At 38.7% G+C, this 72089-nt stretch overlaps 1 protein-coding gene and 1 long non-coding RNA gene across 2 annotated transcripts in view; both read right to left on the bottom strand.

The window, feature by feature from the left end:
- Positions 1–17078: 17078 nt before the first annotated feature.
- LOC116249060 (uncharacterized) lies at positions 17079–47033 on the bottom strand. The gene is made up of 7 exons (XR_007574836.1): positions 46717–47033; positions 42476–42544; positions 41605–42097; positions 20696–21058; positions 18684–18804; positions 17455–17543; positions 17079–17314 (listed from the first exon to the last, which is right to left on the bottom strand). It is a non-coding gene; the product is annotated as an uncharacterized LOC116249060 (long non-coding RNA).
- A 17629-nt stretch (positions 47034–64662) lies between these two features.
- Positions 64663–72089, bottom strand: part of LOC116246407 (inositol-tetrakisphosphate 1-kinase 2-like) — a 9043-nt gene continuing 1616 nt past the window's right edge. Inside the window, exons 2-5 of the mRNA XM_050075654.1 lie at positions 69408–69527; positions 69131–69307; positions 68975–69030; positions 64663–64839 (exon numbers count right to left, since the gene is read on the bottom strand). Coding sequence (XP_049931611.1) covers positions 64663–64839; positions 68975–69030; positions 69131–69307; positions 69408–69527 — 530 coding nt within the window. The remainder of the gene's footprint in view (positions 64840–68974; positions 69031–69130; positions 69308–69407; positions 69528–72089) is intronic.

The following is a 72089-nucleotide window of genomic DNA, read 5'->3' as shown; positions in this document are numbered from 1 at the left end:
TGATTTAATGATATGTGATGGTTTGATTTTGAGCGCAAAGGATACGATGAACTCTGTTCAACAAAGAGAAAGCATTCTTGTGAGACCTCAGAACTGCTCTATGATCTTGTTGAAGCGGCAAGTTCTCGATGAAGTTAAAAATGTTAATTAGATGCAATTGAAAGAAATGGCTGATTGGTTGACACGACCAATGCATGACCAACTATGTGCATCGGTATATGGGTCAGTTTTAGGAGGTTATGCGTAAGAAAAAGGAAGGGCAATGAAAAACATGCAATACTTGACAAGTGCGATGAAGGGATGTGATGTAAATGATATGTGATAGTCTCAAGTTAAAAATGTCAGTCAGATGCAATGACTTGTTGACACGACCAACTAGATGCATTGGTATAATGGTCAGCTTTTGGTAGTTATGCGTAGAACAAAAGGAAAGTCAATGAAAAGCATGCAATACTAGACAAGTGCGCTCATGGGATGTGATGTAAATGATATGTGTTCGTCTCATGTTGAGGGCAAAAGATAATATTAACCCCGTACAACAAAGAGTGAAAGCAGTCATGTGAGACCTGGGAACTGCTTTAGGACCTTGATGAAGCAACGTACCCACCATAAAGTTAAAAATGTCAATTAGATGCAATTGAAATAAATGGCTTACTGGTTGACACGACCAACGCACGACCAACTAGATGCATTGGTATAATGGTCAGCTTTAGGTGGTTATGCGTAGGACAAAAGGAATGTCAATGAAAAGCATGCAATACTAGACAAGTGCGTTCATGGGATGTGATGTAAATGATATGTGATTGTCTCATGTTGAGGGCAAAGGATAATATGAACCCCGTACAACAAAGAGGGAAAGCAGTGATGTGAGACCTGGGAACTGCTCTAGGACCTTGATGAAGCAACATGCCCGCCATAAAGTTAAAAATGTCAATTAGATGCAATTGAAATAAATGGCTGACTGGTTGACACGACCAACGCACGACCAACTAGATGCATTGGTATAATGGTCAGCTTTAGGTGGTTATGCGTAGGACAAAAGGAATGTCAATGAAAAGCATGCAATACTAGACAAGTGCGCTCATGGGATGACTGGTTGACACGACCAATGCATGACCAACTATGTGCATCGGTGTAATGGTCAGTTTTAGGAGGTTATGTGTATGACAAAAGGAAATGCAGTGAAAAACATGCAATACTAGACAAGTGCGAGAAGGGATGTGATGTAAATCAAATGTGATCGTATCAAGTTAAAAATGTTAATCAGATGTAGTTGAAATAAATAGTTGACTGTTGACACGAGAAATATATGGCCAACTAGATACACTGGTATAATGGTCACCTTTAGGAGGATATGCGTAAGACAAGGAAAGTTAATGAAGAACATGCAATGCTAGACAAGTGCGATCAAAGGATGTGATATAAATGATATGTGATTGTCTCATTTTGATAGCAAAAGATAAGATGAACCCTATACAACAAAGAGGGAAAGCAATCCTGTGGGACCTGGGAACTGTTCTAGGACCTTGATGAAGCAACATTCCCACCAAGTTAAAAATGTCAATTAGATGCAATTGAAATGAATGGCTGACTGGTTGACACGACCAATGCATGACCAACTAGATGCATTGGTACAATGGTCAGCTTTAGGTGGTTATGCGTAGGACAAAGGGAAAGTCAATGAAAAGCATGCAATGCTAGACAAGTGCGCTCAAGGGATGTGATGTAAATGATATGTGATCGTCTCATGTTGAGGGCAAAAGGTAAGATGAACCCCGTACAACAAAGAGACAAAGCAGTCCGGTGAGACCTTGGAACTGCTCTAGGACCTTGATGAAGCAACATGCCCACCATCAAGTTAAAAGTGTCAATTAGATGCAACTGAAATAAATGGCTGACTGGTTGACACGACCAATGCATGGCCAACTAGATGCATTTGTATAGTGGTCAGCTTTAGGCGGTTATGTGTAGGACAAAAGGAAAGTCAATGAAAAGCATGCAGTACTAGACAATTGCCTCAAGGGATGTGATGTAAATGATATGTGATCGTCCCATTTTGAGCGCAAAAGATAGGATGAACCCTGTTCAACAAATGGGAATGCAGTCCTGTGAGACCTCAGAACTGCTCTATGAGCTTGATGAAGCAGCTTGCCCATGATGGAGTTAAAAATGTTAATTAGATGCAATTTAAAGAAATGGCTGACTGGTTCACACGACGAATGCATAACCAACTATGTGCATCGCTATAATAGTCAGGTTTAGGAGGTTATCTGTAAGACAAGGAAAATCAATGAAAAACATGCAATGCTAGACAAGTGCGCTCAAGGCATGTGATGTAAATGATATGTGATCGTCTCATGTTGATGGCAAAAGATATGATAAACCCCATACAATAAAGAGGGAAAGCAGTGTTGTGAGACCTTGGAACTACTCTTGGATCTCGATGAAGGAACATTCTCATCGTCAAGTTAAAAATGTTAATTAGATGCAATTTAAATAAATGGTTGACTGGTTGACACGACAAATGCATGGCCAACTAGATGCATTGGTATAATGGCCAGTTTTAAGAGGTTATCCGTAAAACATAAGGAAAGTCAATGAAAAACATGCATTGCTAGACAAGTGCGATCAAAGGATGTGATATAAATGATATGTGATTGTCTCATTTTGAAGGCAAAAGATAAGATGAAACCCGTACAACAAAGAGGGAAAACAGTCCTGTGGGACCTGGAAACTGCTCTAGGACCTTAATGAAGCAACCTATGTGACATGGATATGGCAATCTGGGTCACGTACCGGTGTCGACACTCCGACACGCAGATCTCGACACTTGGACATAGCAGGATACGTTTTGGATCAGGTTTAGGTCAGACCCGATCCGAACCACTTTGATAACCCGATTTTCTGTTTTAACCCTCGATTTCGTTTTACTCTTTACCCTCGACTCCTTGCGGCAACAACAGAGTTCTATGGCGGGTGACGACGACGAGCTCCGGCGACATCCGGTGGCAGCCGGCGACAGACAGGTAAGTGTTTTTTTTTTCTTTTCGATATTAGAAGTTAGGTTTCATGCTTCATTTGGGTTTTGTTTCGTTTGGGTTTTTCTTGCCGATTTGGGGATGTTTTCGTTTGAAGATTGGACAGTTAATCCGTCGATCTTGATCCTATTCTTCAATGTTATGTGCGATATTTTCTTTTTTTGTTTGATTTGGGGATTTTGCCTTAGTTCTTGTAAGGTGGTCGTTGCCAACAGTCACTAGAATGTGCTGGAAGTTGCCTTCTCTCATTAAGGACTGTTTTACATTATCTAGAAATAAATCTGCATGTTTATACTATGTTGTATTGTTTTATTTCATGTTATGTTTGTTTGAGACTTTCTATCTTATGACTTATGAGATTGTAAGAGTGAATTATTAATTTAATGTTTTTTTAATTTTATTATTATTTTTACTTTTTTAGAATATAATATTCGTGGTGTCCGCGTATCCTAAAATTTTGAAAATTGCTGTGTCCGCGTACCCGTACCCGTGTGACATAGGAAGCAACATGCCCACAATCAACTTAAAAATGTCAATTAGATGCAATTGAAATAAATGGTTGACTGGTTGACATGACCAACGTATGGCCAACAAGATGCATTGGTATAATGGTCAGCATTATGAGGTTATGCGTAGGACAAAAGGAAAGTCAATGAAAAGCATGCAGTACTAGACACTTGCGCTCAAGGGATGTGATGTAAATGATATGTGATCGTCTCATTTTGAGTGCAAAAGATAGGATGAACCCTATTCAACAAAAGGGAAAGCAGTCCTGTGAGAGTCCTGTGAGACCTCGGAACTGCTCTATGATCTTGATGAAGCAGCAGGCCCATGATGAAGTTAAAAATGTTAATTAGATGCAATTTAAAGAAATGACTGACTGGTTGACATGACGAATGCATAACCAACTATGTGCATCGGTATAATGGTCAGTTTTAGGAGGTTATCTATAAGACAAGGAAAATCAATGAAAAACATGCAATGCTAGACAAGTGCGCTCAAGACATGTGATGTAAATGATATGTGATCGTCTCATGTTGAGGGCAAAAGATATGATGGACCCCGTACAACAAAGAGGGAAAGCAGTCCTGTGAGACCTTGGAACTGCTCTAGGATCTCGATAAAGCAACATTCCCATCATCAAGTTAAAAATGTTAATTAGATGCAATTGAAATAAATGGTTGACTGGTTGACACGACAAATGCATGGCCAACTAGATGAATTGGTATAATGGTCAGTTTTAAGAGGTTATCCGTAGGACAGAAGGAATGTCAATGAAAAACATGCAATGCTAGACAAGTGCGATCAAAGGATGTAATATAAATGATATGTTATCGTTTCATTTTGAGGGCAAAAGATAAGATGAAACCCGTAGAACAAAGAGGGAAAGCAGTCCTGTGGGACCTGGAAACTGCTCTAGGACCTTCCCCAGCGGAGAGAACAGTCAGGATAACGAGCGCGGAGCCCGCCAAGCGGCCGGCAGGAGCAGCGGGCAAGTGCTTGGTAGGCCAACAGCCCTTTGAGTGAACCGGGCGGGACATGGAACGACGCGAGCCTGTCAAGTGGAGCCTTCGGAATGTCGACTCCACAGGCCTCTTTTCAGAAAGATGAAGGGACAGAGACCTTTAAATACAGTATTGACATTTTTGATAAGGTGAGTACTCATTGTTGATGGAAAATGGCATTTGTTTGTCAAGTGGCAACATGCCCACCATCAAGTTAAAAATGTCAATCAGATGTAATTGAAATAAATGGCTGACTGGTTGAGACGACCAACGCATGGTCAACTAGATGCATTGGTATAAAGGTAAGTTTTATTAGGTTATGCATAGGACAAAAGGAAAGTCAATGAAAAACATGCAATACTAGACAAGTGCGCTCAATGGATGTGATTTAAATAGTATGTGATGGTTTCATTTTGATCGCAAGAGTTAGGATGAACCCTTTACAACAAATTGGAAAGCAGTTCTGTGAGACCCCAGAACTGCTCTAGGATCTTGATGAAGCAGCATGTTCACTCTCAAGTTAAAAATGTTAATTAGATGCAATTGAAATCAATGGCTGGTTGGTTGACATGTCCAATGCTTGACCAACTAGATGCATTGGTATAATGGTCAGATTTAGGAGGTTAATTGTAACACAAAAGGGATGACAATGAAAAACATGCAATACTAGACAAGTGCGATCAAGGGATGTGATGTAAATGATATGTGATCGTTTCATTTTGAGAGCAAATGATAAGATGAACCCCGTACAACAAAGAGGGAAAGCAGTCCTGTGAGACCTTGGAACTGCTCTAGGATCTCAATGGATCAACGTTCCCACCATCAAGTTAAAAATGTTAATTAGATGCAATTGAAATAAGTGGTTGACTGATTGACACGATATATGCATGGCCAACTAGAGGCATTGGTAGAATGGTCAGTTTTAGGTGGTTAAACGTAAGTCAAAAAGGAAAGTCAATGAAAAACATGCATTGCTAGACAAGTGCGATCAAGGGTTGTGATGTAAATGATATGCGATCGTCTCAATCTGAGGGCAAAAGATAGGATGAACACCGTACAACAAAGAGGGTTATTTGTAATGTAGGTAGCTGCTCTGTTATCACAATACATCTTCCTAGGAAGTTTCACTGAAATTCTCAATTCTATAAGCACTGATTTGACCCATGACATTTCAGCTGTTGTTTGAGCCATAGCTCTATATTCAGACTCAACACTCGATCTAGCAACCTCATTATGTTTCTTGCTCCTCCAAGAAATAAGATTCCCGCCAATAAAGATGCAAAAAGATGTAGTAGATCTCCTAGCATTTACTAACCCTGCATAATCAGCTTCACTATATGCTTCTATGTCCACACATTCTCCTTTTTTGAACCATAACCCTTTCCTGGGGCTGATTTCAAGTATTTTATCACCACTAAAAGCAGCCTCAGAATGAACTTTCCGAGGTTTCTCCGTGAATTGACTAAGCTTATTTACAGCAAAGCTGATGTCTGGACGAGTGATGGTCAAATATAAAAGTTTTCCTATCACAGATCTATAAGAACGAAAGTCAAAAGCCTCTGATTCATCATCATGCATATGAATTCGAGGATTCATAGGAAGTATAGCAGGTTTGGCTCCTAATAACCATGTTTCCTGCAAAAGATCAAGAACATATTTCCTTTGAGACATCACAATCCCTTTACTACTACGAGCCGCTTCAATACCAAGGAAATATCGAAGTTGACCAAGATCTTTTGTGACAAAGTGTTTCTGTAAGAACTCCTTTATCTGAGCTATCTCTTGAGTACTTTCTCCAATGAGGACAATATCATCAACATAGCCTTTTTAAGTTTGCATGCCTTCAAACATTCCCCCTGTCGTTCAAAACCAGGTGGTTGTTGCATATAGACTGATTCAGAGAGATCACCATATAGAAATGCATTTTTCACATCAAGTTGATAACCATGCCACAGACGAAAACATCTCGAAGAAGTCCACCCCATAAGTCTGTGCATAGCCTTCAGCCACAAGACGAGCTTTGAATCGCTCTACAGACCCATCAAAATGATATTTGATGGTGAATGCCCATTTGGAGCCGACAACATCACAATTCAATGGTAGGTCCACCAAGTCCCAAGTCTCCTTAGAAAGAAGAGCATCAATTTCTTCCTGTATAGCGTGCTTCTATCGTGAATCTAACAAGGCTTGGTGGTGAGAGGTCGGAATAGTATGACTAGCTATAGCTCGATCAAACTGCACCAAACTTGTGCTCAAATGGTCCATAGAAACCGAGTTAGAAATCGGATGCCTTGTGCACTGCCGCCGACCCTTGCGAATAGCAATAGGTAGATCATCTGCAGAATAGCCATCATTTCTTCCTGAGTCAGTTTTATCATTAGAACTTACCTCATGAGAAGATGTTGGTGGGCGGTTAGGAGAGGGACCTTGACGCCGGGTATAGACGTATTGGAGGATCAAGAAAATGATCACCTGATAATGGTGGAGAGGACGAGATCGACTCAAGTGATACTGGGAGAATAGGAAGAGGAACAGACACAGGAAGCTCAGACACAGTGGTACTTGGAACAGAGAAATAAGGACGAGACTCAAAAAATGTAACATCTGCACTGACAATCTCTTTCTTGGTATGGGGATCAGAACATCGATAGCCTTTTTGATTAGTAGAATATCCAACGAACACACATTTGACAGCTTGGGCAGCAAGTTTGTTTTTGTTTGGGCCCAAGATGTGTGCAAAACAAGTGCATCCAAATACTTTGGGGGGTATATGAAATGATGGTCGATCTGGATATAGTATTTGAATGAGGATGCGTTCTTGAATGGCAGACGAGGGCAATTTGTTGGTGAGATAACATGCGGTAAGAATAGCATCACCCCAAAAATAGGCAAGCATATAAGTGTGCAACATGAGGGTACGGGCTACATTTAGAAGCTGTCGATGTTTGCGTTCAGCAACACCATTTTGTTGGTATGTGTGGGGACATGTATATTGTGGTCGAATTCCATGATTGACATAAAATTGGAGTAGAACTAAAGACTTAAATTCAAGAGCATTATCAGTGTGAATATTTTTTACAATACCACCAAACTGAGTTTTTATTCCATTGACAAATTTCTGAAGAATATAGATGACTTCAAACTTGTTCCGTAACAAAAATACCTAACTGACTCTAGTAAAATCGTCAACCAAAACAAGGTAATACCAGAAACGTGAACGACGGGAAACACGACTTGAACCCCAAACATCAAGATGCATAAGATCAAAGGGACTTTGACTCGATGGATTCTGACTTGAAAACAATAAGTAGACCCTTGTCCACCTTCTAATATTTCAAAAAGACTCAAATTGACTCTAAAAAGCTTTAACAAAATGCAATTGAAATAAATGACTGGCTGGTTGACACAACCAATGTATGGCCAACTAGATGCATCAGTGTAATGGTCACTTTTAGGAGGTTATGGGTGAGACAAAAGGAATGACAATGAAAAGCATGCAACACTAGACAAGTGCGAGAACATGATGAAAATAGTTAACTAAATGTTCGATTACTTAAGGTTTATTTTTCAATATAATAATGTCATGCTGCCTTCAGCAGTTTGAGGCCAAATGGTTGAGACGCTCAATTTTCATTGATGAAAAATGCTACAATCTTTTCATGAAAAAGGCCATGAAGACCCTGCCATCATCATGAGACCTGGCAACTATTCAAGGATCTTGATGAGACAATGTCCTGACAATCAAGCTCAAAAATGTCAATTATTTTCAATTAAAATAAATGGCTGGCTGGTTGTCTTTGGAAAGTAGCAGATGCTGCATGTGGGAGCACATTCTTGACAAATAGTGATGAACAAACAAATACGGGTTGAAATTGTTGGGTGTTGTTAATATTAGTAAATGAGAGGAGATGCAAAAAGTTTTTGAAAAATAGATTTCCATATAGGTAAATCGAAATAGGATGGAAGGTCTATGATGAATCCCGTTCAACAACGGGGAAGCAGTGTCGTGACACCGGAGAACTATTTAAGGATCTTGATGAAGCAATGTCCCACCATTAAAAATAGTAATTAGGTGGTATTAAAATAATATGTTGATTGGTTGTCATAGGCAAGTAGTGGATGCTACATGTGGGTGCATATTCATAATGAAAAGCGATAAAAAGGCGTACTTTATTTGGGACGATTATTTATGTTGCATCATCTTGGCAAAGAGAATGGCACACGTAACTTCAGTAGTGTTGAAGAGATAAAAAGTAAATGTGGTGTGATAGTCTCATTATGAGCACAAAAGGATGGATGGGAAGTAAATGAGGTGTAATCACCCGTTGAAGTTGAAAGATCTTGTGTGGAACCTATAGAATCTTGCTGACATTTTTATCCTTACAATATGTGTCTCACAATGAATCCCACGTTTGTTTTGCTATAGTGTGGTAAACTAGGGTAACTATGATATGTTTGAATACTGTTCATAATCCAGTACATGGCAATATTGTTATTCTCTCACCATGCGTCATATTTTCCGGTCTTCTCCTTGGGTTCAGATTTGAAAGAATATTTTCTCTTCGATGCCCTATCACTGACATCATCAAACTTCTTGAGCACCTTTCATTGTTGTTGTTGTTGTCAAATTTGATAGCTGACCCATATGAGAAAGTATTAGCAATTGCCTTATACTTAGCCACAAGATCAAATGTGGAATCACTCTTGTGACCCTTTTCCTCAGCCATGGCAGTTAAAGAAATTAATATTCAGCTGCTAGGAATGCATGACCAAAAAATTCCAACAATCGACAACCACCAGGTTGCTCCATCAATTAACATGCACACAAACTTTAAGCAATAACCAGTTGTGCAGATCCAATCGTTGATCAGATTGGTTCTGTTCAAAAAAATCAAATTTGGTTCTCTGTCTTTAACGTATATAAACACCATGATCTAAATATTACATCCAAGTTGACACAACTAGCAGTATCATCAATCCACTGACAGGATAATGACAATTAGCAAACAAGAACTCATATTAGACGTTAACTGCAACAACTAACAGAAATCATCTAGACCTGATGTATATTTCATGAAGAAAATTTCAGATATAAAAAAACTGAACTAACATCGACAACAACATGTGAGGGCTGCACTAGACGACTTGCGAATAACTCACCCAATTTGGACTCGTTTGAAGGACTTCAGATCTTCCCTGACTTAGAAATCTTCTTGCAGCTCACCAATTGTGATCCTTGACCATTGTCAACGACAACTAGAAATAGAGAAGTATGCTCCGTGCTCCATAATATTCAGCGGTAATCAGATCCCTGATCATCCACCAATGGCTACATCCTTGCAGCACTCAGACGTGTACCAAGAAAAAAAAAAAGTAGAGAAGAAAGAGGGAGAAAGAAGAGAGGAAGAAGAAAAAGAAGTAGAAGACCTGCTGGTGTCTGGCCAAGCTAGGTTTGTCAGCTCTGATACCATGTTACACAGGTCTGAAAGGAATTGATCTTCATTCACCCTAATCCCATATTATTGAGGATTAGGGTTCGCTAAACAGAATTATAATAAAGGTCCACAAAAGAAATAAAATAATAAGGATAACTCCTGTTTACACTCATTTGTGATAATTAATCAAGGCGAATACTTCAACATAGTGAATGTATGCTAGGTTCATCAATGCATTCAAATGAGGCAAATGATAGAGCTGCTCAACTTCAGTCAGATGATAATCCACTAGAGAGGTATGACATACATAGTAGTTGTTCAACTAGTCATATGTTGTCATTGAAACTATGTAAATTTTAGGTTTTTGACTAGAGAATGGAGGTTCTTATCGTCATTCATCAATAAAGCCAAACTAGGAAGGGAAAGTAGCCTTATGATTTCACTAGAAAAAGCTTAGTAGGGGTAGGGATATCTGCTGCAAGTAGTGGCAATCTATTGCTTACATGAAGGATAAACTATCTGTTTGGGAATAGCACCTGTTAACTATAGATAAGCTATTTTTACCTTTACTAGTAGTCTGTGGGTGCAAGTCTTCAGTTGAGTTCACGTGGAGAAATCTCAAATATCCAGTCTTTATGGTCACTGATGGTACATTTTTGCAGGTCTCACTGACAGGTGCATATGCAATAGATAGTGGTATGTGATCTTATACTTTCTCTACTTTGAATAATTTTGCAAACGTTTGAGCTTTTTTGGGTCACTCCTTTCATATTTTATGTTGTTTCAGTAAAACATGTTCACATTTAATAATGATTTCATTTATCAGGTGCACTTACCATATAATCAACACAATGTCAAGATTAGTTAAAGTGCATAAAGGAACAGAAAAATTACCATATAATCAACACAATGTGAAAATTACTTGAAGTGCATAAAAGAACACAAAAAGCAATGCTTGGATATTAACTGAAGTAAAAGATGCTCATATTTAATGTGTTAAGATAAAGATGTTGTTGCCATATGTAAATTTGTTGTTTATAGATGAAATATGTGACCCATTTTTTCCTAGATTGGTCTTTTATTTCCAATTTCCAGGACCTAAATTGATGTTGCAACAAAGCTTGCACTTCCTATAGCTGTTTTTTTTTTTTGGTTCCTTTCTGTTGACCCTTTTTCCTTTTAAATAAATACTTAGTGTTTACTTTCTTGACCTTTTGATATCTTGGTTTTGTCTATAGTTCTTGACGGACATAATAAGGACGCCATGTGTTCGTTCATGATTTATTTATTTGAATCCTACATGACTTTCCACAGGTTTGAACCCATATGTAATGGTGGTTCAGTGGATTGTGTTCATTTATGGGCCTTATTGCAACTCTTTTATCTGGAGGGCTGGTCAAGTGCCCTGACATTCTAAAGGTCTGAGTAAACCACCTTCTACACGCTACTACAACTGGATTGATCCATTTTCACATCAAACTCCCATGTTGCTCGATATTTCTATTTCAAGCTAGCTTTCTGGATATGGGGCTAAAACTAGTTTGATTGTTTTGACTCAAATCACTATATATATGTGAAGCTGAGACTTTCTCGTTTTGCTATCGTTAAGCTTCCACAGGAAATCAAAGCTTGAGAGGTTTTGGCAAATAGTTGCAATGTTTAAAGCCACATTTGGTGGACTCTCTCTCCCCATCTACCACAGGCGATCAGGTATGCAGTAGTGTGTAAATGTATTTAACTGAATGTAAATTATACTTTCGTATGTCATGTTTCTAGTATTTCATTAATATGAAAATGTTCCAGGTAGTTCTTGCTTCTCCCCATAGAGATAGGCTGCAACCAAATGATTAGTCATTAGTGGCCTAAGTGATAAGTGGCCTTCACTGAATTTAAATATGGCCGAATATTCAAAGAGGAAGCTTGTAACTGCATATGAAACTGGTTCTTCATGATTCTTCTTTTTCATGAAATGTTCATGAAATATACCTTAATTACATAATAGCTTTTCTGGCTCATCTCGGTGGCGTTCATGGGATCCAGTTCCCACTTTATCCCAGTTTATCTGGATAACCGGTCGCTGAGCAAGATTTAATACTCATCTTCTCGGTGGCGTTCATGGGATCCAGTTCCCACTTTATCCCAGTTTATCCGGATAACCGGTCGCTGAAGAAGATTTACTTCATATATATATATATATCTCTTTGGGTTGCCTTTTATAACTCAAGAGGAAAGAAAAATTGCTTCTTTTTTTCATTGTTGTCGTCAAAAGCCAAATAAATTTCTTGACTCCAACCAGCCAACACTCAAAATAGTAGATCAGCGACGTACTTTAATTTATTTAAGTCTAATCTAGACATTAGGTGATCTTCCAATTTATATAGCAGGAGGTACCCAGCCCATGGGCAGGACTGCCCACAGATATTTTGTGCCGCACTTGCAGCCTACAGAGGCCAGACCTTAATTTTTGTAGCAAATACGTGATGGATGTAACACAATAACATGGTGTTACTAAAAGGCTTTATATTCTCGCTTTCCACCTCAAAGCAAGCTCAGCAAGTAGGCCAGTAGTTCTGTCTTCCTTGCCCCTTCCTTGCCTTGGTGTCGTACTTGAAAATGGAGATCTGACCTTCCTGCACGCATCTCAAAAACTTCGCCGCAAAATTGTGTAGTCTCTCCCAAACAAAGCAATCGAAACATAAGCAGCCAACCAAAAAAAATACATATCGTACCCAAATCCATGTTGTCGGAGGCATAATTGGATTTGATTTCTGTTGACGGTTATGAGAGTGAGATTTGGAGTTGGATTCGAATCGACTCCAGTAACACTTGAAATGGAAGAAGTTTTATGCTGCGTGTCGACCATCTTTGGGTCCCCTACCAAAGCGAATGCTGGTCAAATATGGATTTAGAAACTCGGTCCAAAGATGGACCCGAGATAATGTGATGAGGGTCCATTGCGTTGCGGAAGATTCAAACTTTTTCATACTTTAGATTTGGACAAGAGCCCAAACCCAAATGTTATCCATGTACCGATTGCCTCCAGTTTTGAGCTTGCAACACCTGGACTAAAGGAACGGGAGCAGGTTTGCATTCGATCTTGATATCATGGACGAAGATAGAGTCCGAAATGGCTTCCTACCGGTCTTCGTGAGTCGAGCACCACCTTCAAGAACATACAAAGATGATTGTGGTTGTGTTTATACCGTAAAGTTTTGTGAATCAAGACTATTAAAAATTACTTTTTTAAAAAGTTAAATGAACATAATATTTTAATAAAAAAATAACAAAGTTTAGAAATTGTACACTAAATCAAATAAATTTGCCATGGCTTGGACTGAAACGAACTATAGATCTTTTTTAGATGAGCCATCACAATATCCTTAAGGGTTGGCACAAGAGACTGATTAGGGATCTGAAAGTGGTCAGTTTCTTATTTAAATCTTATGGGCAACAACTTTTTGAGTTGTAAAAGGAGTAAGCATTGATGTGCAAGTTGAAATATCATCCCGAATCAACAAAAAGATCAGTATACCTTGAAGATATGGGAAAGGAAGAAGCGGTTGCTTAAACCTAAAGGATAAGAAGAGGACAAGGTGTCTTCGACCTGCACTCGGATAGTGTGATCTCTCTTCACTTTCATGCTTGAAATTGTGTCAAGCACTTAGATATAATTCACTGACACACCCTATAAGCTAAAAATATAGCCCTTATTAAAATGGAATCACATTGAGTTTTTTTTCATATTCAACAAACAAAGTTATGCCCTCAGGCAATAATGTAGATATTATTTAGAAGAAGTTTTTTTTTTGGGTGAAATATTTGTTATTAGACGTTGTCTTTCGATGTATCTACACTTGTTTAGGTGTCCAGAAATGTTTTATTGTTTTGTATATTTTCTCACGCTTCTCAAAATTATAAATGTTGTCACATTCTTTCTGAATTTTTTTAGAAAACGTGTTGAAAAAAGGTGCAAGATTATTTCTTGAGGACGAAATCATGAGAATGAAACATAAATGAAGATGGGCTAATTTTTTATTTAAATTTAAAGTAGTTTAAATATTATAAATTGAAACAAGGGAACGGCTGGCGCCTTCTCCAGCTGACGGACGGCGGAATTAATTTCCAACCTGTGAAAAAGTCAGCAGTGTCCTCTTACAGAAGCTAGGGGACTATGTCAGCTCTCTCTCTGACGTTGAAATGTTTTTATGCTCTCTCTTTGAATAGAAGGATTTGAAACAGAATTCGATCTTCAAGATTTTTAGTTCTAGCTTTCGATCTGCATGTTGTTAGATTGAGAGAGGAAAAATGTGTGTGGGATTTTCGCGTACATCAACTACAATGTACCAAGGGGTAGAAGGTACATTCTCGAGGCCCTTTCTCCGACGACGACAACATAGGGGTTGTGATTTGTCCGGCATATCCATCGATGGCGATCCCGTCGACTCCAACTCTGAGAGCTTCTCCATATTCCCTGCAGATTATAAGGTTCCTTTAGTTTTCCGGCAGGAAGGTGCCCCCAATCGTCTGGTGGAAGCCGTATACAGAGGTTTGTGATTGCGAGTTTTCCCTTTCTCTGAACTTCGGTTTTCGAATTGGACTTGCTCCATTGCTTCCGTTTTACTGATCGATTTTCCCTATTCAGTTGTTATAATCGTCGGCGTAGAGATTCCTTTTGCAGGTTCTTTGTTGGTTCAGGAAGGATCTCAAATAGATGTCTTCTACACACCTTTCTCTATTGAATTGAGGGTCTCCTGCTACCGCTGACTGAATTTGATCATCTTGTTCTGTTACTAACGCTGTTGTTTGTCGACTCGACAGGGTTTGAATGTGGCCAGGTGCTTTTTCTCTTTCCTCTTTTCTTATGATTTATCTGCATGGAAATTTTGTCGCAGTAACGTAATATTAAGTGCAGTGCACCGCCACCACAAAAGCTTCAAGTTTTTCAATTTCTCATGTAAGGAAGAAAGACATTTCCTCTTTTCTAAAGGGGATTAATTTAAGCACTTGACAATGTCTTCAATCACTAATCGCAGGTTGTTTCTTGTTGTTGGGTAGGGACTTGGTGGACATAACTGAACTTAGACGCAATGACTCGTTGAAGTCGGGGCTCAGCTGATCCACCGTTCAACCTTCAACCTTACAGGTTGATCAGCAATATATACGTGATATGTAGTTCAAAGACTACATCAAGAACGTGGTGCAACCACTAGACCCATGACTTGATCAAGTTTTATTTATCAAAAGAATTGAGCAAAGACAGACAAAGAAAAAACCAAGCAACTATTTCAACAAACAATCCATGCCACAGCGAAAGTGAAAATTAACATGACAAGCACTATGCTGGAAAACCACTCAAGCAAAAAATAAAATAAAACGATCGAACTACTATAAATCAAACCAACAATTGCCCAACTCAACAAAACTAAAATAATCTAACTAAGAAAGAATATGATCCTACTGAAAACAAACGAAACCAGTAACCTTGACTTACACTGAACAAGTACAATACCTAAGGCATCTACTCAACTAATATGACACAAGAAGAAATCGAGTGAGTACTAACCTGCTTCAAAAACATGAAGGATCCTGCAGATTCGAGTCTAAGATCCATAAAAAGATAAATTTTGGATCTCAAGTTAGTCAGAGAAAGAATCGGCTACAAATTTCAGCAATTCTGAACTCAAATTTCTGCCGCATGAGTATAAAACATGCGAGGATGCATGCTGGGCTTGATGAAGTCTGGATCAGCCAGAGACCGACCTATTTCCAGCCCCCCGTCACCCCATCTAGGAAAGATTCCACCACATTTTCATGTAGTTGGATTGGTAAATGGGAACAGTTAAATTCCAATTAATTTAAACTTGGTTCCAAGAATATTTTATGTTAAAATTCAAACTTTTTAAGAACCTACAAATATCTAAATCCAGAGAAAATGGCTATAATATCTTTTCTATCTCGTATAAAAATTATAGTAAGCATGGAGCGCCTAATCTTTCTCTGCAACGCAGAAGGAACATGGTGACAGACTCACGCAAAAAGACCAGTATAATCCTTCTGCCACATAGTTGTTCTCATACAATAAAATGCATGTGAATAACTTTCCCCATAAGGGTATGATTCCAACAATTACAAACCAGTGTAATCCTTCCACAACGTAGCGTTATTCAAACCATTTGGTCAATACATTCAAACCATTTGGTCAATACTTATGAGGCCAAATCCTTCAGTTTTCCCATAAAAGCCACAGTTCCAAGGAAAACTCGTTTCCCCTTCTTAGATAATTAATAATTTAAAGAAGTGTCAAGATGACAAATATAACAACATAAGGCGACCTTCAAACAGAATAGATTGTTTATCGTATATATTGAAGACAGAAAATCAGACATTAAAGTTACTTGATGAATGGTGAAACATGTGCTCCTTTTGCAAATAAACTCATTGCGCAGCAACATAAAAAAGGCTACCTCATTTCTACTTACCAAAGTATACCTTTGCAGAGAATCTTGAAAAAAAAAAAACCAAGTAAGCCAAATACCCAAAAGAAAGCAAACCAAAAGACGAATTTAGTAACTTCAGTGTGTTGAACAACAAGACTTTGTGCACAAAGAAAGAGGACAAACGTACAATATTTCATCCATCTCGTCCTCTTTCTTCTTCCTAGACACAAGATATTTTTGCATGGCTGTATCTCTATCACCGGTATTTGTTTATAACGGTGAGGATTGTCCCCGTTATAGCTTGAAAAAGATCACCACTATAGATATATGCCGGTGAGACAGTTCCTCGCTATAGCCATTTGGAGTACCGGCGACGCTGGTCGCCGGTAGAGGCGGGCTATACAGGTGACTATCTTCAAGTGTGCACGATTGTGCAGCCACAAACTCCTGTAGCTCCCTTTTTTCACGTTTTTAACATTCCTATTCAACAAAACTTTAGCTATTTCCCTGTGATCAAATACCACTTTGTTAGTTGTCACATATTTATTTTCGTGTAGAAGTGTTGCTTCTCTAGTTTCGTCATGAAAATTTTAATCACGTCCGTGCAATTCTAAAGCATCCAAACGTTGTCAAGCTTAGCTTGGTGTGTCTTATGTTCCTAGACTGAGAACCTCATCTTTTTCCATGGTACCTTCATCTAGTTCATGACCATTGTCCACATGTGAAGCTTCAAAGAGCAATGAACGACCCATTCCAAAAAGTTACTTTTTTTTTCTTACATCAATAAAGTTTAGCTAGCCGTCAGCGCTCGTGGCCACTTCAACATTTAAGCACGTCTTGGCATGAGCATATCTAATCCTTGCTCGGTTTCATGTTCTATCTACTTGGATATTTGTATCCTGCAACACAGAAGCAATGCCATTTATTTTATAAGCAAGTTTCGTTGGAAGACCAAAATAACGAATACATAAGAAATCTTTTTATTGGCCAACAGAGAAAGCAAAATAACGAAATACAAAGGAAAGGGGAGGCGGATGACTTATTCATCTTATGTCAGTGGAACCCATGCACCAACCAAAGATCGGATTCATTCTTCGTCCTTGACACAAGTGGACCTGCAACTGGAGCCTGCAAAACCCTATTCTTTAAGCTAATATCAAGGAAATGTCAAATGGCTTCCGTTCAAGAAGCTGAAGAAAGAAACCAATTGGGTTGAACACGATGCCAAGTCTGCTACAAGACATCTCTGATACATGCTATCAAGAAAATTGAGAAAGAAACAATGTAGAATATCAAATATAGGAACGTCAAAATTACAGTTACACAATGCAGTGCCTTGGTTCATTAAAATGAAAAGGAAAAAATGCAAAAGAAAGTTGGAACAATTTATCATCATCATCAAAAGTCAGTGATCTTGGATGCGGATGTTGGTAATGGCAAGGGAACAATTATTGCATTTGTTGCAGGGTTAGATTTATGTAATGGGCGATATGATACCAAAGCATTCTTCATTTACGCCTTCGTTCTCATGCTTTCCAATTTTTTTGCTCTTAAAATTTTCTTGTTTTATCCATTCCCTGCACCATTCTCTTAATCCTGGAAAAATTTCAGTTTCCATTCCCCTAATTGAAATTCTTTCTTCCTCCTTCCTTTTATTTTTTTTCCTCCCTAGAACATGAAAGAGAAATGCAGGAGAAATATTGCACTCCAATATGGTTAAATGTCTCCTAAGCAGGGTTTCCCTGTACAAAAATATTAAAACAGGTGGATTCTTCATGACACAACTTTTTATCTCATCATATATCAACACCTCAACCAACTCAAATCCTGTTAAAGAGAACAAAAATGAGGGCATTACTTTTCAAGAGAAAACCAGACCGCAACAGACATGTACGTCAAAGGAGTTAGCTCTCCTAAGGTGGTTGAGATGTTCTAGTAAACTGATTTGCTGAAAGAGAACTACATGGAGAAGTAAACTTGTAGTAGAAACTCTAATAACGATGAAGAAAAAAAATTCCATGCAATTAAAACAGCTATCCAGTGCACAACACCATAGGCATAAATGTTAATCACGTCTTCATGTTCAATTCTAAAGAATCTAAAGGTTGTAAATCTTAAGCTAGGCTTTTTTCAAAGTGTGACTTTTGTTCGTAGACTGAAAACCTCCTCTGTTTTCTTGATACCTTCATATGGATCATGACTATTTTCTAAATGTGAAGTTTCAAAGAGCAATTAACGTCCCACTCAAAAAAGTTGGTTTTTTCTTACATCAATAAATTTTGGCCAAGTCATCAACACTTGTGGCCACTTCAACATCAAAGCACGTCTGGGCATAAGCATATATAATCATTGCCCGGTCTCATGTTCCATCTACTTGGATATTCATATCCTGCAACACAGAAGCAGCCATATATTTTATAAGCAAGTTTCATCAGAAAACCAAAGTAACGAAGTACAGAAGAAATCTGATTTGGTTATGCTATTTTACTGTCTACAAGAAACCAAAGTAACAAAATACAGAATCTTACGTCAGTGGAACCCAAGCACCAACCAAAGATCGGATTCATACTTCATCCTTGACCCAAGTAGAGAGAGAGAGAGCATGTAAATCGCAAGATATTCCAAAAGTTGAAAAACCTTAGTGTGCATGGTAGTGCATTAAGAAATGCAAACAATTCTACACAATTCAAACATGATCAACTATAGGAGGGCGTAAACAATGACTCAAACCCAACAGGGAGCTTGTAGGTCCTATTAATTGTTTGACCAAGCTCACAAAGAGCAGGGAGCTTCTGATTATTTAGTATTTCAGGAAAATAATTCTTTGATAGGTTGATCAATATTTACACAAGCAAAAGCAAGCACATGTTGAAGGATTCAAATCAACAAACCATGGTGGGTCGACTAGAAAGGATGCAGACTACTTCTTCAATGATTAATCAGGCCATGGACAGCATGGATGAGAAGTTGCAGGCAATGGTCACAGGTTACGAGGTGATGAGAACGACGCTTGAGGAGTTGCTCGGCAAGACGATAACAAGTGTTGCTTAGGACATTCTCTGAGAGAATGTCAAATTAGAATTATTAAGGGCCAGAGAATGTCAAATTATAATTATAAAGGGCCAAATATTCAAGCAGACAAACTACGTTATATTGAAACTGATTCAAGAACAACCCAGGCATAAAGCATATCCCCATTTACCATCCACTGTTAAACATGGAAGAACCAGATTCTTAGAGCGTGATAATGGCTCATACATGGAAGTGGAAGCTAAAATGAATGGTGACCCCTTCTTTCCGAAAAGGAGATGATAATCTCCATGCCTGGCATGAACTGTTTATGCACAAAGTGTGAAAAAGTCTGACATATCATGCACTTTAAACACTATATTGTCTCAAATTTTCAAGACCCATTAGCAGACCCTTTAATAGAGAAAAGTGCTAACCCTATGAAGAAGCAAACATTTAAAATACTTGTTGAAACAACAGCATGAATAGCATAAAAAAGGCCAAGACCAGTTATCTACTTTGCTATCTATAAAATTGTGGTAACCGTAAGTAAAATTGGAAGCATCAAGGAAATCTATCGCAAGTAAAAAATGTGCATTTCATGTGGAGAGAAAACTTCCCAGAATCTTATGGTACCCAAAAGTTATAAAATTTTAAATTTGGCAACTAATAATGGTATATGGTGCTTGCTGGATCCTAACCCCTTTCTGAAGGATTTTACTGGCATCTTTGTTATTAAGAGAACTCAAACCACCAGAAATGATGCAAAGCTTAAAGGGAATTCAGTCTTGAAATCGTCCTAATGTTTTGTTGCCATGTAAGGCTAATAAAACTTGCAGGTTCAGAATCTTGTTGAACTCCTATCAAATCTAAATACCTGTTTTTGCAAACTAGCAGTACACCACCAGGACACAACTTAACATCTTGCATGTATAGACCTTTATGGAGGAGAAACGTTTTTTCCGTTAACTAGGGGGTAGGGGCCTTGATCAAGTAAACAAGAAAGGCATACATGTGTATGAGTTTGGATCACGTTAGCTTTTGTTTGGTCTACATCTACCAAGTGTGAAGTAACTAGGCCAGAGGTGGTCCAAGCAACAGGGCATGCCCGATAGTACCACCTCCACGATATCGGGTATGCTTTAAAACATCAAAGATTCATATCACAGAAACTGGAAAAATTTATCACACAATAAAGCGATCTGTGTCTAATGGCATAGTAAAATAAAACATTGAATACTTTAGTGACAGAAACAGGGAAAGATCTGTACCATTTTCCTAGTGGAGGCAAATAAATGACCGCAGCAAGGACGGAAAAGATAAATCCCACGATCTATGTTTTGTACCATTTTACATGGTGGAGCTAAAAAGTCTGAGCACAGCAAGGACAAAAACCCATGGTCTTTCCTATCTTTCGTTCCATCCATATTAGCAGCAGACAGCTGGTAATAGAAAGCAAATCTTTACCAACCATCACTTTGAGTCAGACAAAGCAACATGTTTTCAACTCGCTGGACATGCTAATGAATGCTTTTGTTATTTACAACTGTAGGATACACTGGTTCAGCAGCCAATTCATCTTCCATCATCATAATCAGACCTCATAAATGTGCCGCAGCGTGAGTTTCAATTACCTGGCATCAGAGGTCTATAGATTAACTTGCTGAATCTCGTATAGCTTAAGTCTCCTATCACATCACGTTAACAGAGGTTCTTTAGATTAACTTGCTGAAGAAATAACTGTTAACAGCTGATGCTGAAGTTGCATATTTATGACAGACTTTGAGGTCATCACAGTTACAATAGAAATCAAATGATGTCACAGCTAACATGATCATAAGTTATCACGATGAATCTGAATCAGAGAAACCTCACAGAGTGCAAGAAAAGTCATGTTTCAGGCTCTTAGTATCTCCCACCTAATATCATCTTCTGAACCAAAAGTATAAAACTTACAGAAACAAAAAAAAGTTTAGAATTCTAAAAAATTCACATCGGAAAAATCTTGTGTATGGATTCCATATGTGCCTATTAAGTTGTAAACCAGGGGGATTAGGCTGGCACCATTAAAATCTGGAAACAAATTAAGAAAAATATGCAGAACTTGCGTTTTAAAGCATTTCAACCTATACTCAGCGGAGGAGACAAAGAGAAGAGGAGGGCATGGCGATGAATCTACCATCCCAAAAAACGAGTGTACCAGATGCTATGGATCTTGACGTCTTTGGGCACCCACGAACCAAATCCCCATCAAACGGCTGGAGGATCTCCAACACGCCGATCACCTCGCTGGTCTCCGAATTGGCCTTCGCCGCACTCAGCGTGATCTTCCCCATTGACGACGATGAGTCATTGATCTCACAGTCACCGTCCTCCTCCTCGAACTTGAGGGAGCCATAGGAGGAGACCTTGAAGCCCGATCACATCTAGGGTGTGGATGAGGCGGGTCACGAACTTCTTCTTCTCCAACTCCGGCGGGGCGTTCTTGCTGACGCCCTAGACCTTTCTTGAAAAACCAAAATGAGATGGGGGAGAGCGAGCGCACGCACGGGGGGAGAGAGAGAGATTGTGTGTGGGAGCTTCTTGTAACCGCCAACGGGAGGTCCTAACCGCTACTCGCACGTCCAGCGGCCTGAAATGGGTGGTGTCTACCAACATTTATTTGAAGCAGAAAGCGAACGAAAAGTCATTTGCGACGGGAAGGGCAGATAAGTTCATAAATCAACATTTTCTTTAAAATCCAATTTATACATCGGTTCGGTCTCTAAGTTGTTCTCGTTTCAATATTTCCACAAGTTTTTGAGTTTAAACCATTAACTTATTTTACCAACTCATCTTACTTTTCTCTCTCTCTCTCTCTAAATTGTAATCCCATGCGGGAGTCCTAAGCGCTTTAGATATTGTATAATGTACAAACAAAATATTCAAAGTTTAATAATCAACACCTAAGTTTATGGGCTTATAATACCCATCTTAATTCTTCATATATATACCGCTACGGTCCTAGTCTACCTACACATGGACTGTTACTAACGCTGTTGTTTGTCGACTCGACATGGTTAGAACGTGGCCAGGTGCTTTTTCTCTTTCCTCTTTTCTCCATTTCTTCTGATTTATCTGCATGGAAATTTTGTCGCAGTAACGTAATATTAAGTGCAGTGCACCGCCACCACAAAAGCTTCAAGTTTTTCAATTTCTCATGTAAGGAAGAAAGACATTTTCCTCTTTTCTAAAGGGGATTAATTTAAGCACTTGACAATGTCTTCAATCACTAATCGGAGGCTGTTTCTTGTTGTTGGGTAGGGACTTGGTAGACATAACTGAACTTAGATGCAATGACTCGTTGAAGTCAGGGCTCAGCTGACCCACCGTTCAACCTTACAGGTTGATCAGCAATATATACATGATATGTAGTTCAAAGGCTACATCAAGAACGTGGCGCAACCAGTAGACCCATGAACTTGATCAAGTTCTATTTATCAAAAGAATTGTGCAAAGACAGGAAAATAAAAAAACATGACTATGGATGCTCGAAGAAGTCCGGATCAGCCCGAGACCGACCTATTTCCAGCCCCCTGTCACCCCATCTAGGAAAGATTCCACCACAGCTTCACGTAGTTGGGTTGATAAATGGGAACAGTTAAATTCCAATTAATTGGAACTTGGTTCCAAAAATATTTTATGTTAAAATTCAAAAATTTTTAAGAACCTACAAATATCTAAATACAGAGAAAATGGCTATAGTTTCTTATTCCATCTTGTATAAAAATTACAGTAGCACCTAATCTTTCTCTGCAACGCAGAACGAACATGGTGATAGATTCACGCAAAAAAACCCTTATAATCCTTCTGCCACATACCTGTTCTCATATAAGAAAATGCATGTGAATGACTTTCCCTATAAGGGGGATGATCCAACAATTCCAAACCAATGTAATTCTTCTGCCACATAGCGTTATTCAAACCATTTGCTCAATACTTATGAGGCCAAATCCTTCCATTTTCCCATAAAAGCCACAGTTCCCAGGAAAACTCGTTTCCCCTTCTTAGATAATTAATAATTTGAAGAAGTATTAAGATGACAAATATAACAACATAAGGCGACCTTCAAACCGAATAGATTGTTTATTGTGTATCTATCTTGAAGACAGAAAATCAGACATTAAAGTTACTTGATGAATTGTGAAACACCATGCTCCTTTTGCAAATAAACTCATTGTGCAGCAACATAAAAAAAAGGCTACCTCATTTCTACTTACCAAAGTATAGCTTTGGAGAGAATCTTGAAAAAAAAAAAAAAAACAAGTAAGCCAAATACCCAAAAGAAAGCAAAGCAAAAGACAAATTAACGTGTCGACTCTGTGTTCTTGAGAGGTCGAGCTTCTTGCTCACTTTTCCCTAGCAATTGTGAGAAGCAGAGTTAGTAACTTCAGTGTGTTGAACAACATGACTTTGTGCACAAAGAAAGAGGACAAACGTTAGTAACTCGAGTGTGTTGAACAGCATGAATTAGTGCATAAAAAAAGAGGACAAACGTACAATATTTCATCCATCTCGTCCTCTTTCTTCTTCCCAGACACAAGATTTTTTGGCAGTGCCTTTTCCTTTTCCCGCTGCATCGCTATTGGATCACCGGTATTTGTTTAGAATGGTGAGGATTGTCCCCGCTATAGCATGTTGGGAATAACGGTCACTGCTATAGATCTATTGCGGACCTGAGAGTACCGGCGACAATGCGACAATGCTCGCCGGTAGAGGTAAGTTATACAGGTGACTGCATCCACCGCAAAATATCAGTTCCGACGAAAATTACCCCACACGGCAAAACTCCTTTTCCTCCCTTCTTCTTTCATGTTTTTAACATTCCTATTCAACAAATTTTTAAGTTTATATGCAATTGAATTGTTTTTGTGCAGAAGTGTTGCTTCTCTAGTTGCTTTATGAAAATGTTAGTAACGTCTTCACGTGCAATTCTCAAGCATCCAAACGTTGTCAAGCTTAGCTTGGTGTGTCTTATGTTCCTAGACTCTTCATGACCATTGTCCACATGTGAAGCTTCAAAGAGCAATGAACATCCCATTCAAAAAAGTTACTTTTTTTTCTTACATCAATAAAGTTTAGCTAGCCGTCAGCATTTAAGCAGTCTTGGCATGAGCATATCTAATCCTTGCTCGGTTTCATGTTCTATCTACTTGGATATTCGTATCATGCAACACAGAAGCAATGCCATTTATTTTATAAGCAAGTTTCGTTGGAAGACCAAAATAACGAATACATAAGAAATCCTTTTATTGGCCAACAAAGAAAGCAAAATAACGAAATACAAAGGAAAGGGGAGGCGGATGACTTATTCATCTTATGTCAGTGGAACCCATGCACCAACCAAAGATCGGATTCATTCTTCGTCCTTGACACAAGCGGACTTGCAACTGGAGCCTGCAAAACCCTATTCTTTAAGCTAATATCAAGGAAATGTCAAATGACTTCCGTTCAAGAAGCTGAAGAAAGAAACCAATTGGGTTGGAAGCTGAAGAAAGAAACCAATTGGGTTGAACACGATGCCAAGTCTGCTACAAGACATCTCCGATACATGCTATCAAGAAAATTGAGAAAGAAACAATGTAGAATATCAAATATAGGAACGTCAAAATTACAGTTACACAGTTACACAATGCAGTGCCTTGGTTCATTAAAATGAAAAGGAAAAAATGCAAAAGAAAGTTGGAACAATTTATCCTCATCATCAAAAGTCAGTGATCTTGGATGCGGATGTTGGTAATGGCAAGGGAACAATTATTGCATTTGTTGCAGGGTTAGATTTATGTAATGGGCGATATGATACCAAAGCATTCTTCATTTACGCCTTCGTTCTCATGCTTTCCAATTTTTTTGCTCTTAAAATTTACTTGTTTTATCCATTCCCTGCACCATTCTCTTAATCCTGGAAAAATTTCAGTTTCCATTCCATCACTCTCCTGTGTAAAGTCAGCAAAGCTATAGACATAGTTAATATTGCTTCATCTAATAACAGCTCAGTCTAACAATGATGAAGATCTTTGTGCCATGAGTTTTCTTGAGACGAAAATCGGATTGCAAGCTATAACATTCAAAACATTCATTTGTCATTTTTCTGTTAATGGGGCCCTTATAAGCAGGTGTGACTTCCCCAAGGGAGTCGTGGCATGATTTACCCTGCAAAACTTGATGGCCCTGATGATTCATTACCGAAGCTTTCAAGCATTTCTGAGATACTTAATATAGAAGATGTGCCGTACTTAAAATAAAATGGTCCAAACGCATGACATGTACATGTCATTCATTGTTCCTATTGGCGCAACAAGTTCTCGGTCTCAATAATACAGAGACAATGCATCTATCAACCAAGAATCTCTTAAAACTGAACAAAAAACACAGATTCCAATGGTAAGTCTAGCTAATTGAAACAACCAACATCAAAATTCTACAGAAGAAGTGAATTAACGAGCGATGAAAATGATGGATGGATGGTGTGGGTATGGACCAAGTTTTTGGGTGGGAGATGTGGAAAATGATTCTCTGAGACTGGACATTTTTTCTTGATCCCATACTCTTTCTTTCCTGTTTGATAAAACCCCTCTTTGTCACTGGCTCTAAAATCCAAATTAGAGACATTAATGTGTAGAGAAGAAGACTTGCAAAACCGGCTCTAAAACTTAAAGGGGGCCAAAAAAAGAACGTTATTAAGAAGAAGATGAACAATCAATGCAATAGGCAAACAAAGAGGCAGGAGAAAGGAGGTGGCACAAGAGAGAGAGAGAGAGAGAGCGAAACCTTCTCAAGAAAGGAAGACAAAAATCACGGCAAAAGATCACGACATTGACCTGTAAGCAAATGGGAGAGAAGGGAAAATGGTCAACTCAAAACTTTTTCATTGACAATAACATTGGAACCTGAAAGCAATTCGGAGAAGACACACCCATCTCCATCAATTTGCTCCAGATGTGTGCTACCAAGTGGAAAATGGCAAATAGCAACTTCTAAATATTAAAAGTTCACAAAAACTTTTTTTAAAAGAGAAAGAACAAAGATAGAAGGAAAAAAGAATCCATCTATGCACGTGAATTGCATAACCATACAATCTCGCATAGTTCCAGCTATAGCTATGGTAAGATGGACTCTAACAAGCTGTTGATTACCCTTCTTCTCCAAACTTGCTGCTCCGTTCCTGCCCTCAATGACATTGAGTCCCCTAGTTTTTGCAGGAAGTACTAACTCGATTTTGCAAGCCATCTAGTTGCAAGCCATCTAACTGCAGCTATCTGTACACCGATCCACTTTGCTTGTTCTTGCTCATCTAATAGTCGACCCACCACCCACCACCCCTCTCTGTATGCCTACAACCAGTAGTGCACCAATCCACTTTGCTTGTTCTTGATCATCTAATAGTCCACCCACCACCCTTTTTTTAAACTCACTTGTAGACACTCTGAAGGAAAGGCAATCACAATTTCGCCTCCTTCCAAGAAAAAAGACTCGGCTTGCAACTCTCACCATTAACTTGCCAACATCAAGAGATGCTTCGGTAGGACTCCCACTCACTAGGCCGCCTGCAGCCTTGCACCACTAGTTGGTCGGAGACAAGTGACCTTTCTAAACCCCAAACATCCCTCCTTTGGCTTCTCTACAATTAACAAAGCATTCATCAACCAATCCTTCAAACCTATCCATGCCCCATAGGGATTTTCTATAAGCAGACCTTTCTAAACCCCATAGTGTGAACATCCTCCTTTGGCTTCTCTACAATTAACAAAGCATTCATCAACCAATCCTTCAAACCTATCCATGCCCAATAGGGAGTTTCTATAAGCAGCGACTGTAATCCTTAGCATCCCTCAGGTGTAAGATGCAACGGATGAAAAGAACCATCTATTGTGAAGACACCTCCCTCTTACTCCTAAAAAATACCGGCGGCACAACCTCTCATAACACTCCTAGACGAGGAAGAGGAAGAGCTGCCACCGGAGCCATAGCCCAAAACTCGCGAGGGCATGGCCATACAGCTATGAGGAATTTCATATTATGGCTGAAGGATCAACACTGCTCTGGTATGCTATACTACCAGTTGTTAGCCACTACCAGTTGTACCCACGGCAATAATTAAATTTTTGTGGTACGTTTTGCCTTAAGTTGCTAGTTAAAGGCCAAAAAGGCTTTCCCTTCATCTTATTCCACGGCTGTAACGAGGTCTGGGCATGACATTAATGCACTGTCAGCTTGGTGTGGCAACTCGTTTCATATGACTCAAAATAGTAACAAAACTCTATCTAATTGGACTTCGGTGGCCCATACTGGGCTTCAACAAGTAGTGCTCCTTGAAGAAGTTTCCACTTTAACTGATGAACTGAGAAAGCTTTTGCGTCTTTATACCTGAAATGTGGATCCAACTGCTTCCCGAACCAAAGAAAACGGTTTCATTTACGACTGAATGAATTCTTGAACGAAGCTTTCTATCTCATCCATGCAGTCTGGGGATATTGGGTTTAAGGACTGGTGGAAAGAGGAATCAAAGAGAAAATAACAGCTGTGCTTCTCCAGGGAATGCTGTGCACTCAAACTTTACTTTTTGTTGACAACACAAATGAAAGGAATTTACTTCCGTCCTTCAGTCTCCAAGTTAAAGTACCGAGAGAAACAATCTAAAATCCTACTCTAAAATTTTTCTTGTCAAAATCATCACTTCAGATAACAGCAAGCAAGCACTGTCCTGGGAAGGATATGTCAACTTAGCAATGAATAGAATGGACGGATAGACAAGTGACCTTTCTAAACCCCATAGTGTGAACATCCCTCCTTTGGCTTCTCTACAATTAACAAAGCATTCATCAACCAATCCTTCAAACCTATCCATGCCCCATAGGGAGTTTCTATAAGCAGACCTTTCTAAACCCCAGTGTGAACATCCTCCTTTGGCTTCTCTACAATTAACAAAGCATTCATCAACCAATCCTTCAAACCTATCCATCCCGATATGGAGTTTCTATAAGCAGCGGCTGTAATCCTTAAAATCCCTCAGGTGTAAGATGCCTCCCTCTTCCAACGGATGAAAAGAACCATCTATTGTGAAGACGCCTCCCTCTTACTCCTAAAAAATACGGCGGCACAACCACTCATAACACTCCTAGGCACAACCTCTCATAACACTCCTAGACGAGGAAGAGGAAGAGCTGCCACCGGAGCCATAGCCCAAAACTCGCGAGGGCATGGCCATACAGCTATGAGGAATTTCATATTATGGCTGAAGGATCAACACTGCTCTGGTATGCTATGATACCAGTTGTTAGCCACTACCAGTTGTACCCACGGCTACGCACGCTCATCAGCCCTAATCCCCAATTAGGGTTCTCCCTCGCCAGACTCCCAATGTTTGTGGTGTCCTTGACCATATGTATATATATATATATATATATATATATATAAACTACTAGATCAGTCTCTTGGGGATCCCACACAATTTTATACCCAATGCCAAACACTTTGACAGTTAAACCAACTTCTGTATTTTGTCATAAGCAACATCAAAGAATTTCCGAAAAAGACTCCTAACTCTCTCCCGTTGAAAAGGCCAACAACAACTGTGGCTTAGCTGCAATCCAACAACAATGGCTTAGCTGCCTGTACTTCAATGTGAATTTCATCAGGTACGTCCCCTACAATTGTGGTTGTTCAATATTATAATCTAAGTTGAAGGGCCAAATCTAGACTGCTGTCACCTTGGTCAAGAGACAAACTACTTAAACCATCTAATTTTCGGTTCTTCCAAATGCACTACAGAAAGGGAAACCCTTTGGCAAACTAAAATTCCCTGGCAGTTAGGGCTCATCTCCAGAGATCCAGCTAAGTGAAATACCTCCTTAGGCGTCTTCACGTAGGGGTAGGGGTGCCCGAAGAATTAGGATGAGGAGGAGGGCGATGTACGTTGATTGAAAATTTAACATGGCTCTACAATTGCCCACATCCTAAACCCACGAATGAGTATCATCAAAGAGAGAGAGAGAGAGAGAAAGCACCTTCAGCCATTCATCTAGTGCACCAATATAGTTCCAGACTTCCAGTTCCTACCTCCAGCTTCGTTGTCCCATTCTTTTTCTACATAATAAACCAAAAAAAAAAAGGACAATACCACACATGCATGTTGTATTCAAAATGACTGTTTTGCAAGACACTTCTGAGGCCCCTTGTCCACCAAAGGACTAATTCTGCTAGCATTCTTAAGAGCATGAATTGATCTCCTGAACCCATGAACAAAGCGTACCTCTCAAAGATGCCGCCAACAACATCAAGCAGGAATGCATTGGTCCTTTTTAGAATGGTAAAACAGTTCAAGCAATAAAACCTCCAGCATAATTTGGGGATTCATAATGTATGTGTGCCTATTGGTTAAATTGGGCATTCTAAGGCATGTCCATAGTCCTGTGTCACAAGAATTCTTTACTAGGCAGTCTGCTATAATACAGCAAAAAATAAAAAAGTCATGCTGGAGGTGCAAGTGAACATCAAATCTATTATTTCAAAATAAATCCATGCTACTGATCCTGATATAATAAACCACTCACCTTCCATTCACAGGCCACCCTATCACCTGGTCCATGGACTTCTTCACAGGTTTCAACTATCAATGGATTGCGTCAACTAGGCAATGTGCATCCCAATGACCAGTGAGTCTCCCTTGCCACCGAGAAACAGCTTACTCGCCTTCCCAGGCACAAGCCTTCTGCCAAACTATTTACTGCAAGTTTATCAGCCATCTCATTTTGCCCGTGTTGACCACCATGCCCCTACTACTGCTCTCTTTCTTGTCTTTTATCTTTTTACTCATTGGAGATCCAATTATTTAGTCTTTGACCGAACCTTTACATCACATTCTAAGTGAAGATATAAAGGTAATTTGCTGGGCTGCATTAGGATCACCTGTGGGTCAGCATTATTAGTATTCTACTCTGTGAAATCATGAAATCACTAAAGTCTAATAGGCTATTAGCAGTGAAACTGAAGCTATTTGAGGGGGGAGTGTGTTTCAGATCCGCCAAAGCAGCAGACCAAACACGTTGTGGAAGAGGATAAGCAACCTGCACCATATAAGAACAGCTTAGCTTATATTTGAAGTTTGAAAGCCCAGTCGTCTTCAAGGAACAATTGAGCAGATATCATTGGTGAAAGGAAAGTGTGACATATGCATTGTGGATTAACCAAAAACCCAAATCTATTAACCTGAGGAAGAGCGGTACAACTATAATAGGGTTACTGAGTAATGCTTTTCAGAAAACTTTTCAGAAAAGCATGTAGAATTGCAAGGTATCCCTAATGCTCAAGGATTTTCTTGTGCCTTGTTGTCTAGATCCTAACCTCAACTCCGAAAATTTAATGGCCTGTGCAACTGCAAGAACCCATGCAGAACAAGGAAAGGATATCTGGAAAATGATAAAAGGCCAGTGACAATCCACTTGAAAATGCCTAACCTTGCAAGCTCGGCGTCACAATTTAATCTCTAGCTTTCAAGTCTGCAATACCACCTAACTGCCAAATACCTGTTCAACCAAGGTGGCCTTGGCTTAGGGTAAACATGTCAAATTCAGTTAGGGCGCAAAGTTTACTACTATACACTGAAGCTGCCTTGAAATTATTCTTGACGCGTCATCAACATATAGACCCACTGTAACAGCAGAACGATCATACTAATTCTAAGGAAAAAAGAACCGCCCATTATTCACTATCTACGCAAGTTCAGTAAATAACACATTATTCACAAACAGTGCTACCCATCTTTTTCTCATTTACAGTAAGGTATGAAAAAAGTTCAGTTCCCAGCTTCGCAAGATCTTGTTCTTCCACAAACCATCACTGTTGAGCCGCAATAAAATCAAGAAATAAACACTCAATTAAACCATCAAACACAAGTAGACTTCTACTCTATCCCTACTTGTCTAATCTCTCCTCCTTGCACTTTAAGCTCAATAATTCAACAACTCAAGCCAAAAAAGTTGGAATAAAAACACACCAAGAAAATGAAGAAATAATCCTACATTCACTAACTAAGTTGAACTCTATGCTTATTAACTACCAAATATAAAATCTCTCTCACCCACACGCACACAAAAACAAAAGAAAAAGGAAAAACCAAATCAACAAAGCAGGCAATAGTACAAAGTGTACAAAGATTTCCACTAATGGCTACAAGGTTAATGAGAAGGATTCCGCTTGAATACTAAACAATGTTGCAGATTCTACCTAAGAGGCAACAAAAGTAATTTTGGTATACTTTTCCAATAAGTGGCAAGTCCGTATCAAATATGGGGAACAAACAGATACTAAAACGGACTAAAAAGTGCACAATTCTCTAGACGCCAAACATGTACGAAGATAGACCAAAAATGCAAGATTCTCTGGATGCATCAGCCCCTTAATTTCTTCAAAAGTTTCTTTTGATCACCAACTTGGAAACAAATGAATGAGACTTGGAAAAAAATGTAAGAGCTCTAAGATAAACTGATAAACGCTTTAATTATAGAGTCTGTACTCTCTAAACTAATTGGACTATGGTAAATGGCAACTGAATATCAACAAATTTGAAAGACTGCTTTAAGTGTACATGACTCTGACTTAAGTTGTCTCATGCATACACTAGCAGAACTGAGATCACAAATTCAGGTAAAAGACAGACTAATTGACTACTAGAAACTTGTCAGGTTGCTGCAAGCAATCTAATTTCTGCACATATATGTAATTTTCTCATGAATTTATAGCAAAAATTCTTCATTTCAATATAAATTTGCAACCACTGGGTCAAATCAGATTCCCTGCAATCAAATAAGCTAAACCCAAGGGATAACCGGTCTTGGGAAGCAAAACAAATCAATTGTCAAAGGTTGAAGTCACCTAAACATCCACAATTTTGGAAATAGAAGTTTACAACAACAACACTATCTCTGAGGAGATTTCTGGTGTTTTGGGTGTGGTTTTCAAGCTCTCAAATGTACAGGCATAGAGTTGGTTTCCTACCAAATTATGGCAAGCCAATAAACAAAAAACGCAAACAAACAACTGTTTAACCATCTTTATGCAAGTCATTGCCCAGCTAACACTGCAAACACACGATAGGAAATTCATTACACTCGATATGAATGGAATAGGTTTGCCGGGTAGCCGTTTTGGTAATCAGAAAACGACATCTTTCAAGAACAAAGAGGAGTTGGGAGTTCCTCACAGGTCCAAGAAGCTAGGAAACATAACAAAAGATGTCAAATTTTTATTTTGAAACAACTCATTAATCATCGATTTAAATCATAAGCTTGAGTGCTCGTTGTGCAAATGATATGTCCTTCATTTACCCTCAATATTGTACAAGCAGTAGGATTCATTTCGCATCAATGTTGTTGAATCTCTAGAAAGGAAAATCTTTAAATTTTCAAAATATGAACATAAAAGAATCATCCTCAACATCTTAGAAAGTCAAAAAGAGGAATGGCTATTGACTCAAGACTCGTGCATCCACAAAAGACTGTCACATTCAATTCCTAGGAGTTCAGCCTTCATGCCATTCATATCTTGGAAGCCACCTTTTTTTTTTTCTTTTTTTTTTTTGCAATAGGCTTTTTGCCCCTTCTTTTTTTTTTTTTTTGCTTTTGATTTTTTTCTTTAGGCCGACCTTCACCTTTGAGGGAATCCCTCACCACCCCAAAGGCTACTACGGAGCTCCACCACTTTAGTGGTTATGTGTAGTTTTTTCATGTATCCAACCCGTTTCACCTTGCGGGTTTTCAACATGTCAAAAGTTCATAAGTCTTCATCTTCGCGGTATAGACATAAATCACCTTTATGCCTACCCGGTACTCTCGATTACTGACCCAGAGGAACGACCACACAAGCCCCGAGCCCATCTCTCAACTCTCATTTTGCTACCTGCCAATATTTTAAAAGGCATTATGGCTTCTCTCCTAAGATATTTTCCTGATAAATCCTTGCAGACGCTTGATCACTTAAGTCAATAGCCTTTCATAGTCTTGACTTTCTCAGTTTCATTGAATTTTTCTTCACTGCTCATATCCAGGATCTTTGAAGATTTCCTCTTCTAATGATTGGCATCAAAAACTTGAAATTTTTTCCTTCTACTCGATGAGGTATTAAGAATAAGATGAAGGTATATCATTAGGTGAGAAAACACTTTTAAAATGTTTTTAGGTAAAATTAAAAATTTTCACTTTCAAAAAACTTCTTGACATCAAATGGTATATCACCTAGAAGTAGAAACTCTCGTCTGCCACTACGAGAGGAGTGTCTATGAAACCAGATGGATTTGTTGGGAAGAAGAATGAACTACATCAGCTCTCCTATAAAAGTAGGGCATTCTACACAAAATGTTGGTTTAAGGGTGAAAAGTTCTCATAAGTGTTAGGTCCTCAACTAATTGGAAGTTTCAAACAATTGGGTAAAGCACATTCTCTCCCTAAACAAACGACTAGGTTTGGATTGCACAAAAGTTTGGCCCACCGACAACTTGTAACTTCAATAATTTCACCAATAGTTGGTGAACACCACATTTATGAACCAACTAAAAAGTTGTATCCACAATCAGCAAATCAAAGCCCAAGCCAGAGCTCTAATACCACAAAAATGTGAGTCACAATAGTGACATGTAAACCTAAATTGAAACTCAATGAAAGGCACTAATGCCAAGTCGCCAAGAAAATAAAGAATGAAAAATATAATTGGATCACAACAAAAGTTGTGGAAAAAGCTTCCTTACAATGGCAAACACAAGATCTACATATAAACACATATGAAAGATCTAGCATAAGAGCAGTCTGCAAGCTTATCCTTGTCGAGTATTGAAGTGGTCTTCTCAGTAGCAGAAATACACTAACAGGAAGGTATTAGAAAACAGCAGTTACGACTCAGACCATACTGAAGTGAAGAATGTAACCGAAACTACTGTCCAGGTGATGTTTCAGAAGATGAGCATGTAAACAAATCCTGTCAGTCAGACCCCCTCATTTATATCACATAAAACAATGCAACACCACTTCTAATACAGAGACAAACTTCCAGCTACACTGCAGTATCACAGTTTGAAGACCGTGAGAACGCAAAACAGAACTTGAAACAAGAAAACGTATCAAGTGTGCTGCCAAGCTCCTAACCACACCTTCAATGTGAAAATTTCTCATAAAATTACTCAATTTCACCATAAAACAGCCTGCGTTTGCGATTTAGGAATCGTCCTTGAAAAACACGGCTTATCCCCTCATGTCTGAGACACTGCCAAACCATGTTCTTCTGCCAAATTCTATTAAAACAAAACCTTGTGGGGTTCCATTCCTGGAACAAAGTGTAAGCCCGTAACGGTCGCCAGAAAAGGAAAAACAACATTCTCGGGTCAGAAAAAAATAAAAGCCCTTAAAAAACACGACCGTGCAAAAAAAAAAAAAAAAAAAAAAGAACAAAGGAAATCAGGGAATCTCAACCTCGCGAAACAAAAAAAAAAAAAAAAAAAACCGGATGCCCATGGATTAAAATGATCAGCAACTAGAGGCAGGAAAAGAAGACCCTCAACTTCCAAGATGAGAGCGAGGAAAAGGTCGCTCAAATCTATCCAACCAGAACAAGGTAAGAAAGGAGAAACAGGACAAGGAAATAGCGAGACAGAAGACAATCAATCTAATTCATCGCAGGATAGAGAGAGAGAGGGGGGGGAGAGGAACCTGCAGTTGGTGAAAATCTCAAAGCTGTCGGTTGGTTGAGAAGACGATGGGAGGAACAAAAGCTTCGCAGAACACGGAGAACTCCAGTGCCTTCTTAACCAGTCCCTTTTGAAGCAGGCTTCCGGACGAGCTTTGAAGACCTTCACGGCAGCCGGCACACGGACCAGATGTCGCCAGACGAAAACTGTTTACCGCCAACGCCGTTCCGCTCACCCACGAAGCTGCAGGGCTAGAGGAGGGAGCTGCGATGAAGGAAGCTGCAAGGAGGAGGACGGCGGCTGCGGCAGAAGCCGATGCTCACCATGGCAGCCGTAACGGGCTTTTTCATCGAATAGGAAAGCTGATCCGAAATTTCTGGAAATATGATTACGGGAAAATCTTGCAACGGACATATTCTTCAACTCAGGTTTAATGGGCAGGAAAAAAGAAATTCGATTTGCCCCAACGAGGGTTTTGTTTGTCTCACGTATAATGGGCAGGGATTTTCTGTTTTTTATTTACAAAACAGCGGCGAAAGAAACTTGTTTTTAAAGTGAGTTATGATTTTCACATTACATTCAATGGGTTAAGTTTATATTTTTCTGTCTGCTATTGTCATGTTTAGCATTGGAATATGGAAATATTTTTTTAGATTAATCTAACATATATATATATATATATATATATATATATATATATATATATATATATATATATATATATATATATATATATATATATATATATATATATATATATATATATATATATATATATATATATATATATATATATATATATATATATATATATATATATATATATATATATATATATATATATATCATGTGATCTCACAAGTTGTTTGGAGGTATGGGTGTTGGGATGTGTACTCAACAATTTGATAACAGACTTTGTGATTGACACATTCTCCTAGGTTTGTGACAAAAATCAGTGCTGCTGAGGTATGCATCTTGATGGCGCCTTGCGGTTCTGACTGTTCATAATATTCCATTCGCTTGTCGTTCCTTTTTTATTTTTAGAAAGTAATAAAATTACACACTATAATTGGCTTTATAATAAATAATTTTACAGTTGCTACATGGCTAAGTTTTTCTGTTTCCGTTGGTTTCCGTTGGTTGTTCTTATCTGTGATGTTTTGTCACATGTATTTTCAAATGAAACTAAGGAAATGCAAGCAAGGCCAAAGGCACAATAATGCAAACTTCTCTACTAACTTCTTTGGTTGTTCAATAGCTTGTTTGCATTTCCCCAAAATTCTCTACTAGTTTCTACTTTCATGGCCAGTTTTATACAATTATGAGCTGGACTCCTACCTGATTATGTAAATAAGGTACTGTACACGGTCCTATATGTCTCTTTGTTTTCATTTATTCTATGACATGCAATTTTGATGTCATTGTTGAGCTTGCCTTGTTGTCCAATATGAAGATCAGCTTTGGTTTTTGCCTTTCCTCCCTTTGATTTTCTTCTCCTTCTTTGCCCCACCGAGCCTTCTCAGGGGGTTGCCTAATCAAAATTTCAAACGTGCATTGTCTTGTCAATTTGATAGATGCGCTTTTGCTAGAAATGCAAGAGCCTTTGTGTGTGTCCAAGTTTATTGATGTTTATTCGTTTTGTTTGAAATTTCGCGCTTGTAAAATCAATGAATGATGAAAGGCATCTCATACCTCATCAAAGTTTAGTCAGTTTAATGTCGTTTATATGATTGGATTCATTCATAAGGGGGATATGAGACTAGAAGCAAAATTAGGGAGACCTTTTAGAGAAGAGAATAACAGAAAATTGATCTCTAGAGAGAGATTGAGTGAAGTTGGTTCAATTCCATCGCACTCAATGGATTAGAATGAATCAGATTTACCATTTCTGACCTTTGATCAAATATTGATATCCGTTTTTAATCACAAATGACCATTTTCAAGTCGATCACCACTGTAGATTTACAACGGTGAGAGACGTCACCGGTACAGTTTCGACGCAAACCATCACCGCTATAGATCGACAGCAGTGAATCCCATCACCGCTATAACTTGTGCAAAATAGCGGCGGCACAAATCACCGGTTGAGATCCCATGCAGAGGTGAATTCAATCACCGCAAAAGACCAATTCCGATGGCGTCCATCACCGGCATCGCCTTACGGCGGTGCCTATAATCACCGGTATAGCTTAAGTCAGGGGCGAAAAAAACGCAGCCTAATGAAAGTTCGAGACTTAATTGTCTTGACACTACGTTAAATAATATATTTATATGAGATTATTTTCTGTCACAATAACTGTTAAATCAAGAGTACGACACGGTTTGCCATGAGCTGCCATAAAATCCAAAATCCCACTTGAACAAACTCATCGCTTCAACTTAGCAATGAGTAGGAACCTTTGTTGGGGGAGGAACAACAGCCGAATCTCAAAAAAGATGCCTGGAGTTCAAATTGCCTTCATCAGCGTTGGGGTTTAAACCCTTCATTGTCACCCGTAATTTCCTTTGATCCAAAATTTTCAAGTTAAATACCTAACAAAATGTGATTATACAACTGAGCTCAATTTTCTTAAAGAAATATATTTTTAAGGAAAATTCTTTTGGCTCACCTTTTGGTTTATAAATTAAATAAAATCAGTTTTTGTAATAAAATCTATGAAAAGATTCTGATTAAAATAAAACGCTTCCAAGAAAGAGAACTTTTTTCCACGCATTAAAATTTCCAGTTATTTGAGGCAACATATAGCATATATACAATAATTAAATTTTTGTGGTACGTTTTGCCTTAAGTTGCTAGTTAAAGGCCAAAAAGGCTTTCCCTTCATCTTATTCCACGGCTGTAACGAGGTCTGGGCATGACATTAATGCACTGTCAGCTTGGTGTGGCAACTCGTTTCATATGACTCAAAATAGTAACAAAACTCTATCTAATTGGACTTCGGTGGCCCATACTGGGCTTCAACAAGTAGTGCTCCTTGAAGAAGTTTCCACTTTAACTGATGAACTGAGAAAGCTTTTGCGTCTTTATACCTGAAATGTGGATCCAACTGCTTCCCGAACCAAAGAAAACGGTTTCATTTACGACTGAATGAATTCTTGAACGAAGCTTTCTATCTCATCCATGCAGTCTGGGGATATTGGGTTTAAGGACTGGTGGAAAGAGGAATCAAAGAGAAAATAACAGCTGTGCTTCTCCAGGGAATGCTGTGCACTCAAACTTTACTTTTTGTTGACAACACAAATGAAAGGAATTTACTTCCGTCCTTCAGTCTCCAAGTTAAAGTACCGAGAGAAACAATCTAAAATCCTACTCTAAAATTTTTCTTGTCAAAATCATCACTTCAGATAACAGCAAGCAAGCACTGTCCTGAGAAGGATATGTCAACTTAGCAATGAATAGAATGGACGGATTCTCCAAGTGCCAACATAGAATGAAGTTAGTTTGTTGGGGGAAGTCGTTTGCAATCAAAACAACAGCTGAATCTGTTTGCAATCAAAACAACAGCTGAATCTCGAAAAAGATGGTTGGAATTCTAATTGCCTTCATCCGAGTTATCACATTGGGGTTGGTTGTTACCCAATGCACATTTCAAGATAATTTCCTTTGATCCAAAATTGTCAAGTTAAAAACCTAACAATATTAGGTAGGTCAAACACCTAATTATTGGAAAGGCTTTGTGTCAGCCACCCCTAACAAGAGTCCCCCCTTCGAACCCCTAATCCCCGATTAGGGTTATCCATGGCCAGAGGGCCAGACCCTCAATGTTAGTGGTGGTCCTTAGACCATATATAAGCACTACTAGATCAGTCTCTTGGGGATCCTATCCAATTTTATACCCAATGCCTAAAAACCACTTTCTCCTCAACGTGTAAAGAAAAATGGTTGTTGTACGAGAACAGCCTTCCATTGAGCCAGGAGATGCAGTCCGACTGTGTTTGTTTTGCAGATCTTCTCAAGCAATGTGATCAGGGTAGCCCATCATAAGCAATGTGACCAGGGTAGGCCCACTGGAATGAATATGCAATATGGCAAAATCTTTTCCCCTCTCTACAACTTCAACAGCCGCTTCCTAATTGTGTAATTACCCGAACAACATCTTTGTTAAAAGGATATTTCCTGGCAATTTCAATCAATGTTAGCCTAACCTTGAAATTAACTTCAAAGTGCTCGTCAGTGACTGGTTGGAAATGGGTCATCAACAAGGTGTGCCTCAGGAGATTAAGAAAGGTGCTCATCATTCTTGAAGGCTGAGAGATTGTGATATATGCCCCACTACCTGCTTAGTACTCCGAGGAACATGTGATCCTACTATCACAGAGAATGCATCATTCATTTCTTTTCGGATTTATTATAGGCTTCCGTCTCGTTCCCCCTCCGACAGATACAATGCTTGTAACCATTCGGTCACCTACATGCCCCCTCTCCAATTCTGCCTGGATCATTCTTAACTCTGTCTCCCTTTTATCAACAATGCCTATAATGCCTATTGCCTGTTCAAGCTACCATGACAGCTGCAAAGATCTTAAGGTGCAACCCCCCCTAAAAGCTTAAAGCTTGGGGTATATTGATGCAACACTGCTAGCAGGGATGTGACTCTCCCGTCTTTTTTTTTTCTCAACCCACAAGCATGTTTTAAAAAATTGATACCCAATGGTAGCATCTTTAGAGAGTTCAGCCTCACCCACCACCCCTCTCTGTATGCCTACAACGAGTGTTCTTGCTCATCTAATAGTCCATCCACCACCCTTTTTTTAAACTCACTTGTAGACACTCTGCAATCACAATTTCGCCTCCTTCCAAGAAAAAAGACTCGCTTGCAACTCTCACCAGTAACTTGCCAACATCAAGAGATGCTTCCGTAGGACTCCCACTCACTAGGCCACTGCAGCCTTGCACCACTAGTTGGTCGGAGACAAGTGACCTTTCTAAACCCCATAGTGTGAACATCCCTCCTTTGGCTTCTCTACAATTAACAAAGCATTCATCAACCAATCCTTCAAACCTATCCATGCCCCATAGGGAGTTTCTATAAGCAGACCTTTCTAAACCCCAGTGTGAACATCCTCCTTTGGCTTCTCTACAATTAACAAAGCATTCATCAACCAATCCTTCAAACCTATCCATCCCGATATGGAGTTTCTATAAGCAGCGGCTGTAATCCTTAAAATCCCTCAGGTGTAAGATGCCTCCCTCTTCCAACGGATGAAAAGAACCATCTATTGTGAAGACGCCTCCCTCTTACTCCTAAAAAATACGGCGGCACAACCTCTCATAACACTCCTAGGCACAACCTCTCATAACACTCCTAGACGAGGAAGAGGAAGAGCTGCCACCGGAGCCATAGACCAAAACTCGCGAGGGCATGGCCATACAGCTATGAGGAATTTCATATTATGGCTGAAGGATCAACACTGCTCTGGTATGCTATGATACCAGTTGTTAGCCACTACCAGTTGTACCCACGGCTACGCACGCTCATCAGCCCTAATCCCCAATTAGGGTTCTCCCTCGCCAGACTCCCAATGTTTGTGGTGTCCTTGACCATATATATATATATATATATATATATATATATATATATATATAAACTACTAGATCAGTCTCTTGGGGATCCCACACAATTTTATACCCAATGCCAAACACTTTGACAGTTAAACCAACTTCTGTATTTTGTCATAAGCAACATCAAAGAATTTCCGAAAAAAAATCCTAACTCTCTCCCGTTGAAAAGGCCAACAACAACTGTGGCTTAGCTGCAATCCAACAACAATGGCTTAGCTGCCTGTACTTCAATGTGAATTTCATCGAGGAGGGAGGAGGGCGATGTACGTTGATTGAAAATTTAACATGGCTCTACAATTGCCCACATCCTAAACCCACGAATGAGTATCATCAAAGAGAGAGAGAGAGAGAGAAAGCACCTTCAGCCATTCATCTAGTGCACCAATATAGTTCCAGACTTCCAGTTCCTACCTCCAGCTTCGTTGTCCCATTCTTTTTCTACATAATAAACCAAAAAAAAAAAGGACAATACCACACATGCATGTTGTATTCAAAATGACTGTTTTGCAAGACACTTCTGAGGCCCCTTGTCCACCAAAGGACTAATTCTGCTAGCATTCTTAAGAGCATGAATTGATCTCCTGAACCCATGAACAAAGCGTACCTCTCAAAGATGCCGCCAACAACATCAAGCAGGAATGCATTGGTCCTTTTTAGAATGGTAAAACAGTTCAAGCAATAAAACCTCCAGCATAATTTGGGGATTCATAATGTATGTGTGCCTATTGGTTAAATTGGGCATTCTAAGGCATGTCCATAGTCCTGTGTCACAAGAATTCTTTACTAGGCAGTCTGCTATAATACAGCAAAAAATAAAAAAGTCATGCTGGAGGTGCAAGTGAACATCAAATCTATTATTTCAAAATAAATCCATGCTACTGATCCTGATATAATAAACCACTCACCTTCCATTCACAGGCCGCCCTACAATCAGTCACCTGGTCCATGGACTTCTTCACAGGTTTCAACTATCAATGGATTGCGTCAACTAGGCAATGTGCATCCCAATGACCAGTGAGTCTCCCTTGCCACCGAGAAACAGCTTACTCGCCTTCCCAGGCACAAGCCTTCTGCCAAACTATTTACTGCAAGTTTATCAGCCATCACATTTTGCCCGTGTTGACCACCATGCCCCTACTACTGCTCTCCTTCTTGTCTTTTATCTTTTTACTCATTGGAGATCCAATTATTTAGTCTTTGACCGAACCTTTACATCACATTCTAAGTGAAGATATAAAGGTAATTTGCTGGGCTGCATTAGGATCACCTGTGGGTCAGCATTATTAGTATTCTACTCTGTGAAATCATGAAAGTGAAACTGAAGCTATTTGAGGGGGGAGTGTGTTTCAGATCCGCCAAAGCAGCAGACCAAACACGTTGTGGAAGAGGATAAGCAACCTGCACCATATAAGAACAGCTTAGCTTATATTTGAAGTTTGAAAGCCCAGTCGTCTTCAAGGAACAATTGAGCAGATATCATTGGTGAAAGGAAAGTGTGACATATGCATTGTGGATTAACCAAAAACCCAAATCTATTAACCTGAGGAAGAGCGGTACAACTATAATAGGGTTACTGAGTAATGCTTTTCAGAAAAGCATGTAGAATTGCAAGGTATCCCTAATGCTCAAGGATTTTCTTGTGCCTTGTTGTCTAGATCCTAACCTCAACTCCGAAAATTTAATGGCCTGTGCAACTGCAAGAACCCATGCAGAACAAGGAAAGGATATCTGGAAAATGATAAAAGGCCAGTGACAATCCACTTGAAAATGCCTAACCTTGCAAGCTCGGCGTCACAATTTAATCTCTAGCTTTCAAGTCTGCAATACCACCTAACTGCCAAATACCTGTTCAACCAAGGTGGCCTTGGCTTAGGGTAAACATGTCAAATTCAGTTAGGGCGCAAAGTTTACTACTATACACTGAAGCTGCCTTGAAATTATTCTTGACGCGTCATCAACATATAGACCCACTGTAACAGCAGAACGATCATACTAATTCTAAGGAAAAAAGAACCGCCCATTATTCACTATCTACGCAAGTTCAGTAAATAACACATTATTCACAAACAGTGCTACCCATCTTTTTCTCATTTACAGTAAGGTATGAAAAAAGTTCAGTTCCCAGCTTCGCAAGATCTTGTTCTTCCACAAACCATCACTGTTGAGCCGCAATAAAATCAAGAAATAAACACTCAATTAAACCATCAAACACAAGTAGACTTCTACTCTATCCCTACTTGTCTAATCTCTCCTCCTTGCACTTTAAGCTCAATAATTCAACAACTCAAGCCAAAAAAGTTGGAATAAAAACACACCAAGAAAATGAAGAAATAATCCTACATTCACTAACTAAGTTGAACTCTATGCTTATTAACTACCAAATATAAAATCTCTCTCACCCACACGCACACAAAAACAAAAGAAAAAGGAAAAACCAAATCAACAAAGCAGGCAATAGTACAAAGTGTACAAAGATTTCCACTAATGGCTACAAGGTTAATGAGAAGGATTCCGCTTGAATACTAAACAATGTTGCAGATTCTACCTAAGAGGCAACAAAAGTAATTTTGGTATACTTTTCCAATAAGTGGCAAGTCCGTATCAAATATGGGGAACAAACAGATACTAAAACGGACTAAAAAGTGCACAATTCTCTAGACGCCAAACATGTACGAAGATAGACCAAAAATGCAAGATTCTCTGGATGCATCAGCCCCTTAATTTCTTCAAAAGTTTCTTTTGATCACCAACTTGGAAACAAATGAATGAGACTTGGAAAAAAATGTAAGAGCTCTAAGATAAACTGATAAACGCTTTAATTATAGAGTCTGTACTCTCTAAACTAATTGGACTATGGTAAATGGCAACTGAATATCAACAAATTTGAAAGACTGCTTTAAGTGTACATGACTCTGACTTAAGTTGTCTCATGCATACACTAGCAGAACTGAGATCACAAATTCAGGTAAAAGACAGACTAATTGACTACTAGAAACTTGTCAGGTTGCTGCAAGCAATCTAATTTCTGCACATATATGTAATTTTCTCATGAATTTATAGCAAAAATTCTTCATTTCAATATAAATTTGCAACCACTGGGTCAAATCAGATTCCCTGCAATCAAATAAGCTAAACCCAAGGGATAACCGGTCTTGGGAAGCAAAACAAATCAATTGTCAAAGGTTGAAGTCACCTAAACATCCACAATTTTGGAAATAGAAGTTTACAACAACAACACTATCTCTGAGGAGATTTCTGGTGTTTTGGGTGTGGTTTTCAAGCTCTCAAATGTACAGGCATAGAGTTGGTTTCCTACCAAATTATGGCAAGCCAATAAACAAAAAACGCAAACAAACAACTGTTTAACCATCTTTATGCAAGTCATTGCCCAGCTAACACTGCAAACACACGATAGGAAATTCATTACACTCGATATGAATGGAATAGGTTTGCCGGGTAGCCGTTTTGGTAATCAGAAAACGACATCTTTCAAGAACAAAGAGGAGTTGGGAGTTCCTCACAGGTCCAAGAAGCTAGGAAACATAACAAAAGATGTCAAATTTTTATTTTGAAACAACTCATTAATCATCGATTTAAATCATAAGCTTGAGTGCTCGTTGTGCAAATGATATGTCCTTCATTTACCCTCAATATTGTACAAGCAGTAGGATTCATTTCGCATCAATGTTGTTGAATCTCTAGAAAGGAAAATCTTTAAATTTTCAAAATATGAACATAAAAGAATCATCCTCAACATCTTAGAAAGTCAAAAAGAGGAATGGCTATTGACTCAAGACTCGTGCATCCACAAAAGACTGTCACATTCAATTCCTAGGAGTTCAGCCTTCATGCCATTCATATCTTGGAAGCCACCTTTTTTTTTTTCTTTTTTTTTTTTGCAATAGGCTTTTTGCCCCTTCTTTTTTTTTTTTTTTGCTTTTGATTTTTTTCTTTAGGCCGACCTTCACCTTTGAGGGAATCCCTCACCACCCCAAAGGCTACTACGGAGCTCCACCACTTTAGTGGTTATGTGTAGTTTTTTCATGTATCCAACCCGTTTCACCTTGCGGGTTTTCAACATGTCAAAAGTTCATAAGTCTTCATCTTCGCGGTATAGACATAAATCACCTTTATGCCTACCCGGTACTCTCGATTACTGACCCAGAGGAACGACCACACAAGCCCCGAGCCCATCTCTCAACTCTCATTTTGCTACCTGCCAATATTTTAAAAGGCATTATGGCTTCTCTCCTAAGATATTTTCCTGATAAATCCTTGCAGACGCTTGATCACTTAAGTCAATAGCCTTTCATAGTCTTGACTTTCTCAGTTTCATTGAATTTTTCTTCACTGCTCATATCCAGGATCTTTGAAGATTTCCTCTTCTAATGATTGGCATCAAAAACTTGAAATTTTTTCCTTCTACTCGATGAGGTATTAAGAATAAGATGAAGGTATATCATTAGGTGAGAAAACACTTTTAAAATGTTTTTAGGTAAAATTAAAAATTTTCACTTTCAAAAAACTTCTTGACATCAAATGGTATATCACCTAGAAGTAGAAACTCTCGTCTGCCACTACGAGAGGAGTGTCTATGAAACCAGATGGATTTGTTGGGAAGAAGAATGAACTACATCAGCTCTCCTATAAAAGTAGGGCATTCTACACAAAATGTTGGTTTAAGGGTGAAAAGTTCTCATAAGTGTTAGGTCCTCAACTAATTGGAAGTTTCAAACAATTGGGTAAAGCACATTCTCTCCCTAAACAAACGACTAGGTTTGGATTGCACAAAAGTTTGGCCCACCGACAACTTGTAACTTCAATAATTTCACCAATAGTTGGTGAACACCACATTTATGAACCAACTAAAAAGTTGTATCCACAATCAGCAAATCAAAGCCCAAGCCAGAGCTCTAATACCACAAAAATGTGAGTCACAATAGTGACATGTAAACCTAAATTGAAACTCAATGAAAGGCACTAATGCCAAGTCGCCAAGAAAATAAAGAATGAAAAATATAATTGGATCACAACAAAAGTTGTGGAAAAAGCTTCCTTACAATGGCAAACACAAGATCTACATATAAACACATATGAAAGATCTAGCATAAGAGCAGTCTGCAAGCTTATCCTTGTCGAGTATTGAAGTGGTCTTCTCAGTAGCAGAAATACACTAACAGGAAGGTATTAGAAAACAGCAGTTACGACTCAGACCATACTGAAGTGAAGAATGTAACCGAAACTACTGTCCAGGTGATGTTTCAGAAGATGAGCATGTAAACAAATCCTGTCAGTCAGACCCCCTCATTTATATCACATAAAACAATGCAACACCACTTCTAATACAGAGACAAACTTCCAGCTACACTGCAGTATCACAGTTTGAAGACCGTGAGAACGCAAAACAGAACTTGAAACAAGAAAACGTATCAAGTGTGCTGCCAAGCTCCTAACCACACCTTCAATGTGAAAATTTCTCATAAAATTACTCAATTTCACCATAAAACAGCCTGCGTTTGCGATTTAGGAATCGTCCTTGAAAAACACGGCTTATCCCCTCATGTCTGAGACACTGCCAAACCATGTTCTTCTGCCAAATTCTATTAAAACAAAACCTTGTGGGGTTCCATTCCTGGAACAAAGTGTAAGCCCGTAACGGTCGCCAGAAAAGGAAAAACAACATTCTCGGGTCAGAAAAAAATAAAAGCCCTTAAAAAACACGACCGTGCAAAAAAAAAAAAAAAAAAAAAAAGAACAAAGGAAATCAGGGAATCTCAACCTCGCGAAACAAAAAAAAAAAAAAAAAAAAACCGGATGCCCATGGATTAAAATGATCAGCAACTAGAGGCAGGAAAAGAAGACCCTCAACTTCCAAGATGAGAGCGAGGAAAAGGTCGCTCAAATCTATCCAACCAGAACAAGGTAAGAAAGGAGAAACAGGACAAGGAAATAGCGAGACAGAAGACAATCAATCTAATTCATCGCAGGATAGAGAGAGAGAGGGGGGGGAGAGGAACCTGCAGTTGGTGAAAATCTCAAAGCTGTCGGTTGGTTGAGAAGACGATGGGAGGAACAAAAGCTTCGCAGAACACGGAGAACTCCAGTGCCTTCTTAACCAGTCCCTTTTGAAGCAGGCTTCCGGACGAGCTTTGAAGACCTTCACGGCAGCCGGCACACGGACCAGATGTCGCCAGACGAAAACTGTTTACCGCCAACGCCGTTCCGCTCACCCACGAAGCTGCAGGGCTAGAGGAGGGAGCTGCGATGAAGGAAGCTGCAAGGAGGAGGACGGCGGCTGCGGCAGAAGCCGATGCTCACCATGGCAGCCGTAACGGGCTTTTTCATCGAATAGGAAAGCTGATCCGAAATTTCTGGAAATATGATTACGGGAAAATCTTGCAACGGACATATTCTTCAACTCAGGTTTAATGGGCAGGAAAAAAGAAATTCGATTTGCCCCAACGAGGGTTTGTTTGTCTCACGTATAATGGGCAGGGATTTTCTGTTTTTTATTTACAAAACAGCGGCGAAAGAAACTTGTTTTTAAAGTGAGTTATGATTTTCACATTACATTCAATGGGTTAAGTTTATATTTTTCTGTCTGCTATTGTCATGTTTAGCATTGGAATATGGAAATATTTTTTTAGATTAATCTAACATATATATATATATATATATATATATATATATATATATATATATATATATATATATATATATATATATCATGTGATCTCACAAGTTGTTTGGAGGTATGGGTGTTGGGATGTGTACTCAACAATTTGATAACAGACTTTGTGATTGACACATTCTCCTAGGTTTGTACCGCTATTATGAACTTAAGTGTTGAAGTTGATCTAGAAGGCTATGTTTATTGGGCCAGACAAAAATCAGTGCTGCTGAGGTATGCATCTTGATGGCGCCTTGCGGTTCTGACAGTTCATAATATTCCATTCGCTTGTCGTTCCTTTTTATTTTTAGAAAGTAATAAAATTACACACTATAATTGGCTTTATAATAAATAATTTTACAGTTGCTACATGGCTAAGTTTTTCTGTTTCCGTTGGTTTCCGTTGGTTGTTCTTATCTGTGATGTTTTGTCACATGTATTTTCAAATGAAACTAAGGAAATGCAAGCAAGGCCAAAGGCACAATAATGCAAACTTCTCTACTAACTTCTTTGGTTGTTCAATAGCTTGCTTGCATTTCCCCAAAATTCTCTACTAGTTTCTACTTTCATGGCCAGTTTTATACAATTATGAGCTGGACTCCTACCTGATTATGTAAATAAGGTACTGTACACGGTCCTATATGTCTCTTTGTTTTCATTTATTCTATGACATGCAATTTTGATGTCATTGTTGAGCTTGCCTTGTTGTCCAATATGAAGATCAGCTTTGGTTTTTGCCTTTCCTCCCTTTGATTTTCTTCTCCTTCTTTGCCCCACCGAGCCTTCTCAGGGGGTTGCCTAATCAAAATTTCAAACGTGCATTGTCTTGTCAATTTGATAGATGCGCTTTTGCTAGAAATGCAAGAGCCTTTGTGTGTGTCCAAGTTTATTGATGTTTATTCGTTTTGTTTGAAATTTCGCGCTTGTAAAATCAATGAATGATGAAAGGCATCTCATACCTCATCAAAGTTTAGTCAGTTTAATGTCGTTTATATGATTGGATTCATTCATAAGGAGGATATGAGACTAGAAGCAAAATTAGGGAGACCTTTTAGAGAAGAGAATAACAGAAAATTGATCTCTAGAGAGAGATTGAGTGAAGTTGGTTCAATTCCATCGCACTCAATGGATTAGAATGAATCAGATTTACCATTTCTGACCTTTGATCAAATATTGATATCCGTTTTTAATCACAAATGACCATTTTCAAGTCGATCACCACTGTAGATTTACAACGGTGAGAGACGTCACCGGTACAGTTTCGACGCAAACCATCACCGCTATAGATCGACAGCAGTGAATCCCATCACCGCTATAACTTGTGCAAAATAGCGGCGGCACAAATCACCGGTTGAGATCCCATGCAGAGGTGAATTCAATCACCGCAAAAGACCAATTCCGATGGCGTCCATCACCGGCATCGCCTTACGGCGGTGCCTATAATCACCGGTATAGCTTAAGTCAGGGGCGAAAAAAACGCAGCCTAATGAAAGTTCGAGACTTAATTGTCTTGACACTACGTTAAATAATATATTTATATGAGATTATTTTCTGTCACAATAACTGTTAAATCAAGAGTACGACACGGTTTGCCATGAGCTGCCATAAAATCCAAAATCCCACTTGAACAAACTCATCGCTTCAACTTAGCAATGAGTAGGAACCTTTGTTGGGGAGGAACAACAGCCGAATCTCAAAAAAGATGCCTGGAGTTCAAATTGCCTTCATCAGCGTTGGGGTTTAAACCCTTCATTGTCACCCGTAATTTCCTTTGATCCAAAATTTTCAAGTTAAATACCTAACAAAATGTGATTATACAACTGAGCTCAATTTTCTTAAAGAAATATATTTTTAAGGAAAATTCTTTTGGCTCACCTTTTGGTTTATAAATTAAATAAAATCAGTTTTTGTAATAAAATCTATGAAAAGATTCTGATTAAAATAAAACGCTTCCAAGAAAGAGAACTTTTTTCCACGCATTAAAATTTCCAGTTATTTGAGGCAACATATAGCATATATACAATAATTAAATTTTTGTGGTACGTTTTGCCTTAAGTTGCTAGTTAAAGGCCAAAAAGGCTTTCCCTTCATCTTATTCCACGGCTGTAACGAGGTCTGGGCATGACATTAATGCACTGTCAGCTTGGTGTGGCAACTCGTTTCATATGACTCAAAATAGTAACAAAACTCTATCTAATTGGACTTCGGTGGCCCATACTGGGCTTCAACAAGTAGTGCTCCTTGAAGAAGTTTCCACTTTAACTGATGAACTGAGAAAGCTTTTGCGTCTTTATACCTGAAATGTGGATCCAACTGCTTCCCGAACCAAAGAAAACGGTTTCATTTACGACTGAATGAATTCTTGAACGAAGCTTTCTATCTCATCCATGCAGTCTGGGGATATTGGGTTTAAGGACTGGTGGAAAGAGGAATCAAAGAGAAAATAACAGCTGTGCTTCTCCAGGGAATGCTGTGCACTCAAACTTTACTTTTTGTTGACAACACAAATGAAAGGAATTTACTTCCGTCCTTCAGTCTCCAAGTTAAAGTACCGAGAGAAACAATCTAAAATCCTACTCTAAAATTTTTCTTGTCAAAATCATCACTTCAGATAACAGCAAGCAAGCACTGTCCTGAGAAGGATATGTCAACTTAGCAATGAATAGAATGGACGGATTCTCCAAGTGCCAACATAGAATGAAGTTAGTTTGTTGGGGAAGTCGTTTGCAATCAAAACAACAGCTGAATCTGTTTGCAATCAAAACAACAGCTGAATCTCGAAAAAGATGGTTGGAATTCTAATTGCCTTCATCCGAGTTATCACATTGGGGTTGGTTGTTACCCAATGCACATTTCAAGATAATTTCCTTTGATCCAAAATTGTCAAGTTAAAAACCTAACAATATTAGGTAGGTCAAACACCTAATTATTGGAAAGGCTTTGTGTCAGCCACCCCTAACAAGAGTCCCCCCTTCGAACCCTAATCCCCGATTAGGGTTATCCATGGCCAGAGGGCCAGACCCTCAATGTTAGTGGTGGTCCTTAGACCATATATAAGCACTACTAGATCAGTCTCTTGGGGATCCTATCCAATTTTATACCCAATGCCTAAAAACCACTTTCTCCTCAACGTGTAAAGAAAAATGGTTGTTGTACGAGAACAGCCTTCCATTGAGCCAGGAGATGCAGTCCGACTGTGTTTGTTTTGCAGATCTTCTCAAGCAATGTGATCAGGGTAGCCCATCATAAGCAATGTGACCAGGGTAGGCCCACTGGAATGAATATGCAATATGGCAAAATCTTTTCCCCTCTCTACAACTTCAACAGCCGCTTCCTAATTGTGTAATTACCCGAACAACATCTTTGTTAAAAGGATATTTCCTGGCAATTTCAATCAATGTTAGCCTAACCTTGAAATTAACTTCAAAGTGCTCGTCAGTGACTGGTTGGAAATGGGTCATCAACAAGGTGTGCCTCAGGAGATTAAGAAAGGTGCTCATCATTCTTGAAGGCTGAGAGATTGTGATATATGCCCCACTACCTGCTTAGTACTCCGAGGAACATGTGATCCTACTATCACAGAGAATGCATCATTCATTTCTTTTCGGATTTATTATAGGCTTCCGTCTCGTTCCCCCTCCGACAGATACAATGCTTGTAACCATTCGGTCACCTACATGCCCCCTCTCCAATTCTGCCTGGATCATTCTTAACTCTGTCTCCCTTTTATCAACAATGCCTATAATGCCTATTGCCTGTTCAAGCTACCATGACAGCTGCAAAGATCTTAAGGTGCAACCCCCCCTAAAAGCTTAAAGCTTGGGGTATATTGATGCAACACTGCTAGCAGGGATGTGACTCTCCCGTCTTTTTTTTTTCTCAACCCACAAGCATGTTTTAAAAAATTGATACCCAATGGTAGCATCTTTAGAGAGTTCAGCCTCACCCACCACCCCTCTCTGTATGCCTACAACGAGTGTTCTTGCTCATCTAATAGTCCACCCACCACCCTTTTTTTAAACTCACTTGTAGACACTCTGCAATCACAATTTCGCCTCCTTCCAAGAAAAAAGACTCGCTTGCAACTCTCACCAGTAACTTGCCAACATCAAGAGATGCTTCCGTAGGACTCCCACTCACTAGGCCACTGCAGCCTTGCACCACTAGTTGGTCGGAGACAAGTGACCTTTCTAAACCCCATAGTGTGAACATCCCTCCTTTGGCTTCTCTACAATTAACAAAGCATTCATCAACCAATCCTTCAAACCTATCCATGCCCCATAGGGAGTTTCTATAAGCAGACCTTTCTAAACCCCAGTGTGAACATCCTCCTTTGGCTTCTCTACAATTAACAAAGCATTCATCAACCAATCCTTCAAACCTATCCATCCCGATATGGAGTTTCTATAAGCAGCGGCTGTAATCCTTAAAATCCCTCAGGTGTAAGATGCCTCCCTCTTCCAACGGATGAAAAGAACCATCTATTGTGAAGACGCCTCCCTCTTACTCCTAAAAAATACGGCGGCACAACCTCTCATAACACTCCTAGGCACAACCTCTCATAACACTCCTAGACGAGGAAGAGGAAGAGCTGCCACCGGAGCCATAGACCAAAACTCGCGAGGGCATGGCCATACAGCTATGAGGAATTTCATATTATGGCTGAAGGATCAACACTGCTCTGGTATGCTATGATACCAGTTGTTAGCCACTACCAGTTGTACCCACGGCTACGCACGCTCATCAGCCCTAATCCCCAATTAGGGTTCTCCCTCGCCAGACTCCCAATGTTTGTGGTGTCCTTGACCATATATATATATATATATATATATATATATATATATAAACTACTAGATCAGTCTCTTGGGGATCCCACACAATTTTATACCCAATGCCAAACACTTTGACAGTTAAACCAACTTCTGTATTTTGTCATAAGCAACATCAAAGAATTTCCGAAAAAAAATCCTAACTCTCTCCCGTTGAAAAGGCCAACAACAACTGTGGCTTAGCTGCAATCCAACAACAATGGCTTAGCTGCCTGTACTTCAATGTGAATTTCATCGAGGAGGGAGGAGGGCGATGTACGTTGATTGAAAATTTAACATGGCTCTACAATTGCCCACATCCTAAACCCACGAATGAGTATCATCAAAGAGAGAGAGAGAGAGAGAAAGCACCTTCAGCCATTCATCTAGTGCACCAATATAGTTCCAGACTTCCAGTTCCTACCTCCAGCTTCGTTGTCCCATTCTTTTTCTACATAATAAACCAAAAAAAAAAAGGACAATACCACACATGCATGTTGTATTCAAAATGACTGTTTTGCAAGACACTTCTGAGGCCCCTTGTCCACCAAAGGACTAATTCTGCTAGCATTCTTAAGAGCATGAATTGATCTCCTGAACCCATGAACAAAGCGTACCTCTCAAAGATGCCGCCAACAACATCAAGCAGGAATGCATTGGTCCTTTTTAGAATGGTAAAACAGTTCAAGCAATAAAACCTCCAGCATAATTTGGGGATTCATAATGTATGTGTGCCTATTGGTTAAATTGGGCATTCTAAGGCATGTCCATAGTCCTGTGTCACAAGAATTCTTTACTAGGCAGTCTGCTATAATACAGCAAAAAATAAAAAAGTCATGCTGGAGGTGCAAGTGAACATCAAATCTATTATTTCAAAATAAATCCATGCTACTGATCCTGATATAATAAACCACTCACCTTCCATTCACAGGCCGCCCTACAATCAGTCACCTGGTCCATGGACTTCTTCACAGGTTTCAACTATCAATGGATTGCGTCAACTAGGCAATGTGCATCCCAATGACCAGTGAGTCTCCCTTGCCACCGAGAAACAGCTTACTCGCCTTCCCAGGCACAAGCCTTCTGCCAAACTATTTACTGCAAGTTTATCAGCCATCACATTTTGCCCGTGTTGACCACCATGCCCCTACTACTGCTCTCCTTCTTGTCTTTTATCTTTTTACTCATTGGAGATCCAATTATTTAGTCTTTGACCGAACCTTTACATCACATTCTAAGTGAAGATATAAAGGTAATTTGCTGGGCTGCATTAGGATCACCTGTGGGTCAGCATTATTAGTATTCTACTCTGTGAAATCATGAAAGTGAAACTGAAGCTATTTGAGGGGGGAGTGTGTTTCAGATCCGCCAAAGCAGCAGACCAAACACGTTGTGGAAGAGGATAAGCAACCTGCACCATATAAGAACAGCTTAGCTTATATTTGAAGTTTGAAAGCCCAGTCGTCTTCAAGGAACAATTGAGCAGATATCATTGGTGAAAGGAAAGTGTGACATATGCATTGTGGATTAACCAAAAACCCAAATCTATTAACCTGAGGAAGAGCGGTACAACTATAATAGGGTTACTGAGTAATGCTTTTCAGAAAAGCATGTAGAATTGCAAGGTATCCCTAATGCTCAAGGATTTTCTTGTGCCTTGTTGTCTAGATCCTAACCTCAACTCCGAAAATTTAATGGCCTGTGCAACTGCAAGAACCCATGCAGAACAAGGAAAGGATATCTGGAAAATGATAAAAGGCCAGTGACAATCCACTTGAAAATGCCTAACCTTGCAAGCTCGGCGTCACAATTTAATCTCTAGCTTTCAAGTCTGCAATACCACCTAACTGCCAAATACCTGTTCAACCAAGGTGGCCTTGGCTTAGGGTAAACATGTCAAATTCAGTTAGGGCGCAAAGTTTACTACTATACACTGAAGCTGCCTTGAAATTATTCTTGACGCCTCATCAACATATAGACCCACTGTAACAGCAGAACGATCATACTAATTCTAAGGAAAAAAGAACCGCCCATTATTCACTATCTACGCAAGTTCAGTAAATAACACATTATTCACAAACAGTGCTACCCATCTTTTTCTCATTTACAGTAAGGTATGAAAAAAGTTCAGTTCCCAGCTTCGCAAGATCTTGTTCTTCCACAAACCATCACTGTTGAGCCGCAATAAAATCAAGAAATAAACACTCAATTAAACCATCAAACACAAGTAGACTTCTACTCTATCCCTACTTGTCTAATCTCTCCTCCTTGCACTTTAAGCTCAATAATTCAACAACTCAAGCCAAAAAGTTGGAATAAAAACACACCAAGAAAATGAAGAAATAATCCTACATTCACTAACTAAGTTGAACTCTATGCTTATTAACTACCAAATATAAAATCTCTCTCACCCACACGCACACAAAAACAAAAGAAAAAGGAAAAACCAAATCAACAAAGCAGGCAATAGTACAAAGTGTACAAAGATTTCCACTAATGGCTACAAGGTTAATGAGAAGGATTCCGCTTGAATACTAAACAATGTTGCAGATTCTACCTAAGAGGCAACAAAAGTAATTTTGGTATACTTTTCCAATAAGTGGCAAGTCCGTATCAAATATGGGGAACAAACAGATACTAAAACGGACTAAAAAGTGCACAATTCTCTAGACGCCAAACATGTACGAAGATAGACCAAAAATGCAAGATTCTCTGGATGCATCAGCCCCTTAATTTCTTCAAAAGTTTCTTTTGATCACCAACTTGGAAACAAATGAATGAGACTTGGAAAAAAATGTAAGAGCTCTAAGATAAACTGATAAACGCTTTAATTATAGAGTCTGTACTCTCTAAACTAATTGGACTATGGTAAATGGCAACTGAATATCAACAAATTTGAAAGACTGCTTTAAGTGTACATGACTCTGACTTAAGTTGTCTCATGCATACACTAGCAGAACTGAGATCACAAATTCAGGTAAAAGACAGACTAATTGACTACTAGAAACTTGTCAGGTTGCTGCAAGCAATCTAATTTCTGCACATATATGTAATTTTCTCATGAATTTATAGCAAAAATTCTTCATTTCAATATAAATTTGCAACCACTGGGTCAAATCAGATTCCCTGCAATCAAATAAGCTAAACCCAAGGGATAACCGGTCTTGGGAAGCAAAACAAATCAATTGTCAAAGGTTGAAGTCACCTAAACATCCACAATTTTGGAAATAGAAGTTTACAACAACAACACTATCTCTGAGGAGATTTCTGGTGTTTTGGGTGTGGTTTTCAAGCTCTCAAATGTACAGGCATAGAGTTGGTTTCCTACCAAATTATGGCAAGCCAATAAACAAAAAACGCAAACAAACAACTGTTTAACCATCTTTATGCAAGTCATTGCCCAGCTAACACTGCAAACACACGATAGGAAATTCATTACACTCGATATGAATGGAATAGGTTTGCCGGGTAGCCGTTTTGGTAATCAGAAAACGACATCTTTCAAGAACAAAGAGGAGTTGGGAGTTCCTCACAGGTCCAAGAAGCTAGGAAACATAACAAAAGATGTCAAATTTTTATTTTGAAACAACTCATTAATCATCGATTTAAATCATAAGCTTGAGTGCTCGTTGTGCAAATGATATGTCCTTCATTTACCCTCAATATTGTACAAGCAGTAGGATTCATTTCGCATCAATGTTGTTGAATCTCTAGAAAGGAAAATCTTTAAATTTTCAAAATATGAACATAAAAGAATCATCCTCAACATCTTAGAAAGTCAAAAAGAGGAATGGCTATTGACTCAAGACTCGTGCATCCACAAAAGACTGTCACATTCAATTCCTAGGAGTTCAGCCTTCATGCCATTCATATCTTGGAAGCCACCTTTTTTTTTTTCTTTTTTTTTTTTGCAATAGGCTTTTTGCCCCTTCTTTTTTTTTTTTTTGCTTTTGATTTTTTTCTTTAGGCCGACCTTCACCTTTGAGGGAATCCCTCACCACCCCAAAGGCTACTACGGAGCTCCACCACTTTAGTGGTTATGTGTAGTTTTTTCATGTATCCAACCCGTTTCACCTTGCGGGTTTTCAACATGTCAAAAGTTCATAAGTCTTCATCTTCGCGGTATAGACATAAATCACCTTTATGCCTACCCGGTACTCTCGATTACTGACCCAGAGGAACGACCACACAAGCCCCGAGCCCATCTCTCAACTCTCATTTTGCTACCTGCCAATATTTTAAAAGGCATTATGGCTTCTCTCCTAAGATATTTTCCTGATAAATCCTTGCAGACGCTTGATCACTTAAGTCAATAGCCTTTCATAGTCTTGACTTTCTCAGTTTCATTGAATTTTTCTTCACTGCTCATATCCAGGATCTTTGAAGATTTCCTCTTCTAATGATTGGCATCAAAAACTTGAAATTTTTTCCTTCTACTCGATGAGGTATTAAGAATAAGATGAAGGTATATCATTAGGTGAGAAAACACTTTTAAAATGTTTAGGTAAAATTAAAAATTTTCACTTTCAAAAAACTTCTTGACATCAAATGGTATATCACCTAGAAGTAGAAACTCTCGTCTGCCACTACGAGAGGAGTGTCTATGAAACCAGATGGATTTGTTGGGAAGAAGAATGAACTACATCAGCTCTCCTATAAAAGTAGGGCATTCTACACAAAATGTTGGTTTAAGGGTGAAAAGTTCTCATAAGTGTTAGGTCCTCAACTAATTGGAAGTTTCAAACAATTGGGTAAAGCAGTCTGCAAGCTTATCCTTGTCGAGTATTGAAGTGGTCTTCTCAGTAGCAGAAATACACTAACAGGAAGGTATTAGAAAACAGCAGTTACGACTCAGACCATACTGAAGTGAAGAATGTAACCGAAACTACTGTCGAGGTGATGTTTCAGAAGATGAGCATGTAAACAAATCCTGTCAGTCAGACCCCCTCATTTATATCACATAAAACAATGCAACACCACTTCTAATACAGAGACAAACTTCCAGCTACACTGCAGTATCACAGTTTGAAGACCGTGAGAACGCAAAACAGAACTTGAAACAAGAAAACGTATCAAGTGTGCTCCCAAGCTCCTAACCACACCTTCAATGTGAAAATTTCTCATAAAATTACTCAATTTCACCATAAAACAGCCTGCGTTTGTGATTTAGGAATCGTCCTTGAAAAACACGGCTTATCCCCTCATGTCTGAGACACTGCCAAACCATGTTCTTCTGCCAAATTCTATTAAAACAAAACCTTGTGGGGTTCCATTCCTGGAACAAAGTGTAAGCCCGTAACGGTCGCCAGAAAAGGAAAAACAACATTCTCGGGTCAGAAAAAAATAAAAGCCCTTAAAAAACACGACCGTGCAAAACAAAAAAAAAAAAAAAGAACAAAGGAAATCAGGGAATCTCAACCTCGCGAAACAAAAAAAAAAAAAAAAACCGGATGCCCATGGATTAAAATGATCAGCAACTAGAGGCAGGAAAAGAAGACCCTCAACTTCCAAGATGAGAGCGAGGAAAAGGTCGCTCAAATCTATCCAACCAGAACAAGGTAAGAAAGGAGAAACAGGACAAGGAAATAGCGAGACAGAAGACAATCAATCTAATTCATCGCAGGATAGAGAGACAGAGGGGGGGGGGAGAGGAACCTGCAGTTGGTGAAAATCTCAAAGCTGTCGGTTGGTTGAGAAGACGATGGGAGGAACAAAAGCTTCGCAGAACACGGAGAACTCCAGTGCCTTCTTAACCAGTCCCTTTTGAAGCAGGCTTCCGGACGAGCTTTGAAGACCTTCACGGCAGCCGGCACACGGACCAGATGTCGCCAGACGAAAACTGTTTACCGCCAACGCCGTTCCGCTCACCCACGAAGCTGCAGGGCTAGAGGAGGGAGCTGCGATGAAGGAAGCTGCAAGGAGGAGGACGGCGGCTGCGGCAGAAGCCGATGCTCACCATGGCAGCCGTAACGGGCTTTTTCATCGAATAGGAAAGCTGATCCGAAATTTCTGGAAATATGATTACGGGAAAATCGTGCAACGGACATATTCTTCAACTCAGGTTTAATGGGCAGGAAAAAAGAAATTCGATTTGCCCCAACGAGGGTTTTGTTTGTCTCACGTATAATGGGCAGGGATTTTTTGTTTTTTATTTCAATTTGAATTTTATTCGGTCGTTATGGGCTCTCCATCAAAATAGTAAATAACTGTTCAATTTAAAAAACAATTAAAAGGTCTTTTCAAAAGTAAGAAATGGGACAAAACAGCGGCGAAAGAAACTTGTTTTTAAGGTGAGTTATGATTTTCACATTACATTCAATGGGTTAAGTTTATATTTTCCTGTCCTGCTATTGTCATGTTTAGCATTGAAATATGGAAATATTTTTTTAGATTAATCTAACATATATATATATATATATATATATATATCATGTGATCTCACAAGTTGTTTGGAGGTATGGGTGTTGGGATGTGTACTCAACAATTTGATAACAGACTTTGTGATTGACACATTCTCCTAGGTTTGTACCGCTATTATGAACTTAAGTGTTGAAGTTGATCTAGAAGGCTATGTTTATTGGGCCAGACAAAAATCAGTGCTGCTGAGGTATGCATCTTGATGGCGCCTTGCGGTTCTGACTGTTCATAATATTCCATTTGCTTGTCATTCCTTTTTTATTTTTAGAAAGTAATAAAATTGCACACTATAATTGACTTTATAATAAATAATTTTACAGTTGCTACATGGCTAAGTTTTTCTGTTTCCGTTGGTTGTTCTTATCTGTGATGTTTTGTCACATGTACTTTGAAATGAAACTAAGGAAATGCAAGCAAGGCCAAAGGCACAATAATGCAAACGTCTCTACTAGCTTCTTTGGTTGTTCAATAGCTTGCTTGCATTTCCCCAAAATTCTCTACTAGTTTCTACTTCCATGGCCAGTTTTATACAATTATGAGCTGGACTCCTACCTGATTATGTAAATAAGGTACTGTACACCGCCCTATATGTCTCTTTGTTTTCATTTATTCTATGACATACGCAATTTTTTATGTCATTGTTGGGCTTGCCTTGCTGTCCAATATGAAGATCAGCTTTGGTTTTTGCCTTTCCTCCCTTTGATTTTCTTCTCGTTCTTTGCCCCACCGAGCCTTCCCAGGAGGTTGCCTAATCAAAATGTCAAACGTGCATTGTCTTGTCAATTTGATAGATGCGCTTTTGCTAGAAATGCAAGAGCCTTTGTGTGTGTCCAAGTTTATTGATGTTTATTCGTTTTGTTTGAAATTTCGCGCTTGTAAAATCAATGAATGTGATGAAAGGCATCTCATACCTCATCAAAGTTGTGTCACAATAAAGTTTAATGTCGTTTATATGATTGGATTCATTCATAGGGGGATATGAGACTAGAAGCAAAATTAGGAAGACCTTTTAGAGAAGAGAATAACAGTTGATCTCTAGAGAGAGATTGAGTGAAGTTGGTTCGCCTCCCAAAATAATACAATTGATAGCTCAAATTTGAAAAAGAACCATACAAAATTGTGAGGAAAACCCAAGGGCACATATTCAAAGGAAATGTCTTAAGAACTATCACAACAAAATCAATGAACATCACAAAGACATGAACATGGCCTCCATAGAGCAACAACTTCAGCATAAAAAGAAGGTTTTCCCGACAGCATGCCTCTAGTATTTTGATTACATCTCACCATGATTAGGTCTGAATACGAAACTAGTTCAAGGTGGGCCAGCTTGACCTCAGCCTCCCGCCAGAGCATTTAGCAGATCCAAGCCCAAATGGGCTTTCTATTTCGTCCCACTCCCGTTATTTCCTAAAATATGTTTACAGAAATGGAACCAACGGATATATTTTTTTTAATCTAACTTTTGATGGGCACGAAAAAATTTTATTCCTATTGCTGCAAGGAATTTCCTCCCGTTCAAACATGGTACAAAAGGAAATCAGATTGGTTTTACATTGCAACCGAATTTATGCTTACCATCCATCCGAATCGGATTTATATTTAAATAAATAAAGTAAGCAAAGTTCACACATATTGAAAGTCTCTGTTGTTAACATATCATAATGTGGTTTGGATTTGGATTGAAATTTAGAATAGGGTTCAAATTATGAATCGAATTCAGATATGGTATGAACGTATACATATGAAAACCTTTTTTTCCATTTGCATTTGAATTAGAGTCTATTTTGAATTTAAATTATTCCGAATCCGGTAAATGAGGTAGGGAACAATTTTTGTTGACATCGCTACCCATAATTAGTTCATTCGTTTTAAAATAGGAAGGTGTGATAGAAAGGAAAGAAACGTTGAATCTGCTGTGTATAACAAGGAGAGAATTCAATACCAAATAAATGCCCATTCGTATCCAACTCATTTTCTCATCCACACGAGAGAGAACCCTTTGGGAAGAAGTCAGATCGATTTTGGTGGGTGGCCAAAAAAAGGGAGGCGATTGAATTAATGAAAAGAAGGTAAAAACTCTTGAAACAGACTCTTATTAATGAATTTCTTCCTGGATCAACACGCAATTAATAGATCTATCAGGTCAATATTAATTTCACCTTAATTTCCATATGGGTCGCATTTCAAACTTCATTGGGCGCTTTAATAAGCGGGGATCCAAATGCTTTGAACGTCCTAGATTGATCTTGTGATTCACAAAGTTTGCTAACTAATCTAATAGTGTTTTTGTACTTTGTTCACACTGACTTTGGTTTATGTATGCTTGTTAATTTACCGATCATTATATCTAATCGATTAACTAAACAGGCCGGTCTTACCGAAACCGCACCATTAGTGGATCAGAAACAACATTGGTTAGTTTAGTTGATACCATTGCTCCTTTAATGTAATCATGACGAGCAAATATGCTATTATAATTATAAACTATAGTGATAATTATCTCAATCCTTCATTATCCTGAAATTTTCTCAAAATCTCGGCCAATTCTGAAGCGAATCCACTAACTTTGTGAAAGGTGCATGCAGGAATTTCCCTACATTGTCCAATGTCTTAGTAGGCGTTTCGCGTTCCGAGATCATTATGTCTTAGTAGGCGTTTCGAGATCATCAGAATTTGAAAACCAGATCAGACCCACCCCCTTCGATTTTAGATCCAACCAACCTTTTTCCTATATAATCATAAATCTGGATCTAAGGTCTATCTTATGATGAATAGATTTTATAAAAGACCTTTTGCTACATCAGTTAAAATATGCCATGCCAGATCCACATCAGAGAATGTGCAATAAAATCTGTAGAGCTCGGCTACGTTTGTTCCTGATGGTAATGAAAAGAGAACTCTCCTTCCAATTTTTTCTTTAGATGGAGTTCCTTTCTATGTTTTTGAAGGCATTTTTGTCATTTCAGCCATCGAAACATGTAAAAGAATAAAATATATAACTAGTATTGACCGACTTCCTTAGGTATTTGAACTCAAGCTAAGGTCCTCTCTCGTTGAAATAGTAAAGAATTTAAGTACTTAAGGTGCACCACTTTTTATAACACCCACTGATCAGACACCGGATTTTCCAAAAGTTCCAGTCTCTAATAATTGCCTCAGTTCGGCATCATGTCAACAAGCCTTAGTAGTAGACGAATATAGGAGTTCTGATAACCTTTAACCAATGATAGCTCTCAAAAAAACCTTTTTAACACTCTGTAAGACACGCACGAGAACCCAACTTCAACTCAACGACATCTTCATCCTACCATAAAAGAACCACATGAGATCTTCCAAGATAACTGCAGATCGATTATAAAGTTCATAAAGTAGCGATTAATAAGGCCATACAAAACCTTTCCCAAGTCACCAAAGAAAATTTCCAAGGCACTTTCCTCGTTGGGAGTCCCCTTTCCATAGAAAATCTTGCCACCGGACCATCATAGCAATTAGTGTCGTGAAAAAATGTATAAGATTAAGGCAGAAATGTTTTGTTAAATAAGATTAAAGCCTATCACCTTTTTTTTTTTTTGCTTCATAAGTTGAAAAAAAATCCAAAATATTTCAAATTCAATGACAAACAAAAAGATAAATAATAAAAAAGAACTAGTACTGTCTTTTATCATATCAATAGGGGCTAATACAATGCTTAATTATCAGCGGATATGCTTGGATAAGGAGCAATATTGATTGCATAAATCATATCATATCCCTAATGTCCAAGTAATTGATTATTTAGGTTTGAAAATACTCAAAAGCTTCAAATCGAGGCCTTATGGTACATAAATTTAACTCATTGTACTGAAATATAATCATATATGAAAGAGAATATGGAGAAAACTGAGTAAACCCATTTTAATTTTACATTGAATTTGACTTGGTCTGGTCACATTTTGATATTATTACTGTTATTAAGGTAAACTAGGCTTTGCACAAAGTCCCATGCGGGAATTGAATTACAAGTAGGTCCAGGTTTGGGTAGGCAAAAGATTTTCATCTTAGGCTAAATGAACTTTGATTATGTTATTACCTTTAAGTGATTACGTGAGGTTTGAAAAGGCCTAACGCATCTGGAATCAGGTTGAAATTTTGGTTTGAAGAGTCAAACCAATTTTTTATATAAAATCATACTTTCCCGTTCTCTTAGCTGATATGATAAGAAGATCAGGTTTCTGAAACTTCAGGGAGAGAGGGCAATGTTTTCACCCTTTCCATCTAATTCACTTCACGGTGGGGGAGAAGCTCCACCATTTTCCGGCCACCAGTCGATCAGAATGATATCATGCCTATACCAATTTGCACAACCTTCACCAAAACGCAGGAAAAGGATCTACCTTTCTTTTATAGACTGCCAATATATAAAATAGAAACTGAATTGACTAGGGTCTACCTTTCTTTTTTGTTTGCAAACCCAAATTTTGAAATTCAAAAAGAAAGAGTTAAGTTCAAGTTATTTGCAAATCTAATTTCTCAAAAAACCTGATTTATGTGCAAAACCTCGTTTGTTCCCTCAATCATTCAAAGGGGGCCAAAAACGTGACCGTTGGTGCTCCGCACCATTCTTAACAATCCATCCTTGTAAAAATAAATTTTCTCCCCACAATTCATTTCGCTTGACAGACAAATTAATGTATCCCCTAGCTAACCGTTGCCAACAATTTCACTCGTCCAATATGACAAGAACACTAAATAGCAGCTTCTCATATAATTTGACATTAAGATGGTAACCATCTGCCTAGTGATAGACATCACCTATAAGATCACCACCTGCAGGCCTTTCAGCAAGTGCAGGGGCAATACCTCAGATTCTTCAATCTTTGCCAAAAGGACAGTCTGACTCAACATATGGCATCGCAGGATGGTGTAGAAGTCCTCTTGTAGTATATTTAACTACTAAAGAAAAACAGAAAAAGCAAAAGTTCACTCCTAGATTGGAAAAGAAAATCTCACAACTACAGCATGAAGAATCTACAGACCACAAACCTGCCTTTTCTGCCATTTTAGATATGATTTTTTGTCAGAAAAAATCTGACTGTGAAATACAACACACTAGTTCTAGTGGCACCGAGAGGATGTTCATCCTTTTCCCAAGTCTACCATTGAGTGCATGAAGAAAGCCTTGTCATGTTCTAGGCATCCGTTGCATCTAAAATACGAATAACCAAGAAATCTAGAAAGGAGAGAAAATAGCCATACAAGCATCAAGAATAAAACTGTCGAACCAGCATATGTTTGTTGAGCAAGAGTTAAAATTAAATAGATTCAAAGCAAAGCTCAGTCTATCAATAAGAGTGTGTCTCTTTCGCTGTAGATCTGGGAGCACCATGGATCTTAATGAACAACGGTGAGATTCACATCACCACCAAAGCGGTAGAGCTCCCTAGTAGTCTTTGCCCTTTGGGGTGGTGAGGTATTCCCTCAAAGGTGAAGGTCAGCCTAAAAAAAAATCAAAAGCAAGAAAGAAAAAAAGGTGTGCCAAGAGATGAATGACATTTAGGCTGAACTCAGAGGAATTGAATGCAGTGATCTTTCGTGGATGTGCAATCCTTGGGTCAATATCTACTCCTCTTTTCGATTTTCTAAGACGTGAAGAATGGTTCCTTTATGTTCATATTTTGGAAATTGAAAGGCATCCCTTCTAGAGATTCAACAATATTGATGCGAAATGCATCCTGATGCTTGTATGGTACTGAGGGTAAATGAAGGACATATCATTTTCACAACACGAGCACTCTAGCTTATGATTTAAACTGATGATTTATGAGCTATTTTGTATGCCTTCTAACCTTGGTTTTTGCATGTGCTTGTAGGTCGAATCAATATCAGGAATGCTGGTAATGCGTTGGGCTGGGTAAACTCCCAGATGGGAAGGATTTTAGGGTGGGTTGAAAGAACAATTCAGCAGGAGGTGAGTTGCAGTATACTAACTCTTTATTGAATCTAATCAATGCGACACTTTACCGCTTTTTTGAGATCTTTAGTCAACCCAAGACGAATGTCTCTAGTATTTCAACAATGCACCTTTCTTATTTGTAGGTATTGTAAATTGGAATATCCATCACACATAGCACACATGTATACATGCACATGTGTGCATGCACATACACACACAAGGGTAACTGTGCATATACCTCCTCTATGATCTGATATACTTCAACAATTGAACTCCCATGGTGCTGTTGAGGTGATAAAGGTTCCCATTTCTGAAAGTATTGCAGCACACATTAACCACAAGAAGTGAAAATGGAGAAAGAGAAGAAGAGAAAGCAAATGAATATTGGCAGAAAATAGACACTGCACTTAGCTAAATCTCCAAGAATGAGGAGCAGCCACCTGTCAACTGTCAACCTTGGCTGGATGGTAAGGATCAGAGCAGCGGCATCTAGGAATTGGATGTTGCCGCCCCAATCCTCAGCATCTGGTGGAGATCTATGGATGGCCACCGTCTCCCATTGCAGCTGGTGATTTTTTAATTTAAATTTTATTTTCTAAAAATAAATTTAAAGAAAGGTTAAAATGGCAAATTATGTATATATTTTAATGTCTTTTTTATAAGAAGACAGCCTATTTATTGTGGTGCAAAAAATGATGATCCATTTGTTATTGCCCAAAGGTTGAGTGGTCGGTTGTAAATTTATTGTTTACATGGATGCTATTTAATAATTTGATCTCATTAACCTAATGTAATTAATGAACAAGCTATGGTTCAATTAACAGGAGGCCTTTCTTATTAACAGGGCAAAAACTCTGGTTTGATGAATAGCATTAGGCATGTTTTTTATTATTTTTAAATATTTTGGTGTGTTCTTGAGAATTTCTGAAAAGAATTTAGGTTTCCTTCACTGCGAAACACCTTTTCCAAAGCTTGCCTTGATTATTTTGGAACTTTCATGTTTCTCTTGTTAAAGGTTGTCCTTTATTGGCAATGCTTAGCAGTCCTAAATTCAGCATTTCAACCTTACATTTAGTCAAATTATTTTTTTTTTCTTCTAAAGTTACTGGCATTTGAAGTGTATTGATGCAATGGTCTTGTTATCAATAATACCCCACAACTAGGTCCAGTTTGTATTGCTCATGATGCATGTATTGAAGTGGCTAAAAATATAAAAAAAACTTGTAGCTGATTTTGGTCATGGGATTGATGTTTCTATTCTATTCCTTGATATGTTGAAAGTAGAGGTGAATCTTTCACGTATCTTCTTTTTGTCGTCGAACTGCTGCATGGGATTGTCATGCAGGCGCATCTTTGGGTGCCTCTAACACTTATGTATACTAAAGTTACCATGTCTTACTAATGAACGTTTGATCTGTTTTCATCAGTTCATTTTGATACCGGACCTATTCTAATGGAAAGAATCAACTCCCTGGATTTTGATACCGGACCTATTCTAATGGAAAGAATCAACTCCCTGGCTTCCAGCAGGTTTTCCTCTGGGTGACAGCTTGCAGCTGTTTAATCATTTTCTCCTATGTTTGACTTGTGTGCTCTTGAATGTTCTTTGCCAACACTTGTGGATTTTCATATTCTTTCTTGACATACAATGTTGGTTCTGCTTACTTCATGCTTTATGAGAGAGAACTTTTCATGTCCTCATGTCTTCTACCTTTTTCTTTTCTTAACGAGTAGGCGGTTGATCAGTTTTTTGCCTTGAAAGCGCCTATGAGGCTCGCAGAATTGAATAGCTTCTTCTATGGTCTTGATAATGCATTTTAACTTTACACAAGGAATGTTGTTGCCCAGATAGGTGAGCTTGATTCTTGCTTAATGCTTTACTGCACCTGTTTGTCACCTTCAGTTCTGCCCGTTGCAATCATGCTTTTATTATTCTCTCCAGCTTCTAAGTGAATTATCTGGGAAGTGATTAGCTTCTGGACACATCACATCTCAAATAGAATGTAAACATGGACATTTTGTTCTGCTGTGAAAAATGGAATAAAGGTGGGGAGGAGTGGGGGTGGGGGGAAGGACCAGTTCTCTCGTCTTTTTTTGTTCTGCTATTTAGATAGCTTACTTGAGACCATCATTAGCTCCAATTAGCTGCTGAGTGCCAACTGGTGATGGTTCAACTAGCTATTTATTATGGTGCAGCCAGTTTTTAGTTTTAAGGAAGTTTTGATATTTATATTTCATGTTTTAGCATGTCATCTGCATGTTGTATTGCACAAAGGAGTTGGATGCGCATTCAACAGTCACCTCAAGTTTGCATTGTTCTTTGCTGCACCCAAATACAAGTTGTATGCATGATGTTTCAAATGATGATTTTTTTTTCCGTCAATTTTGTTTGTTTATTTTACATAATATTCTTATTCACTTTCATCTAGGGGGGACTACTGATGATTTGTCAAGAAGCGAACTCAATAACAGCCAAACAGATGCATTTGATGGGTGATAAAGAAAGTGTAATATTGGACAACTTAGCCATCTTCTAAGTAAAGTGAAGATGCATGTAGATTTCTTCCCCCACAACATAACTACATCCCTATTGGTATATTTATGTATATTTTGATGCAAGCGCATATACAACAAGTGCAGAAACAAAGATCTGGTCATCCAGGTGAGCTTCATGACCAGCATGGTACCATGTCATGGTATGTAGCTGTTCTACATTCATTATATAAGTCTAAGCTTATATTGAAAATTTGAAAGTAGAAAAATAATAAATACATTACATTATGATTGAAGGAAATATATACATATATTTGCCTACACCCTTATGGGTTGAGTGTGCACATGGTATGTATAAAGGCTTGCACATTGAAAGGTTGACAGGAATTGTGCACGAGTGACTTCTTATGTGTGTTTTATGTTGGTGCATCCTAGTCCTACTCGGGATTGTTGGCATGGCAATTGTTTAGCCTTTGGAAATCGTACACTAGGTTGGACTCCGTGAGATTACCAGAATAAGCTCAGTGGTGTAAACCTTATATGCATAAAGGAACATCGACTACGATAATTATACATGGGAGTATGAGCTGGGGTCCAGTGGATGGTTTTGTCCCAGGAGGTGTTGGTGTGGCTTGAGCTGACTGTGGCTGGCCACTTCTCCGTCTGCAGTGGACTACCCACAGGGTATTGGGCGGCATGAAGACCTGAACTTCTGTTTATGTTACTTTTGGAGAGCAAGGCATCTCCTGGTCCCTCAACCTAGGTGCCTAGAGGGGTTGGTTTACCACTTGGGTTAAGGCTGGGTGGTTAAGCCCTACTGCTGCAGTGGCGATCTAGGATGTCTCAAGAGGCTTTACCATCAGTCTGTGTGAACCACTTGGTTTGGTTCCGTTTTGCCTATGATTGTGCCCACAAGGATTTTCTGCTAATGCTTGTCATGATGACCATACTTACTAGCCAGTTGGATTGTTGCTGTAACTTTGTAACCCAAAATGGATGGTGTTACTATGTTTGGCAAGCTATAGCCCATGGTATGGCATGAAACCTACAACTTATGGGTAGTAGTCCTGAGCTGTATACTAATTCTGTTTTGATGTAATTATATATCTATTTTGCCGAACTACTCTCCACCTATGATTGGATATTTCCATACCCAAAGCCTTTTGACCCTTTCCCTTCTACCTCTACAAGTAGCTCTTGATTGACTGGTGGCTTTTTGACTCCTTCAGTTTTGCAACGGACGGGCATTAGCGATCTAAGCATTGAGTCGAGTCTTGTATTTTTGTGGTTATTGTCAATTGAGTCGATGTAGTCTTTTGTTTGGGCTCTACTTGGTTCTTTGGGATGTTGTCCTTCTTCGTTTTGGGTCTGCTTTGTTTGGTCATTACTCAGGATTTGATTTACTTTTTAAGACTCGCTGTTCATCTCTATCATATCTAGGAAAAACAAAAAAAAGATTGGTGTCAAAACTTGGGTTGTGACATGGACAGCTGTAATGAAAGTTGGCCAAAGCCATCATTATGGCCATCTCTGGAACTAATGACTTCATGTGGCTCAATGTACTGTTGAGTAACTAATACTACAGAGTACATATTACCTTCAATGTTCAGATGTACTTGCTTATATAAACAGAAAAGGGGATACTTATATAAACAGAAAAGGGGATACAGGTATAGGAGCAAAAGGCAACTTGGGAAGCCCAACACAGGCCTATGGAACATACAGGTGATGACCTTATGGAAAGGAAAATAAGCATATTGACTAAATTATTGAGTCATGTCAAAGGCAGATTTTGCACATCACATTAACCTTGGTAGTACCAGGGAAGTAGTTAATGTCAATGACGTAAAAGTTGTCTCCAGAACCATGCTCTCGGATTATGTCAATATTGAACAGTAGGAGACCTTGTTTCAATGGTAAGTTGTCACCATAATAGCACATATAACACTTACCAACCTCTGGCGGAGTTCTCCTGCAAGTTTCTCAATCAGTGGAAATGGAGAAAGATCTACAGTTGAGAAATGGAATCTAAATTATGCACATGTTTCTCATGAAGGGCAGGACAAAAAGGAAATAATTGTTTCTAAGAACAGATGCAATGCTCTAACCTGCAACGTGTGGATCCAAATAAGCACCAACAGTTGAAGCTGAAGTAAAAGAAACCCTTGGAAGCGGAACAAGTCCAACATTATGTGACTGTTCAGAGTTCTCGACATCTGGCAAGGAAAAGCATCCCACAACCTTAAAGGTCTCCCCAACAACGTAGACTTTAAAAAGTACACCACCTTCATCCACATTCAACAGCAAATCCAAATGTGATTCTCATAGTAAATGTCAACAATAATTGCTACCTTCAGAAAAAGTAAGATGCAAAGTTGGTCTCACCATGGTTCACAAACTTCTGCAGAACCAATGGTTGTTCAAGCTTTGACAGTGAAATATGATCATAAGCAAGAAACAGTTCATGGGATTTGGCAGTTCCATCCAAAACTAATGGCTTCACAACTACAACAATTACACAAACTGTTATAATTCCTCTTCATCAGTGGTCAAGCAACATGATGAAAAGAGATCTAAAATTTCCATCTAATTCACATAATAAATCCCAGAGGCTCTAAACCATGTAGAAGTGAGATTACACCAGCATCAAACTCTCTGAGGAACCACGTATTGTAAGTATCTCGAGATATCCAGCACATGTAAAATAGGTACATCAAACTTCTTGAAAAAATATAGCATTTGCAGCATAAAAATCATTATGTATTAATCAATTTATCATGCTTGCCTATGTGATCATGGTGCAAACACAAACAATTTGCCCGTAGCAGATTTCTTTCAGAAAGAACCACATCACCAATATTACTACATTATCCCATGCATAAGCACCAAAACCTATTCGACAGTCACCAGTGCTGACCATGCATCATATAAAGAGTTACATCCTCTAATTACAGAAGGTGTATGAGTTGGAGCCCATGTTCCAGTACTTCACTTTAGAGCTAAGTTCACACGTTTGACAAAATCAGGAGCAAACCCAGCTCGACATGACAACAAAAAACTCAAGTTTGTTATCTGATACTTCTGCCCCTTTTGTTTACATCTTCAATATTCAAATTTCTCAAAAGAAAAGGAATCAATATATTTGTTATCTAGATTTAGAAAGATTCATGTATATGCCAGCAGAAGATAGACTGGGGAATCAGAGTCTTTAACCAATGGTGTAAAAGGCGATAACATGAGCCGAGGTGTTGAGCCTCCAGTGAGGCAAGGAATTAATTGAAGCATAAGCTTCATGGACAAATTTGTGAATTATATAATATTTATAAAAATAATGATAAAATTGAAAAAATAACTACAATACTAAGCATACCAATAAAGAACAATACAAAACGTGTGCAAACCACAACAATTTGCAAATCCAAACATCTGTCCTAAACACTTAAAAATTAAAATGTTCTAACTTCTAACGATAATAATATCAACCAAGAGAACAAGTATTGCTGAACAATAATATAAGCATATTGAAACATGCATATGTACAAAAAGCTCAGCGAAGTTGCAAGCAATTGAAGATCTGAACACATTCAGGTATGGGCAGATTCACCATTCTGTAGATTTCATACTATGCTGCTCAAAGTGTAGGATAATTGAGACTGAAGGTGCATGTTCCATGTTCTAATTTTCCAAATCTCACCTGTGAGCAAAAGTTTGTCTCCCTTGAGTTGAATAACAAATTCTTAAAGAAAGCTTGCAGCTTCATTTCTCTTGTCCTCACAAAATTTGACAGTTTTAATTTTAGAATTCCACCAACCTTTTTTTTTTTTAACAAAAAGCATGCTCAAGTATTGGTAACATAACAAATGCTTTAAGTTTGAATTTCTTTCATGCAACCGCCTGTTTCCTATGTAATTTAGGCAGTTAAATGAAAGAAAGAAATAAGAACTTGAGCATTTTTTTGTTTTTCCATCATAACTTGATTTTATCCAGCATAGTATCATGAAAATATGAATGTAATCAGACATCTCGTAATTTTATCATGAGTTAAAAATAAACGACGATAAAGAACTCAAGTTCAGGAAAGGAGCAGTTTCACTTCTGTTTTGTTTCATCCTGATAGGAATTACTATTCTAATCTTCTCAAAGGGCAAACTTAACCATATAAAATGCACTCCTTTGGCAATAAGTGCTTGTATACACCTACTGCAGAATTAGCCTTTCTCTCTCTCTCTCTCTCCACACTATGTAAATAATATTTTGGAAGTTACTACAAATTGTTTTATCTTCATACAAGAGTGAACTATGCAATTCACGTTAGATTCCTAGGATATGTTTCCCTAGTTTCATAATTACTGCTCTTCTGTAAATATGGGCTTATTATTATCTTTTTATTTGATGTAGTCATCTGTGTTCCTCTCTAGTGTGAACACAAGGGTCACAGCCAGCCATCCTACAATTTGTACTGCTGACGAAGGGCAGATTGAGGTCATTATTAAAGATTAACCTTATGTTGTTATGCAGATGCATCCAAGCTTGTCGGTGGCGACATATCTGAAAAACTTGCAGCTTAAAGGACAAATTGCAATACTGAGAAGCATGAGGAAAGATAGTTTATGGGTCAAATTCTTTATGGGCCATGGCCACCGTGAGAGTGAGAGAGGGTTGCCATGGCCAGCACCGGCCATGGCCACACAGAGAGAGGAGGGCGGCTGGGAGGTATGAATCCGGTGGTGGCTCCACTAGCAGCAGTTTCAGCCTCCACTCCAAATTTGCCGGTGAAGGATGCAATGGGGATTAAGGATCAAGAGAAGGGGGTTAGGGATTGTTTGAAAAGGATTAGGGTGGCTTTGTGTATTCACTATTCAACATGAATGGTGAATAATGGACACCATCAGGTGGGGCCTTCCCCTGCCCGACCAGTTTTGCATTTTTTAAAATAAAAAAATTATATCAGTGCTCCGTCCATGAGGCATGTGCCTCAAGGTTTTTTGGAAAAAATGCCTCTAGTCACAATTTTTTTGCATGAGGTGTGTGCCTTACAACATTGTCTTTAACTGCAGCATACCCAGC

Source organism: Nymphaea colorata, chromosome 1 (assembly GCF_008831285.2).
Source record: "Nymphaea colorata isolate Beijing-Zhang1983 chromosome 1, ASM883128v2, whole genome shotgun sequence".
NCBI classification, from domain to species: Eukaryota; Viridiplantae; Streptophyta; class Magnoliopsida; order Nymphaeales; family Nymphaeaceae; genus Nymphaea; species Nymphaea colorata.
This window is presented reverse-complemented; position numbering and strand designations above follow the sequence as displayed.